This window comes from Chlorocebus sabaeus, chromosome 9, assembly GCF_047675955.1.
Source record: "Chlorocebus sabaeus isolate Y175 chromosome 9, mChlSab1.0.hap1, whole genome shotgun sequence".
NCBI classification, from domain to species: domain Eukaryota; kingdom Metazoa; phylum Chordata; class Mammalia; order Primates; family Cercopithecidae; genus Chlorocebus; species Chlorocebus sabaeus.
In genome coordinates, this window is record NC_132912.1 from 93,733,511 (window position 1) to 93,805,599 (window position 72,089).

General features: G+C 41.3%; 1 long non-coding RNA gene and 1 pseudogene across 1 annotated transcript; both read left to right on the plus strand.

Annotated features, from left to right (window-relative positions):
* Positions 1–1,685: 1,685 nt before the first annotated feature.
* Positions 1,686–45,500, plus strand: LOC140712513 (uncharacterized). Its single transcript, XR_012094116.1, has 6 exons — positions 1,686–1,795; positions 1,928–2,036; positions 2,320–2,436; positions 38,783–38,868; positions 44,071–44,095; positions 45,207–45,500. It is a non-coding gene; the product is annotated as an uncharacterized lncRNA (long non-coding RNA).
* A 2,479-nt stretch (positions 45,501–47,979) lies between these two features.
* Positions 47,980–72,089, plus strand: part of LOC103216243 (ATP-dependent RNA helicase DDX18 pseudogene) — a 59,454-nt pseudogene continuing 35,344 nt past the window's right edge.

Here is a 72,089-nt window from a genome sequence, read left to right on the forward strand (position 1 = left end):
AATTACTCACTGTGGTAAACTGAAAAACTCAGCCACAATATTTCACAGCTCATCTCATCATGAGGTAGAGTCAGTTCCCTCATCCCTCGAGTCCGGGCAGGACTCGTGACTTACTCTGACTAAAATGGAGCAGTGGGGATGCTGAGTGAGGTCTGGAGCCAGCCTCAGAAGTCTTGCAGCCTCTACCTTCCGCCTCTTGGAATGCTGCCCTGAAAGTGCCATGAACAAAGCCAATTCAGCCTTCTGGAGGATGAAAGACCTTGTGGAGGGGAACCAGGGCGCCCCAGCCAGCAGCAACTGCCAGGTCTGTGACTGAGACTACCGTGGACCTTCTAAACTAGCGGCCAGATTTGGCCCACTGCCTATTTTTGTATGGCCTGCAAACATAAGAAATTTTTTTACAATTTGAATGGTTAGAAAAATTAAAAGAAGAAGAATATTTTGTGATATGTGAAAATCACATAAAATTCAAATTTTAGAGTCCACAAATAAAGCTTTATGGGAACACAGTCACACTGCTGTTTACATATTGTCTGTGGTTGCTTTTGTGCTGTACCGGCAGACTTGAATATTTGTGACAGAGACCAAATGGCCATCAAAACATAAAATATTTATTATCTAACCCTTTACAGAAAAAGTTTTTCTACCGCTATCCTAAGCACAGCCAGTTCTCTGCTGATTACAACTGCATAAATGAGGTCCAAGGGCAGCAAGCAGAGGAACTGTCCAGCCAATCCACAGATCACAAGAAGAGTAAGACCTTATTTAACATGACTAAGTTTAAGGATAGTGTGTTATGCAGCAATAGATAACCACTTTTAGATAATAGTTACCTGATTTCTAGTCACGTAATTTTTCTTTTAAGACAGGATTTTGCTTTGTTATCCAGGCTGGAGAGAAGTGGCACAATCTCAGCTCACTGAAGCCTCCCCATCCTGGGCTCAAGTGATCCTCCCACCTCAGCCTCCCAAGTAGCTGGGACTACAGGTGCACCCCACCATGCTTGGCTAATTTTTAAATTTGTCGTAGAGACAAGGCCTCATTATATTGCCCAGACTGGTCTCAAACTCCTGGGCTAAAGCGATCCTCTCATCTTGGCCTCCCAAAGTGCTGGGATTATAGGGGTGGGCCACTGCACCAAGCCTAAAAAATAGCTTTCAATATGAAGACAAAACAAAACATGTCTGCTTTTGGGAAAGAAAAAAACTGTGAAGACACTGAGAATTTAGAAGTCAAACTTCTCAAACCTTTTTTCATATCCATAGCATTTTTTTTCAGGTATTTCTTTTTAACTAACACTTTAAAGAGAAAATGACTGGTAGAACTAAAACTCTCCACTAAATTTTGTTAAATCCCCTCAGTTTACATTGGATTTTGTACTAAATTCTGATTTTCAGAATTTCATGCTCTTTGACTAGTAGCTTAAGATTTTGACCAGGTCTACTGAAAAGAGCCTTCCAAAGCTCACTCTTTCCTTTGCATACTGGTAAAAGAATTGAGCTGCTCTGAGATGACCTGGGAAGAAATAGGTTGTCAGTTTGTTTTCTGAGTACCTCTATGGTTAACTGACTTCCTGTGCAGGAGACACAGCCATAGCCTAACCACAGAGACATGCAGTTTCCAGCTGTAACAATGACAGCTAGGACCCATGAGGTCTGGGAAAACCTGGGCCTGAATCTTCCCACTTCATCTGGAGCTCCTGCCTCAACAACAGCAGCGAAGTTCACAGGGGGTGCCAGGGAAATGACTGAATGAAGAGTTGAAAGACCCAAATTCTCATCTCGTGCCACCTTAGGTATCTTCTCGACAAATGAGGAGTATAAGTAACACCTAACGTGTCCTTCATTCGGCTGTTGAATGTTAACAATGTGTCCAGTATTGTTCTAGGGACAGAACAGTAAACAAAACTAAGCCCTTTCTCTTACAGAACTCCTCATGGAAGAGAGAAAATTCTCCAGTGAGAGAAACTAAACAATACACATATAAACAAGCAAATACTGCATGGCAGTAAGCACCATGAAGGAAAACAAAACAAGGTAAGAAGTAGCTACGTGTTACACAGGATGATGAGGTAACAGCTGAACACAGGCCTGAAGGAAGAGGAATCCATGTACATATCTGCAGAAAGTGCCTTCCAGCCAGAGGGAACTGCTCATGAAAAGTCCCTGAGGCAAAAGCATGCTTAGCGTATTTGAGGAATAGTGGAGAGGCAGTGTGGCTGCAGTGGAGAGACAGAAGAGAAGTACTGAAGGCCAGATCCTGTTGGAATTTTTATTTATGAGTTTATCTTTAGAAACCAAGTCTCGTTCTCTTCTCCAGACCAGAGTGCAATGGCACAACCTTTGCTCACTGCAGCCTTATCTCCTGGGCTCAAGCGATGCCCCCATCTCAACCTCCCAAGTAGCTGGGATTACAGATGCGCACCACCACACCCAGGTAACTTCTGTATTTTTTGCAGAAACAGAGTCTCACTATGTTGCCGAGGCTGGCTTCAAGCTCCTGGGTTCAAGGGATACTCCCTCCTTGTATCCCAAAGTGCTGGGATTATAGCCATGATCCAGCCTGACCCTTAGGACTTTTTTTTTTTTAGACGGAGTTTCACTGTTGTCGCTCAGGCTGGAGTACAATGACGTGATCTCCGCTCACTGCAACTTCCGCCTCCTGGGTTCAAGCGATTCTCCTGCCTCAGCCTCCCGAGAGGCTGGGATTACAGGCATTAGCCACCAGGCCTGGCTAATTTTTATATTTTCAGTTGAGACAGGGTTTCATCATGTTGGTCAGGCTGGTCTTGAACTCCTGACCTCAGGTGATCCACTTGCCTTAGCCTCCCAAAGTGCTGGGATTATAGGCTTAAGCTACTATGCCCAGCCATGTAGGACTTTTTGGATCGTTGATACTTTGGATTATTCTGAATGAGATGAGAGATCCCTGGAGAGCTTGAATAGAGGAGTGACAATTTTTTATTTAAATGACACTTTTATTTATGTTTAAAAAGGATCTTTTGGCTGCTATGTTGAGAAAAGATGGCAAAGCAGCAAGGGTGGAATCACAGAGACCATTAGAAGGCTAAAACAATAACACAGGTCAGGATTATTGTGGCTGGGTAAAGCGGAAGTGTAAAAGGTGAACACAGAATGGGTATGTTTTGGAGGTAACACCAACCAAGATTTTCTGATGGAAAAGTGGTGGGATATGAGAAAATGAGAAGAGTCAAGAATGAACCACGGTTTTTCACTGAGCAAATGGGGAGATGAAGCCGCCGTGCACCGAAGCGGGGAAGGCTTTGGGAGAGACGTGTTTTGGAAGAGAAGGAATCAGGTTTTGTTTTTGGACATATTGAGCTTGAGATGTCTATTAGACCTCCAGGAAGGCATGTTGAGGAAGTAGTATGAATATAGGAGTTTGAAATTTAGGGGAATAGTCCATGCTTGAGAGATGCTTGAGAATTATCAATATGGAGATGTTATATAGAGATATAAAATTTACTGCTTTATTGGGCTGGTTACCATTTTGGGCAACTGGTCCCTGGTCTTGCTGGAGAAACTCTGAGGAGCTAGGTAGAAAGTATGTCAGAACTGTCTGAGTGAGACATGGTACAGAGGACTAGCCATGAGCTCTTGTTCACCTTGATCAAGGGTTGTTCACTGGGGTATTAATTCTCTCAAACCTCCAGATTTCTTTTCTTTTCCTTTTCTTTTTCATTATACTTTAAGTTCTGGGATACATGTGCAGAACATGCAGGTTTGTTACATAGGTATACACATGCCATGGTGGTTTGCTGCACCCATCAACCTGTCATCTACATTAGGTGTTTGTCCTAATGCTATCCCTCCGCTAACTCCCCACCCCCTGACTGGCCCCGGTGTGTGATATTCTCCTTCCTGTGTCCATGTGTTTTCTTTGTTCAACTCCCACTTATGAGTGAGAACATGTGGTGTTTGGTTTTCTGTTCCTGTGTTAGTTTGCTGAGAATGATGGTTTCCAGCTTCATCCATGTCCCTCAAAGGACATGAACTCATCCTTTTTCATGGCTGCATAGTATTCCATGGTGTATATGTGCCACATTTTCTTTATCCAGTCTATCACTGATGGGCATCTGAGTTGTTTCCAAGTCTTTGCTATTGTGAATAGCACTGCAATAAACATACATGTGCATGTGTCTTTATAGTAGAATGATTTATAATCCTTTGGGTATATATCCAGTAATAGGATTGCTGGGCCAAATGGTATTTCTGGTTCTAGATCCTTGAGGAATCTCCACACTGTCTTCCACAATAGTTGAACTAATTTACACTTCCACCAACAGTGTAAAAGTGTTCCTATTTCTCCACATCATCTCCAGCAACTGTTGTTTCCTGACTTTTTAATGATTACCATTCTAACTGGTGTGAGATGGTATCTCATTGTGGTTTTGATTTGCCTTTCTCTAATGACCAGTGATGGTAAGCTTTTATTCATATGTTTGTTGGCTGCATAAATGCCTTCTTTTGAGAAATGTCTGTTCATATCCTTTGCCCACTTTTTGATAAGTTCTTTTGTTTTTTTCTTGTAGATTTAAGTTCCTTGCAGATTCTGAATATTAGTCTTTTGTCAGATGGATACACTGCAAAAATTTTCTCCATTCTGTAGGTTGCCGGTTCACTCTGATGATAGTTTCTTCTGCTGTGCAGAAGTTCTTTAGTTTAATTAGATCCCATTTGTAAATTTTGGCTTTTGTTGCCATTCCTTTTGGTATTTTAGTCATGAAGTCTTTTTCCTTGCCTATGTCCTGAATGGTATTGCCTAGGTTTTCTTCTAGGGGTTTTTATGGTTTTAGGTGTTATGTTTAAGTCTTTAATCCATCTTGAGTTAATTTTTGTATAAGGTATAAGAAAGGGGTCCAGTTTCAGTTTTCTGCATATGGCTAGCCAGCTTTCCCAACACCATTGATTAAACAGAGAATCCTTTCCCCATTGCTTGTTTTTGTCAGGTTTGTCAAAGACCAGATGGTTGTAGATGTGTGGTGTTATTTCTGAGGCCTGTGTTCTGTCCATTGGTCTATATATCTGTTTTAGTACCAGTACCATGCTGTTTTGGTTACTGTAGCCTTGTAGTACAGTTTAAAGTCAGGTAGCATGATGCCTCCATCTTTGTTCTTTTGCTTAGGATTGTCTTGGCTATATGGGCTCTTTTTTGGTTCCATATGAAATTTAAAGTAGTTTATTCCAATTCTGTGAAGAAAGTCAGTGGTAGCTTGATGGGGATAGCATTGAATCTATAAATTACTTTGGGAAGTATGGCCATTTTTACAATATTGATTCTTGCTATCCATGGACATGGAATGTTTTTCCATTTATTTGTGTCCTCTCTTACTTCCTTGAGCAGTGGTTTGTAGTTCTCCTTGAAGAGGTTCTTCACATCCCCTTTAAGTTGTATTCTCTTTGTAGCAATTGTGAATGGGAGTTTACTCATAATTTGGCTCTCTGTCTATTATTGGTGTATAGGAATGTTTGTGATTTTTGGACATTGATTTTATATCCTGAGACTCTGCTGAAGCTGCTTATCAGTTTAAGGAGATTTTGGGCTGAGATGATGGGGTTTTCTAAATATACAATCATGTCATCTGCAAACAGAGACAATTTGACTTTCTCTCTTCCTATTTGAATACCCTTTATTTCTTTCTCTTACCTAATTGCTCTGGCCAGAACTTCCAACACTACGTTGAATAGGAGTGGTGAGAGAGGGCATCCTTGTCTTGTGCATGTTTTCAAAGGGAATGCTTCCTGCTTTTGCCCATTAAGTATGATATTGCCTGTGGGTTTGTCATAAATTTAGCTCTTATTATTTTGAGGTATGTTCTTTCAAAACTTAGTTTATTGAGAGTTTTTAGCATGAAGGGGTGTTGAATTTTATCAAAGGCCTTTTCTGCATCTATTGAAATAATCATGTGGTTTTGTCATTGGTTCTGTTTATGTGATGGATTATGTTTATTGATTTGTGTATGTTGAACAAGCCTTGCATTCCAGTGATGAAGCCAACTTGGTCGTGGTGGATAAGCTTTTTGATTTGCTGCTGGATTTGGTTTGCCGGTATTTTATTGAGGAATTTTGCATCGATGGTCATCAGGGTATACTATAAACACCTCTATGCAAATAAACTAGAAAATCTAGAAGAAATGCATAAATTCCTGGACACATACACCCTCCCAAGACTAAACCAAGAAGAAGTGGAATCCCTGAATAGACCAATAACAAGTTCTGAAATTGAGTCAGTAATTAATAGCCTGCCAACCAAAAAAAGTCCAGGACCAGGGGGATTCACACCTGACTTCTACCAGTGGTACGAAGAGGAGCCGGTACCATTCCTTCTGAAACTCTTCCAAATGATAGAAAAAGGATTTCTCCCTAATTCATTTTATGAGGCCAGCATCATCATGATCTCCAAAGACTTGCTTTATGAATCTGGGTGTTCCTGTATTGGGTGCATGTATATTTAGAATAGTTAGCTTTTCTTGTTGAATTGATCCCTTTACCATTATGTAATGCCCTTTGTTGTCTTTTTTGATCTTTGTTGGTTTAAAGTCTGTTTTATCAGAGACTAGAATTGCAACCCCTTGTGGTTTTTTGGTTTTTTGTTTGTTTGTTTGTTTGTTTGTTTGTTTTGCATTTGCTTGGTAAATATTCCTTCATCTCTGTATTTTGAGTCTATGCGTGTCTTTGCACGTGAGATGGGTCTCCTGAATACAGCACACCGATGGGTCTTGACTCTTTATCCAATTTGCCAGTCTGTGTCTTTTAATGGGGGCATTTAGCCCATTTACATTTAAGGTTAATGTTATGTGTGAATTTGATCCTTTCATTATGATGTTAGCTGGTTATTTTGCCCATTAGTTGATGCAGTTTCTTCACAGTGTTGATGGTCTTTACAATTTGGTATGTTTTTGCAGTGGCTAGTAATGGTTTTTCCTTTCTGTATTTAGTGCTTCCTTCAGGAGCTCTTGTAAGGCAGGCCTGGTGGTGACAAAATCCCTCAGCATTTTCTTGTCTGTAAAGAATTTTACTTCTCCTTCACTTATGAAGTGTTGTTTGGCTGAATATGAAATTCTGGGTTGAAAATTCTTTTCAAGAATATTGAATATTGGCCCCCACTCTCTTCTGACTTGTAGAGTTTCTGCAGAGAGATCTGCTGTTAGTCTGATGGGCTTCCCCTTGTGGGTAACCCAACCTTTCTCTCTGGCTGCCCTTAACATTTTTTCCTTCATTTCAACATTGGTGAATCTGACAATTATGTGTCTTGGGGTTGCTCTCCTCGAGGAGTATCTTTGTGGTGTTCTTTATATTTCCTGAATATGGATGTTGGCTTATCTTGCTAGGTTGGGGTAGTTCTCCTGGATATATCCTGAAGTGTTTTCCAACTTGATTCCATTCTCCCTGTCACTTTCAGGTACAGCAATCAAGTGTAGGTTTGGTCTTTTCACATAGTCCCATATTTCTTGGTGGCTTTGTTTGTTCCTTTTCATTCTTTTTTCTCTATCTTGTCTTCATGCTTATTTCATTATGTTGATCTTCAATCTCTGATATCCTTTCTTCCACTTGATCAATTCAGCTATTGATACTTGTGTATGCTTCAGGAAGTTCTCATGCTGTGTTTTTCAGCTCCATCAGGTCATTTATGCTCTTCTCTAAACTGGTTATTCTAGTTAACAATTCCTCTAACCTTTTTCAAGGTTCTTAGCTTCCTTGCATTGGGTTAGATCATGCTCCTTTACCTCGGAGGAGTTTGTTATTACTCACTTTCTGAAGCCTACTTCTGTCAATTCGTCAAACTCATTCTCCATCCAGTTTTGTTCCCTTGCTGGCAAGGAGTTGTGATCCTTTTAAGGAGAAGAGGTGGTCTGGGTTTTGGAATTTTCAGCCTTTTTGTGCTTATTTTTTCTCATCTTTGTGGATTTATCTACCTTTGGTCTTTGATGTTTGTGACCTTGGAATGGGGTTTCTGTGTGGACATCCTTTTTATTGATGTTGATGCTATTCTTTTCTGTTTCTTAGTTTTCCTTCTAACAGTCAGGACTCTCAGCTGCAGGTCTCCTGGAGTTTGCTGGAGGTCCACTCCAGACCCTGTTTGCCTGGGTATCACCAACAGAGGTTGCAGAACAGCAGCCTGTTCCTTTCTCTGGAAGCTTCATCTTAGAGGGGCACCCACCAGATGCCAGCTGGCGCTCTCCTGCATAAGAAGTCTATCAACCCCTGCTGGGAGGTGTCTCCCAGTTAGGAGGCACAGGGGTCAGGGAGCCACTTGAGGAGACAGTCTGTCCCTTAGCAGAACTCAAGTGCTATGCTGGGAGATCTGCTGCTCTCTTCAGAGCCGGCAGGCAGGAATGTTTAATTCTGCTGAAGCTGAGCTTACAGCCACCCCTTCCCCCAGCTGCTCTGCCTCAGGGAGATGGGAGTTTGATCTCCAAGCCCCTGACTAGGGCTGCTCCCTTTCTTTCAGAGATTCCCTTCTCAGAAAGGAGGAGTCTAAAGAGGCGGTCTGGCCTCAGTGACTTTGCCAAGCTGTGTTGGGCTCTGCCCAGTTTGAACTTCCAGGCAGCTTTGTTTACACTGTGAGGGGAAAACTGCCTACTCAAGCCTCAAGCCTCAGTAATGGTGGATGTTCCTTCCCCAACCAAGCTCAAGCATCCCAGGTTGACTTCAGATGCTGTGCTGGCAGTGAGAATTTCAAACCAGTGGATCTTAGCTTACTGGTCTCCATGGGGGTGAGATCTGCTGAGCTAGACCACTTGGCTCCCTGGCTTCAGCCTCCTTTCTAGGGGAGTGAACAGTTCCATCTCTCTGGCCTTCCAGGTGCCACTGGGGTATGAAAGAAAACTCCTGCAGCTAGCTCAATGTCTGCCCAAATGGCTGCTTATTTTTGTGCTTGAAACCCAGGGCCCTGGTGGTGTAGGTGACCAAGGGAATCTCCTGGTATACAGATTGTGAAGACTGTGGGAGAAGTGTAGTATCTGGGCCAGAATGCACCATTCCTCACAGCTCAGTCCCTCATGGCTTCCCTTGGCTAGATGAGGGAGTTCCCCAACCGCTTACACTTCCTGGTTGAGGCAACACCCTACCCTGCTTCAAATTGGCCTCTGTGAGCTGCACCCACTATCTAACCAGTCCCAGTGAGATGAGCCAGGTGCCTCAGTTGGAAATGCAGAAATCATCTGCCTTCTGCATTGATCTTGCTGGGAGCTGCAGACTGGAGCTGTTCCTATTTGGCCATCTTGCCAACCACTGTCTTTTTTTTTTTTTTTTTTTTTTTTAGACAGGATCTCTCTTTGTCACCCAGGTTGGAGGTGCACTGGACAATCTCAGCTCACAGCAACCTCCACTTCCCGGGCTCAAGCTATCCTCCCATCTCAGCCTCGTGAGTAGATGGGAACACATGTGCGCACCACCCCGCCTGGCTATTTTTTTTTGCATATTTAGTAGAGATGAGGTTTCACCATATTGCCCAGGCTGGTCTTGAACTCCTGAGCTGAAGTGACCCACTCACCTTGGCCTTCCAAAGTTCTGAGATTACAGGGTGGGCCACTGTGCCCGGCTAAACTTCCATATTTTTTTGTGTGCACCAGAATGCCTGATCATGTTCCCTTAGGCATCCCATATGATGGTTGCTATGGTGGGCTTAATCACGGCCCCCAAAGGTATCCAGGTCCTAACCTCTGGAACCTATGAATATTACTTTATATATATATAAAAATGGACTTTTCAGATGTGATTAAATTAAACACTTTGAAATAAAGAGATCATCCTTGATTGTCTGGGTGATCCCAAAGTGCAATCCCACGTGTCCTTATAAAAGGGGGATTTGACTAACATTGAAAGAGAAGGCCATGTGATGAAATCAGATTCAGAGAGACAAGATGCTACGCCACTGGCTTTGAAGATGGAAGAAGGGGTCATGAGCCAAGGAATGTATGTCAAGAACCAGAAAAGGTGAGGAAGGAGGTTCTCCCCTTGAGCCTCCAGAGAGAGCATGACTGTACCAACACCTCAATTTAGCCCTGTAAGATTTAGTTTGGATTTCTGGCACCCAGAACTGTAAGGGAAAAGTTTTATGTTGTTTTAAGCTACCATGTTTTGTGATAATTTGTTATAGCAGCCATCAGAAACTAGTGCAGTGGCAGAGAACAGTGTTTCCAGGTTATACCTGCATGTTGTGGCAGCAATGACCAGCGTAAAAGGTGGACTAAGAGGACATGAAGCAAGGAACTAGTCTGGACCAACATCCATTGGTCCCTTCACATCACTTGGATCTGTTCTTGCCCTATGTTAAATCTAGTGCATCAGAGAGCCTTCAAGGTGTTGTGTGGTCTCAAAATCTATTAATTACTCAATTCAGGAGGGTTGATGGAACAAGCTGGAGCCTCTGTGGCTGCCACTGCTCCTAGGCTATAATTGGTGTTTATCATCTTCTTCCTCCACTATCCTTTCCATATTTTTCTCACATTTGGCTTCACTTCAGTAGGTATAGGATGCTTGTCTGGTGGGGTGACCTGACTTTCACTTCTGAGGGATTGGAGCCCATGGTTAGTTTTTCCTTGTTGGATCATGATTCCTATAATTGCCCATTTATGGTTATCACTGAGCATGGAAGCACCAAGAAATACTCTGATTCCAGATGCACTCCTTCCTGCTCTGACTATACAACATTAATCCTAGGTCCTCATAATAACCCGGGAAAGGAGTTATATTAATAATTAATAATTCCTGAATCTAATTTTTGGCCTATTGGCTTTAAAAATCAAACATGACTAGATGCTAATAGTAGTTTCAGATTCAATAGAACCTTTACTGAGTGCCCTTGTGGAAACATCCTTCTCCTACTGCTCATAAAAAAGAACCAGTCACAACTTAAGACTGCAGGAATAGGAAGCACAAGTTCACAAGTGAGTCCTTGAGAATTATGGTGAGAGGGGTCAATGCTACTCCCACCCTCTTGGATCCCAGAACCATGTATTCTAGCTATTGGGTATACAACATTATATGTCAGTTATTGGTTCATTGTATATACTGCATTCCGAAGAAATGCACCCCACTTCTGCAAGATATGTTTTTCTTGATATGATGCCATAACTGAGCCTTTAATTGACCATTCCACCATTCTATCATTCTGGCTTCTTATAGGTGATTTAGTATATAGTAGGACAAATGAGTTCCATAGTTATATGCCAGACATCACCTCCTCTTCACTGTAAAACAGGTCTGTTGGTCTAATACAATATAATATGTAAATTTCATGTCAAGAAATCAGACATTCTATAAGACCTGGAGTGGGGGTGCTGGAAGAGGCACCACAGGTAGCGAAGGCAAACCCATACCCAGAAAGAGAGATATCAAATCTGGTAAGGATGAATCATTGGGTATGAAGGGGTCCAGCATATCTTAGTCAATCATAATCCTGAATGCCACAATCCCAAATGTTGAAATTCCAAAAGATCTGGAAAAGCTAACTTTTAAAATTATTTAAAATATACTTATTTACATTTTTAAAAGGGGATTTATTTGAGAAACATATAAAAACATATCAGAACATTTCATGGGCCACTTTAAACAATAAAATGGACAATAATAACACACATATTTTTGCAAGCATAAACACTCAGGTATACTAATGACAGTCACACAGATATAACAGGTATGAGTAGGCAAACTGTATGGTAAAGAAATAGGTCAAAAAGGGAAATGTATAAACAAATGTCACTATGGTTGGTAATTTTGTGCACTCAGTTTTATAACTGTGGTCATCTAAAGTACTGTGATGAACAACCTAAGTCTTTTGGCAAGATCCATCAAAAATCGCCATGGGTCACCACCGCGTATGGGGTTACCCAAAGAGCTGAGGTTTCGAGAAATTTCATCTTTCACAAATGCAGATGTATGAAAAGAAGGTCCCTTAATTTACTGAGAAAGTTGCAATGTTTTTACATATACACACAATGCTCACATACAAAGTTGTGATAATGAACTTTTATGAGGTCAAGTCTGCAACAAATGCGTAAAACAAATTAGAACTCTCAAAAAATCTCTATACAATGTCTACCTCCCATATCAGAAATGATGCAAAGATGGAACAGAAACATATAGCATAAAAATTTGTAAAAAATAATGTTCGCAATTTAAAGTAGTGAAAAAAAGCTAAAAAAGAAAAGAAACAACATAAAAAGAAAATTTAACATATGAAAAAGTATGTTACAGAAATAGGTTATGGGCAATTGCATGGTGATCATTCATAATACCTAGCTAACTTTCATAATCATCAACTATATGTTGAAATCTTGCATCATGATGAATAGCTGCTATTTTTCTTTTCGGATATGGCTCTCCTTGGAGAACACATTCATATTAACTTTCTACGTGGCATTGCTCTGTTTGAGCTTTTTCTATGAGTCACCAACATGAACGTTCCCTATTAAATTTTCCAATATTCTGTGTCACGCTTCTGTGTTGTTTGGGGTACTTGGAAATTCATACTGCATGCATTCATATACAGGTCACAAATTTGGTGGAAACAATACTGGTGATTGAACAGCAACACCCCAAATAATGCTTTACCAGGTTTCTACGTATTTCCCAATCCAGTAAAGTTGACACCTAAAATGAAGCCCACAGATCTGCCCCTTGTTAACTTGGCACCCATACATATCTTCTTAAGCAGTACTTAATTTCCAAATAAAGACAACAAGGTAATAGTTCTAACATGATGCAACTATTCTGTGATTGCGATCTTCAGAATTTTAGGCATCAGGGATTTTAGACTTTAGGGATTTTGATTTTTCTGGGATTTCAACATTTGGGATTACGGTGTTCCAGACTGTGTCTTGCAGGATTATGATTCAAACATCCCCTTCTAGTAATATAGTAATCATGTGATCAATAATAAATGCTACCATGTGGCTGGCTGGTTTCCTTACAATAATAGTGCCATAGCAAGTGCTCGGTGTCGGTCTCTGCAGATGTCAGGAAGGGCATTCATGAATGCCAGTGGCCGTAAGAGCCATAATAAGAGGAATGCCATAATCTTGGCCTCATTAATAGCACCATCCCTACAACAATGGCCACTCATGGGCCCATTGCCCAAGTACTGAGGTGGCTGAGAGGAGATGCTGGCTTAGATCCATAGGACAACTCATCCTGCCTACCTGTTCAGTGCCTCCCCTTCAAAGATACAGGTATGTTGCTCCAATTTCCATGACTCTTTCCCAAACTTCCTTTTCTCTGGTCTTTCAATCTTTCTCTTCCCAGGATCCCCTAGCCAGCCAAGCCACTCTTCACTTCTCTAGGTTCTGTGTATGTCTGTACCTCAAGCTGTTTTTTGCTTTATTTAAACTGAATGACCAATTACACTGCTGAAAGTCTTGCTGACTGGGAGGATTTTCCTTTTGCACTGTCCTTTGGGACTACCTCTGAGTATTTCTGAAATGTGATAGCTGTACTTATTCCAGCTCTACACCAAGCTGGAGTTTTTTCTCTCCATTAGTTGATTGCAGGGGAATCTCCATGAAGTCATAGTGAGAACTGAGGTCGAGGAATTTGTGCAACAGAGGTAGGTAACATGAAAATCTGTATAATCTATTCATGTAAACTTATTTGTACCTTTTGGGTCTGCTTGGATCCAAGTCTAAATGTACCATTTCTATTGTACAATGGGTTGCCTGACCTCATGAAATGGTGAATCGGATAATACCCATCTCATGATCTGTAATTGTATGTCCCATGCTCAGGTACTTAACCTCTGCTAAGGCCCAGAACTACACCAGATGCTGCTTTGCAAATGGTAACTAGTTCTCTGCCATAGATGGCATGGCCTTGCTCCAGAACCCTTGGGTCTGTGATGTGACTCTTCTGTTGGACATTGGCAGAGACTCCACACAGAATTGGTATCTGCCATAGCTATCTTTAGCACTACTGAGTCTGATGAGTCATATGTCCTGAATGGCAGAACACTTTTCACTGCATCACAGCCTGAATCTGCTGCAGATTCTCTTGCTCTGGTCCCACTCAAACCTGGAAGCTTTCTGAGTCACTCAATAAATGTGTTGAGAATTAGTCCCAAGTATGGAATATGCTGCCTCCAGAATCCAAAGAAGCCTATTTAGTGCTGTGCCTGTTCTTAGTGGTAGGAGAAGCAAAGTACAACTTGTCCTTTACCTTGGATGGGATTTCTCCGCATGACTCAGACTGTTGGACCCAAAAACTAGACCAATGTGGAGAGTATCTGAATCTCCTTGGGATGTAGCTCCCTCCCTCTGGTATACATGTATTTTTACTACCTTATCCAAACTACTTGCCACTTTTCCACTTACTAAGTTCAATCAATATAGAGGACCTGAATGATGCTCTCTGGAATGTCAATATGATCACGGCCCTTTGGACTTCATTGTAACAGAGAACAGGAGATATTCCTGGGACCTAATCCTAGATAAAACAGTGGATATGTGCCACTCTCCAGCCTGAAAAAAAAATCAAGCTATTTTTTATTCTTTTTATTGGTATTTGTTGAAGAAAAAGATTTTACCAGATTAATTGCAAGTAGAAGCCCTATGATTATTTTATAGATGAAGCCCCTAGTAGAAGCCCCATGATTATTTTATAGATGAAGAAACTGAATCTCTGGAGGGTTATAAAACTCCAAGCATTGACCAGACTAGGGTACCACACTACAGGATCAGAGATATCTGGGCCATCATAAAGTGGCCCAAAGTTACCTGGAGAGAGAGAAAAAAAAATGTTGAAGGAAAACTGCTGACAGATTTTGCTTGCTGCACAGAGAATCCTAGATCCTGGTGCTGAGGGTGCTTTGGAAGTCATCTAGCACAACCTCTTACCCTGACAATGAAGTCCCTCTGGCACAGTGTTGGATTTAAGGTTATGCGTTTCATATAGTGAGGAGGGAAAAACACAGGGGTGCAGGTTTGGAGACATACTGTATCTGACAGCTATTGCTGTTAATAAACCACCCCAAAACTTAACAGCTTAAACAACACTTTTTATTATTTTCTTTGAACCTATAGGGTTGGCTGAGGGGTTATACTACGTTGAGCTGGGATCAGGAGGGTCTACTTGCTCATATGTCTGTAATCAGCAGCTGGCCAGCTGCAGGTTGGCTAGCTGGATGGCTTGCTGATCTCAGCTGGGCTCTCTCACTCATCTGCGAACAGCTGGGTTGGCCTGGTCGTTCTCTGTCTGTCTCATTCTCTAGGCTACCCAAGCATATTCTTGTGGTAAAGTCAGAGAAACAAGAAGGTATAAGGGCAAGAAGCATAATTGGTTTGTATTCCATATGTTAACAAATGGAGTAACAATGGCTCATTAGCCAAATAAGTCATATGAGTGCAAAGTCTGGCAGAGCAGAGTGCCTTGGCCACAATGGGAGCAATGAAGACTCAGGCAGGGCCTTGATGCAGGCAATCTAACACAAATAACTCAATTCCAATCCTAGCCATGGCACTTATCAGATAACTCACTTTTCTGAGCCTAAGTTCCCCTAACTAAAAAAAATGAACAATAATAATATCTATTTCAAAGCATATTATAATGATCAAATAATTTTTTTTTTTTTTTTTTTTTTGAGATGGAGTCTCGCTCTGTCACCCAGGCTGGAGTGCAGTGGCCGGATCTCAGCTCACTGCAAGCTCCGCCTCCCGGGTTCACGCCATTCTCCTGCCTCAGCCTCCGGAGTAGCTGGGACTACAGGCGCCTGCCACCTCGCCCGGCTAGTTTTTTGTATTTTTTAGTAGAGACGGGGTTTCACCGTGTTAGCCAGGATGGTCTCGATCTCCTGACCTCGTGATCCGCCCATCTCGGCCTCCCAAAGTGCTGGGATTACAGGCGTCAGCCACCGCGCCCAGCCTGATCAAATAATATTTATATAATGTATCTAGTATAGTGCTTGGAACATGAGGGATGTGAAAAAATGGATGGTTCTTCTGATTATAAAGAGAGGTGTCTGAGTTGATATGCCTTTTGCTCTCTACAACTCAGGATGCTCTGTGGAGGCCGCCAAGGTAGCCCAAAGCTAGAGTCTCTCCCTAAACACTTGGTCAAGGGAGGCTGACCTTCTGAGGACCCACACTGGCCACAGCTAAAGGGTCTTAGGACTTTGGGGACTGAAGCTTACCACATCCCTGGGATGTGATATTCTCCAATGTGCTGTCCCCATCCTGGCCCAGCCACCAGATGGAGATGATGGGGAAAGCTCTGTGCCTCCTTCTGAAAAAGGCAGTATGAGTATTGGTAAGAGTCAGGCAGGCTAGTGTTTAAAGTTCGACTTGGTCACTTACTGGCTGTGTAACTTTGGGCAACTTAGGTAACGTCTTTCATCTCAGTTGTGTTCTATTCCACAGGCCTTTTGTGGGCACTAATAAGGTGACATCTGTTTGGGATACAGCATTACAAGGATGATGTATATGTGGGGAAATGGAGGGTTGGAGACAGAGATAATGATCAGGAAGACATGGGCATGATTCTGTTTTTCCCTATGGATGAGAACATGGTCTGCCTGACAGCAAGTTTAGTTCAACAACCAGGAGAATCCAATATTTGTAAACATGTCCTTAAATATAAACACACAGATTTTAAAAAATTATTAAACTTCAAGTTCTAGGTACATGTGCACAATGTGCACGTTTGTTACATAGGTATACACATGTGCCATGTTGGTTTGCTGCATCCATCAGCTTGTCATTTATATTAGGTATTCATTCTAATGTTATTCCTCCCCCAGTCCCCCACGCTCAGCAGGTCCTGGTATGTGATGTTCCCCGCCCTGTGTCCAGGTGTTCTCATTGTTCAGTTCCCACCTATGAGTGACAACATGCGGTGTTTGGTTTTCTGTTCTTGTGATAGTTTGCTGATAATGATGGTTTCCAGCTTCACCCATGTCCCTGCAAAGGACATGAATTCATCCTTTTTTATGGCTGCATAATACTCCATGGAGTATATGTGCCACATTTTCTTAATCCAGTCTATCATTGATGGACATTTGGGTTGGTTCCAAGTCTTTGCTAATGTGAATAGAAGCACATAGATTTTAACTGCATTTTTTGCAGAATAGTAATGCAACCTCAGGCATAAAAATGTGATGGCAGAGCAAGCCAAGAGCTTCAGATCTGTACAGACTTTGCTTTGTATGCATGCTGTCACCAGAAGTTCACTACTTGTTAGAGACTCTGGAGGCCAGGATCAAGTCTACAGATATGAAAACTGTACCTCGTCCCACCCTGTTGTGCTATCTGCTTCTCAAAGTTCCTGTATTCTTGGTTAGATAAATCAGGCATATAAGATAAGCACATGGTGTATTTAAATCTATTTTTTCTTTGCTTATCCATCTACGACCCACCATAACTGCTGCAGCATACAAAACACTTAGCATAGTACACAACACTTAGAGTAGTACAAAACACTTAGTATAGTACAAAACCCAGGAAGAGCACTCAGTCAATGTTGGCTCCTTCAAACCCTCCATTTCAGGGAGATAAGAACATCATGGTTAGATTCTGTACTTTCTCATCACTTTTAGTTATTGGAACAGCCTTTTAGTTATTGGAACACTTTTAGTTATTGGAACCAGGATCTTAAAACTTAAATCTGGCTGGGCGCAGTGGTGCACGCCTGTAATCCTAGCACTTTGGGAGGCCAAGGCGGGTGGATCACGAGGTCAAGAGATCGAGCCCATCCTGGCAAACATGGTGAAACCCCGTCTCTACTAAAAATACAAAAATTAGCTGGGCGTGGTGGTCCATGCCTATAGTCTCAGCTACTCGGGAGGCTGAGGCAGGAGAATCACTTGAACCCAGGAGGCAGAGGTTGCAGTGAGCCAAGATCATGCCATTGTACTCCAGCCTGGCGACAGAGCAAGACTCTGTCTCAAAACAAACAAACAAACAAACAAACAAACAAACAAACAAACAACAACAATAAAAACCTTAGACCTATTCATTTTGAAACAGCCATGCCTTGTTCAATTCAAAGTTCTCTTCCTCCCAACCCTGCTGCCCAGCTCAGGCTGCTCTGGGGGCTCTGGTTGCCTGGGATGGAACAGTGGGATGGAGGGAGATATGCAGCTGAAGAATGGTCCACTGTTCACTTCTCTGCACTTAGTTTTCTGGTACTGGGATGTGGGACAGAGAAACGATAAGCCCCACAAGACAACCTCTCCAGATGTGGTCCCTCTGGCAAACTCGTCTCCTGAATCCATGTTCCTTGTCCAGGGATTGGACAAATTGGAAACACAAGGAACCTCACTGGCCAGTTATTCAGTCCCAAGCAGCCCCTTCGACACCCAAAAAGCGTTAGTAACCCCTTTCAAAAACCCATTTTCTCCACCAGCTAGGGGCCTCGTGCCTTGTTTTTCTCTGTGCCCTTGACTGTGGTGGCCCAGAAGCCCTGGAGCTCCTTCCTCTGCCCAACCTTATCTCTTCTCTGGAGACTTTGGCACATGAGGAATTGATTTTTTTCTGCCTTTAGAGAAATGAAAACCTGAGGGAGATGTTCTTTGCCCTCTTTTTCTCCCTATCCTGCCTCTGATCTCGCCCCAGGGCTCATCTACCACTGGATCAGCATATCAAGAGGCTGAGCAGACATTCAGCTAGGGATGGAAATGACCATCGGCCCACCGTAGTTTACAAGGCAGTTCTCTTGGGCATCACTTCAGTGCCTGTAGGGAAAAACTAGTTGGTGGCCTTCTTCTTGAGAGGGGGGCAGCCTCGCTTTAAATATGAAGGGTTTCCCCAAAAGCAACCTCTTTCCTCTATAAGTCAGCTTATATCTCTCCTCCCCAAGGAGCCCCAGGGTAGCCTCTACTGTACTCTGTGGTCAGTGGTGACAAGTGAGAAGGGCATCCTGCAGCCAGAAGTAGGACTTTCTTTGAATTCCAAGGACTTGGATAACTTACACCTCAATAGTTCATTATCTCTGTGTCGTAAATCAAAGTCAAGAGCAGGAAAAACTTCAGTCAATACTTCACAACATCCTATCACATAGAAATGAGTTGTTGGCAATGAAAAGACCCCCATTTGTCCCTAAAGACTTGCATCAAAGATGAGGTCCCTTGACCAAAGCAATTAGGGAAATTCCTACTGACAGAAGAGATGTAGAAACATCTGTTTCCCACTGATGTCAAGGCCGGGGTGGAGGCGCTGGCCTAAAATAACCTTTCCTGGGCCAAACAGCCTAATGGGACATTTAACCTCTCTGAGACTCAATTTCCTGATCTGTAAAATGACAATTGAATTAGTCTGTATGGCATTCCCAGTTCAGAGACTTTAAGAGTTAAGATAATGGAATGTGATGATACTGTATAAATAAAAGAAACAAGTATTTTTAAAAGCTATTTGGAAACCCCCTCCACAATTTGTGACTAGAGATATAATTCAGATTTATAACTGAAGATAATCTTTTCCTATCTCCCCAAATACTTGCAATTTACTTTTTAGCTTACTGTTGTATTCCATTGTGGATAAGCCAAATGTATTTTGTTCTGATTACATAAAAGCAAAACCAAGTAACTACTCCAATTAGGTAAGTAAAATGAACCTAGAGTGGTACAGCAAAGATGTAAATGAAAACTCACAAAATATAATAAACGACTCTAGTGACAAATGGATAAACAGCAATGATGTCTGTGTTCAGGACCATTAAAATGACCTTAAAACTAAAAGTGGAACCCAAGGGCAGACAGGACAGCAGGCCCCACAGGCACTGGCACCAGCAGCTGGGCCACCAGAGCATCCCTCTTGCCAGCGACCCAGGCACATGGCCTCTTATCTCTGCATATCTGCTTCCCTCTCATGATGAAGGGGTGTGGGCGGAGTGGACAAACTGATGAAAAAGTCTGCTACAAAGTGCAGCTATCTCAGTGAGGTTTTTCCCTAACAACACTGAGTCTTGGGTTTTAGCTACTGTGATTCTGGTTTTAATAGACTTTGCTGCTGTGGGATGCCTAAGAAGCTTAAATTTGGGGTGCCTTAGGATCACCAGTAAGAAAAACAAACAAACCAATAAAGATTTGGATAACAAGAGACAAGGTGATTGAAAACTGTCAACTCCCTGAAAGTTTTAAACTAGGCATGAAGCCTCCTGTGTCTCTCATTCGTCATGTTTCTGAAGACAGTTGATCTGTTGACTTAAACACATCATTTAAGAGAGTCAGCCGGAAATAACGACGGTGTGAGGACCTGCTACCCATGCTGAGTACTGAGAAAGAGCTAGCTCAATAAGAAAAAGTGGACCTTGGCCTATTACTCAGACATCTTTGGCTTAAAAAAATAATTTTCATATCTCACAATAATTTGGGCCAGGAGTTAGAAGGTTAGACCCTTGTTCAGGTTTGAGGCTAATTTTTCAGAAACCTTTTTCCTGGAGCTATTTGGTTAATATCCCAGAATCCCTTCCCTACTGCCTTCATTGGCTAAATGTTTTGATGTTTTGGAGAGTGCTAGAATCCTAGTTTCATCACTTACCATCTGTATGCCTTGTGTATGTGACTGAACCTCTCTAAGCTTCTCGTTATAAAGACTTAAATTGTTAGCTTTCTTTTTATGTCTATGCGATTTGGGGTTTTTGTTATATTTTTTAACTCTTTAAAAGCAGTATTTCTCACCTATGATACTTTGTCCTGTATCTTCTACCACCATTAGCATAAAGCCAATCTGGGAGACTGTGCTCAATAAATGTTGTTATTTTTTGATTTGGGCATAAATATTAATAATCATTTATTGAAAAGTCTCTCTGGGCAAGATATTGAGTCTTGTTACTACATGAGGGGAGACAGGAAGGACAAACAAGGAATGAGTTTTTCCTTAAGGAAGGTTCAATTCATTGTGGGGCCAGACAGGTATAGACATGCAGCAAACTACTTGGCAGGTCTTTCCTCTTCTCTCCCACAACATGTGACTCTAGGGAGTGATTTGGGAAGTAGAAACTGTTGGAACAGAGCTATTTTCTGGACAGACAAACCTGGCTTCCTGGATCCTGTTTCTACCGAGACACAGGAAGGGAGCTGCTGATGCTCATTCAATGCCCATGCCCCATTTTCCTAAAACAAACACATATTGGACATCAAAGCAGCTATGTAGTTCTTTTCTAGAACTTTCAGTTAGTTACCTTAAAGGTCCTAACTAGAGGCTGGGTGTAGTGGCTCATGCCTGAAATCCCAGCACTTCCAGAAGTTGAGGCAGGAGGATTGCTTGAGACCAGGAGTCTGAGATCAGCCTGAAGAGAATAGAAGACTCGGTCTCTACAAAAATAAAAACAAAACCATTAGCCCACTGTGGTAGCCTGTGCCTATAGTCCCAGGCTACTCAGGAGGCTGTGGGGGGCAGGGGGAAGATCACTTGTGCTCAAAAGTTCAAAACTGCGGTGAGCTGTGATTACACCACTGCACTCCATCCTGGTGACTGAGTGAGACCCTGTCTCTAAAAAATGAAAACCAAAAAAGATCCCAAGTAGAGCAAGCAGTGATAAGCAGGGCTGTGGAGAAGAAGAGAGTTATTCATGCTTTGTCGTCCTGGTCCCCCTCCTTCTCTAATCACCTTGCAGTCCTTTCAGCCTGCAGGGACCCGGGGCCTCATGGTGGATGCTCCCCTCTCCCTAGCTCTCTCTCTCTTCTGGCCAGTCCATGCTGATCTTGCAGAGTAGAAGGTGAGGTTGGGAGCAAGCTCTGGTTTCCATGGATGAGGGGAGAGGATGCGGCTGAAGGAGAACGGAATGAAAGTAGAGGGACAGAAAAGACAGACTTCCATTTCAGGTTACCATTAGTTTCCTCCTTAGTATTCTAAAATCTAACACTATTCGCCAGTAAGAGGACTTGCTTTCTTCCGATAATACCCCAGTAGCCTATGTGAGGAGATCCTATTCCCATCTGAACAGAACTTCGGTCCTCTGTCTTGTGAAATAATAACTCTGGACTTATGGAACTCAGGGAGTGTTTGTCCCCTCCATGCTCGGGGTTATTGTGAAGCTTTCTGGTGTTAACTGACAATAATGAATGCCTGTTATCCCTAATATCTCCCCTTCCCAGGTGGGGGAAAGGAGACAGAGAAGAGTAAAGTTTCAGCAACCTCGTAACAATGAAATACATGTGCCAATGTTAATTCTAGCAGTATCTTTCTATAGGAGTCCAAGAAGTGTTTGTCCCCCGAGACATTGTGGAAGACATTAGCAGATAGTTGAATCTGAATGTTGATTACACTGCTTTCTTCATGATTTCTAGAGAAACTGCTTGAGTGACACTTTCCTATATTCTGAGAGTACAGCACAAACCCAGTGTAATTGTTTTATTCATTTCTACCACTCCCTACTTTAGACTGTGAGACACTTGGTGACAAAGGCTGCCCTATCACCACTAGCAACTAAGGCATTCAACCTTCCAACTTGTCTCTGGCATACAACATTTTGTAAAAAGAAAAGAGGGAATCTTTTGCCTCCATTGTAAGTGTTTAATTGGTTCAACAGCATCCTCCCTACCACCCAAGCTCTCGGAGTTAAATATAAATTCAGCCCGTGATTGACGTGACAAAATATATACGAAGACAAATAAAAGACAGATTGCCTATCAGGTCTGAAGCAGGAAGGCCTGGGGATTCTAGCAACATTGGCTTGTCTGAAACAGCACAGAGTGAAGAGTATTATCATAACCAAGTGTGGTCAGGATAGCTGGACAACAGTAGCTGTATAAAAGGAAAGTCCAGAAAGCAAGCGCCTGCAATGTGTCTCTGGGGCTGACCCACGGTTGTGATTTATCTGTTCCTAGTTGCACTGACAGATGATTCAGCTCTTAAGAGCCCAAAGCCATAAAATACTTGAACCATACACACAATTTCATTTGTTCTGATTTTATTCTCCCTAAGCAGCTGATAAATTAAGATTTGATTTCCCATTTATTTTTCAATGGTTCACTTTGTTCTAAAAAGTTTATAAGGGGCTTATAAAAGTGTATATGCTTCAGTTTAAAAGTTAAAATGGAATGTAAATGGACACAGTGGGTTGTGGTTTTGCCTGCCTCATATCCATTTTACCTTTATTATTTTCTCTGGGGAAACGATCTACCTCTCAAGTGGAACTGGTACCATTTCATCACAAGTTCTGAGTGAAGGAGTGTAACCCACACCTGGCCTATCGGTAATTTCCATCCATCTGGTCTCAGTGGCTTGGCCAAGTGACTCACAGAAACTCAATCCTGGGGACTTTGTCAAAATGATAGGGAAAGAGAAACTCTTACACTGGCACTTTTTTTTTTTTTGAGACAGATCCTCCCTCTGTCCCCCAAGCTGGACTACAGTGGCTCGATCTCGGCTCATTGTATACTCTGCCTCCTGGGTTCAAGTGATTCTCATGCGTCAGCCTCCAAGTATCTGGGACTACAGAAATGCACCACTACACCTGGCTAATTTTTGTATTTTTAGTAGAGACGAGGTTTCATCATGTTGCCCAGACTGGTCTGGAACCTCTGACCTCATGTAATCTGTCTGCCTCGGCCTCCCAAACTGCTGAGATTACAGGTGCAAGCCACCATGCCCGGCCTCCACTGGCACTTCTAACTGTAGGATGATACAAGCCTAGTGTAGCCAGAGCCCCTAGACAGGGAGGCAGGAATATAAGAATGGAGTCAACACAGAAGAGAGAAGAGCTCTGAGATGGAGAGAGAGACAGATTATAAAGCTGAAATGTGAGACATTTTTGGTTTTGTTTGTTTGTTTTTTAGTTCCCAGATCCAACCATGGCTGCAGCTAGAATGATTCCTGGAATTTCTTAGTAGGTATCATATAGCCTCTTTCTCTTTTTTTTTCAATTATGTTGAGTTTCTGACCTGGCTGAAGGTCCTGATTAATTCAGTATATGAGAAAAGTAGGGTGAGAAAAATAAAAATAGTGAAGAAAAAAATGAAACTAGTAGTCAAGTGAGCACATATTCGCTAAAATGTTTGCCATGAATTCCAGGATACTTGCTGGTACAGGCTGATCCGTCTACTCAAACTTCACAGCCATCAGCACAGGGCCAAACCTGCTTAGTCATGTTGGCCAGAGTGTCCATAAGATTAAAACTAACCCAACTGCTCAGAAGAAATAAAACTATATTCCTGATTATGGTACTTGAAAAAAAATTCTACCTCGGGCTCCTTATAAGGAAGATGCTGTGTAAAATGGTGATTCATACCCTCAACCATATTCCTACAATAAACATGACAATGAATTAATGGATTTCATGGGACTGTTTCTTATAACATCCTGATGACAAAACACCAAAGCACAGTTTAATGAGAGCAGTTTTAAAGTCGGGAAATGATGCAGGCCACTTGTGTAGTCACTGCTAGAAAGGCTAGTCAGAACAAAGGTGACACCTCCAGGATAAATGAGTGTAGGCTTGTTACGGTTTGGATCTGTGTCCCTGCCCAAATCTCGTGTTGAATTGTAATCGCCAATGTTGGAGGAGGGGCCTGGTGGGAGATGACTGGATCATGGAGGCAGATTTCCCACTTGTGCTGCTTTCATGATAATTAGTGAGTGCTCATAAAATCTGGTTGTTTAAAAGCGTGTAGCACCTCCCTGCTGTCTATCTTGTTCCTGCTGTGGCCATGTAAGATGTGCCTGCTTCCCTTTCACTGTCCACCATGACTGAAAGTTTCCTGAGACCTCCTGAGGAGCTGCTCTGCTTCCTGTACAGCTTGCAGAACTCTGAGACAATTAAACCTCTTTTCTTTATAAATTACCCAATCTCTGATATCTCTTTATAGCAATGTGAGAATAGACTTATACAAGGCTCTACCCCTAGGTGACCAAATGGTTTAGGGCCATAAAGCCACTTAAAAATTCCTTTGCTTTGAGCAGCTGATCTAAGTCTTATATTCTATGGCAATGAATTGACAGAAATCTTTGTCTATTGAATCCATTTTTACTCTGATTCCAGAAAACCACATCTCAAGCAAAGAAAAGGTTGTTTGTCTTTCTCTTTCTTATGAGGGGAGTGGGCTGTGGGAGTGGGCTTCCCATCTAGTTTTCCTAGAAGAAATCCCTCTCTAAGTTAAAAGAGCCTTCCTGCCTACAATCTGGCTGAGATAGAAAATTTTTCATTTGTTTGTTTGTTTGCTTTGATATGACTGTCACCACTGAGTGACTAGCATGGAAATAGGCCCTGTGGGGTTGAAGGACAGTTCAGGCAGTCCCTGCTTGCTTACATAAAGTGTTGGAAAACACACCTGAGTTGGACATGTGATAATCACACAGAAATATATGTAATAAAAGTTTTCTGTTCCTACTGAGATGGAAAACTCTATAAAATCCCTAATAACACTTTACCCTCTGGATGCAATTTTGGAAGCTAGGTTTCTAGCATTTTGTATGTCCAACCAATTCTTCTCATTTATATGACCATTATTCGTTTTAAAAATGTATGAAGAGTTCATTTTAATAATCACAAATTTTAATTTGTTTCTTTTCTCTCTTGGGTTGTATTTCCATTCCATTTCTTCTGTATAATTTCATCCTAATATATTTTTAAATTTGAAAATTCTTTTGTTGATCGTTATCTTGAACAAATAAACTTTTGTAAATTGAAATTCATTATTTTTATTCTTGTGACTGTAAAGTTCTTAGTGTTAAAATTTTCATCTGGATTCAGTTAGCACACAATAGATATTAAAATCTGATTGATCAAAACAACAGAACTGTATTATAAGTTTTAGTGAGTACTTATTAAACATACGAAATAAAATTTTATTGAATAGTCCTCTCAATGAAACTTAACAGTACTATTTTTTCAGTTAGTTCATGTATTTATGGACAAATATCACTTATTGCTAGAATAAGAGGGTTCAACATCAATTCTATTTCTCAGTTTTGTTTTTATAAATATGAGCATTAAGAAACTTGGTTTACATAAATAATTAGATGGAAATTAGATGGAAAACATTTTGCTTTCTCAATGCAACTTAATCATTTGAGTGCCTTCGAAGTTATATTCAGAAAATCACATAGTGATTCATGTTAAAGTAATTTTTAATGATCTTTGAAAAAAATATGTGGCTCTCTTTTAATTTTCCTGAAGCAAAACACTAGACACCATAATGCTTGGGAAAAGATTTTTTTAAAATCCTGTCATTAAAGTCATTTACTTTTGAAAACTTTTATTTTTAATTGCCCCATTTTTCCAGCCCCAGACTTTTTCATACCCATAGTAAGTTCAGGTTGAGTGAGTGGCATGTACATAAGATAAGCATGACTGTGATAGGGGAATGGGAAATGGAGAACTAGCGTAATGTCTCCATTGCAGGTCAGTTTCATATGGAAATTAGGTATCTGGAAAAAGATTCCCTTAAAACTGATTATTTATACTCTTATATCCTTAGAAGGTCTCATGTACCTCTGGAAGTATGTGTATCTCAGTTTGAGGACCAATATTCTCGTAGAGACAAAAATATATAAAATTATATACAATGTGATACTTCCTGATGCTAAAAAAAAAATGCTATAAAAGGAAACATATGGTAAAAACCTGGAGGGAGAGTGCTATTGAGATAAGGCAAAGAGAGAGGCCCCTGTGAGAGGGGACACCTAACCTGAGCCTGAAGGATGAGCACAGTTGGCTTGCAGAGCTGGTCAGGCGCGTTCTAAGTGCTCCGGAGGAACAGCATGTGCAAAGGTCCTGTTGGCATGTAAGCTTGGCATGTTTGAGTGGCAGAAAGAAGATCTGTGGGGCTGGAGCATGATGACCAAGGGGAAGAGTGGAAGAAGGTGAGGTCCAGAAACGGGCAAGGCCATATTTACAAGGCCCTGAGGGATCTGCACATTATTTTCAGCATGATTCAAAGTCATCTGAGGTTTTAAGCAGGAGAATGACAAGAGCTGAGTTTTGCTTTAGAAATATCTTTCTGGGAACTATGAGGTAGGGGCAGTGGATGATAGGGAAGGAAAAATAAGCTAGCAAGTAGCAAGATAGCTATAGACTACTGCTGTCATCCACAAGGGAAGTGACTGCAGCTTAGAACAGGGGAGAACACTGAGGCTGATAAAAGGAACTCAATTTAGGAAAGTGTTTGGAGAAAAAGCCAACGAGAATTACTGATGGGTCGCATATGCAGTGTGAAGAAAGAAAAATAATCTACCTGTAGAATAAATTCTAGAGGTGGAATTGCTTAATCATGTCTATGACATATTTCAAAATCAAAAAAAAACATAAACTCTGAAGTACTGGGCAGATATTTTGGACGTGACAATATGTGATCAAGAACTCCAGTCTGAAAATCTACCTGGATAAGCAGTGATATGGACCCTACTCATGGGCCATTCTTCCGTATCACCATACATGCCCCAGGCAGTGAAAACTGCCAAATAAACCTTCTTAAAAATGAGGTCCATTTTCAAGGAACAACTCTTATTGACAGTTCTGGTCAGTCCAAAGTATGCAACTATCTAGTTTTAAGTGTTTTTTATTTAAATAATGCCACAACTATCTAGTCTTAAGTGCATTTTATTTAAATAATGCCAATAAGGAGTTGTGAAGTTAAAATTAATGTTTTGAAACTATCCATAATTTTTTAAATGAATTTTTTATTAACCTTGCAAGAGACATGATCTAAATTTTTATCCTCTTCTTGCTATAAAACATATTATAAAGTTGTTGTTACACAAAAAGTCAATCAAAGAACAAGCAGCCAATGTGTAGGGAAAAAGTATTACAGAGAGTTGTCAGGCAGGTAATTAATAAAGTTTAATGTTATCTTGCTTGACTTTGTGATTCTTGTGGTATTTTTCAGTAATTTAAAATTTGTAATTCATTGTAGTTTCCTTTTCTCAGACGAAACAAATACTTTCATACTAAATATGTATTTAAATTTTGTATTCTTTATGTGAAAGAGGGCTCCCTAAATTTTTTAAGCTTCAGGACCATAAAACCTGGAACTGCTCCTGGCAAGTGTCATCGCTCAATAACATAGGAAGGACATGACATGGAGCAAATGATTGTTGTTGTTTGGGGAGATGTAATGTAGGGGACAATTAATAGGGCTTTTTGGGCTAGGTTAAGTTAGAAATGTCCATTAACCATCTGAATGGATGTAGGCATGCTTTCAAGCAGGATGAATATATGCACTGTCATTGCTTCCTTTTTCTTTTTCTTTTTTAAAAAATTTTTATTTATTTATTTATTTTGAGACAGAGTCTTACACTGTCACCCAGGCTGGAGTGCAATGGAGTGTAGGATGATGGATCTGGAGCTCAAGAGTTCTGGGTTGGACATATAAGTTTGGGTATAATTAGTATCTTTAAGAGACTGTGAAGATTCCTAGGGAAAGAGTTTATACAGAAGGAAAAGAAAAGAAGAGGATTCCTGACAAAGCTCTGAGGTCCTCAACATAGAAATTTAGTATAAAAGCAGAATCAGCAAAGAGGGCCAAGCAGCAGCAGGCAATGCCATAGGAGGGAAACTAGGCAGGTGGTGGCCGAGAAACCTAGAGAAAGGATTCTATGGAAGAAGGGGAGTCAGTCAGGCCAAGCCCAGCTGGGAGGTTGTCTTAGTTCATTTAATGTTGTTATAACAGAATACCTGAATCTGGGTAATTTATAAAGAAAAAGGTTTAATTAGCTCATGATTCTGGTGGCTGGAAAGTCCAAGATTGGGCAGCTGTATCTGGTGAGGGGCTTATACTTCTATAACTCAAGGCAGAGTGCAGAGCAGAAGCAAGCATGTGCAAACAAAGAGGCCATGCAGGAGGAGCAATCTCACTTTATAACAACCTGCTATTGCAGGTACTAATCCATTCCTAAGAGAGTGAGAACCTACTCACAACATTAATCTATTCATGAGGGATTCGCTCCCATGAGACAAACACCTCCCACTAGGCCCCATCTCCCAATTCAACTGAACTGGCAATTAAACTTCAACATAAGTTTTAGTGAGGACAAACCACAACCAAACCATAGCAGAGGTCATGAAAGACAAAAGTGGGGTTGGTCAAGAGGCTCAGCCATTGGTGACTCTGACATGTGCCATTTTCTTAGAATGGTGGATGAACAACTCTGGAGAGAATTTAGGGGAGTCTGGGAGGTAAGGAAGCAATGGGCCTGGTACAGTGGCTCCCACCTGTAATCCCAGCACTTTGGGAGACTGAGGCAGGCAGATCACCTGAGGTCAGGAGTTCGAGACCATGCTGACCAACGTGGTGAAACTCCATCTCTTCTAAATATACAAAATTAGCCAGGCATGGTGGTGCATGCCTGTAATCCCAGCCACTTGGGAGGCCGAGGTAGGAGAATCGCTTGAACCTGGGGGGCAGAGGTTGCAGTGAGCTGAGGTCACACCATTGCACTCCAGCCTGGGTGACAGTGTAAGACAATGTCTCAAAATAAATAAATAAATAAATAAATAAATAAATTAATTAATTAATTAAAATTAAAAAAAAAGAAAAAGAAAAAGGAAGCAATGACAGTGCATATATTCATCCTGCTTGAAAATTTGGCTGCAAAGAGGAACAGAAAAGGGTGGTAGGAGCTGGAGAAGGTGTGGGTCCAAGGGGTGAATTTAGTTTTTTTTTAAATGAATAATATTAAGCATATTTGTTTGCAAATGGAAATGAGCAACTAGCAAGGAAAAATTGATATTGCAGGAAAGGATGGGGATAATTGCGGAATGATCTAGGGTTTGAATGGAAGTCTTTGCCTGATCTATTTTCTCTATACAACATGGGGAGAATTTGGAATCAGAGAATGACTATTCTGACTATCAGGGATGGGCACAAGAGAAGGAGTTATAAAGATTTGAGGTGAGAAAAGAAATGTGAGGTATTCTTGAAGGGAAACATGACTTTGCTATTTCTATACTTTATTACAAAACTCTTTAGGGGAGGCCCTGTGTGTTATACATTTATGGAAATCCCATAGAGTCAGCATAGCATCTTGCATACTGTAGGCCCTCAGTGTGCTCCTGTCGAGTAGGTGGATGGTTTGGATGAATGAGAAGTGCCTTGTAGGAATCCAAAGGAATAAATTAAAAGACTTCATCAAACGGAGGAAAATTTGAGTGATGAGAAGGATTCTAGATAGGAGGGTGGCATGAGTAAAGATGCAAGTGTAACTTCTCCTGGGGGGACTGTGCCTGGATCTGAGCAGAGATATGTGTGTTTGAGATGATGGGAGATGCATTCATATGTGTTGGTAGGATAAGCCCAAGTAGGTGATGCCTTGCAAGTAATGTTAAAGACTTTGGATTAGCATGTAATTAGCATGTAATGTGGTATCCAGGCTGGGACTTTTTGAAACTTAGTAAAACCTGGACAAACAGAACATTTAAAGCCACAAGTAGTTTTCAGTCATTCAAAACAAAGAAATTTAAACTAGAAAGATAAAGACTTCGGTTTTTTGGGATATCATCTCAAGAAGTCTACAGTACAAAAATGTAAAATAAATACTATTTTCTAAAATGCAGCTACTGTTAACCCCAAGAGGCTGGAGATTAGCCTAGAAAGTACCATTATTAAACTATTGTGTTATCATGCAAATGCCTGGTAGGGAATGGGGGACAGAGGAACATGTAACAGCTCAGTAGATGGAGGGCGGTATTTCTCTTGAAAGGAGTGAACATCACCACTGTCAATTGCCCTGGGAAGAAGTAGATCCTATGACAGGAAGTAAGGATTGAGAAGGTAGAGCACAGACTAGAGAGGAGGAGAAACTCATCTGTTTCTGTGGGCCTCTGGTGATGAGCCTGACCAGGCTTTGAGTACTTGCAGTGGTTGGCATGAGCGTGTACTTTGTAAGCAAGTCAACATTTAGGCAGAAGGCAGTGGGTTGGCCTGCAGATTCAGAGAAATCACATCTTACATTAGCTCTAAGTTCTCTTCTTGTGCTTCCCCAACCCTTGAGTCAATTTCAATTCACTTTTAGCCTGGCCTAAGCAAGGTGGTAGGGAGAGAAGAACATGCCTGGGACATGTTTGGGTCCTGGTGGTGAAGGGCAGAGCAGAGCCCTTTCCTGAGGCCTGAATGGTAAAAGCATCATACATGCCACCATGAGCCACAGAGCAGTGATCCTTTGGGATCACAGGCAGTAGTGGCAAAGGCATGAATCATTATTAAACATAAGAGTTTGTGATAGGCAATTTTCTGAAATAACTGAGGGAAACCACAGGAGCAGATGGTGGCCAAAGTTATAGTTTAGCAATTTAATGCAAAAAATCTTAGTGTTTAAGCAGGTGATGATAAGTCATTCCTCTATCCCTCCTCTCTGAATTTGGAACCTTTAGAGATTTAGATACAGGAGACTAAAGATGAAAACATCAGCTTTATTACTAGTAACACTGGCTTGGAAATTGTCATATAAACACGGTAAACAACCAGACAGCAGACACACTCTCTCTGTTGTGCCAATGTTCCTGGGGGAAACCACAAAGATAAGAATAGCAGCAGGTGTGTGGGTCCCCAGTGCCCACTGCCTTCTAAAGAAGAACAAAGTGATCAGTGGAATCAGACATCAACTTTCAGGAAAGGGACTCTGCCCCTTGGGCTGAGAAATTTTACAGCTGCATTAACAAAGAAATGTCAAGCCCTCCTCTGGAGTAAGTAGAGGTCAGAGTACAATATAAGGATAATGTACAGTTCTGGCATGGCAGCTCAGGGTTTGTGGGTGGGGGAACATGAGCCCCTCCCATTGCATAACCAGAAAGCTAGGTCTATGCCTGGCCATTGCTCCTGTGTACTGTGACAAATTCACAGTGTGAAAGAAAAATATCTTGGGCTCCCTAAATCACTGAACTAAAGGGAAAAGTCAAGCTGGAAACTGCTTAGGGCAAACCTGACTCCCATTCTATTCAAAGTTATCCCTCTGCTCACTGAGATAAATGCATATCTGATTGCCTCCTTTGGAGAGGTTAATCAGAAACTCAAAAGAATGCAACCATTTGTCTTTTATCTACCTATGACCTGGAAGCCCCCTCCCTGTTTCGAGTTGTCCCACCTTTCCAGACCAAACCAATGTTCATCCTACATATGTTGATTGATGTCTCATGTCTCTCTAAAATGCATAAAACCAAACTATGCTCTGACCATTTTGGGCACATGTCAGGACCTCCCGAGGCTGTGTCACAGGCGCGTGTGCTCAACCTTGCTTGGTAAAATAAACTTTCTAAATCAACTGAGACCTGTGTCAAATTTTCTGGGTTCACATTAGCATGACCTGTTCCCCCAGCGTTCATGATTGGGAAGCCACCGCCTTTCTCCTGGCCTGCTCAGAAGGCCGGGTCTGACCCTCGGGACTCACTGGGATTGGCCGCCTTCCACCCACAGCTATAATTCATTTCCAAGGAGCTTTGCATCCAGCTCCTTTTCTAGAAGGCTGATGAGTGAGAATCAGTCTTGGACACATTAGGGCTTACCTTTCTGAGCCACCCCAAATGAGCTTCCCACACCGTCTTCCCAAATTGTCCTTACCTTCTCAGATCTGCAGGCCTTCCAGCACAGAGGTAGGATCTGCCTGAATAAAGTTTACTGGTTGGAGGAGCAGAAAATGTATGTGTTCTGAAGCAAGATGCTGTGAAAGAGAAAACCCAGGAAAGGCTGAACTTCAGTCCTTCTTCCAGATCATCAGCTTAGTCATTCACCTACCCTTGGAAAGGGGAGCAAAGGATGGAGAAGCTGTCAGAAATATTCTAGTTTTTCCTCCTAGGGAGGGAAGCACAAGTTTCTTGTCTTCTTTGGAAATGTGCAGCAGCTTTGGATCAAAAATAAACTGGACATGGATGGATGGTGGTGATGGCTTCACAACAGTGTGAATGTATTAAATGCCACTGAACTGTACACAGAAAACCGGTTAAAATAGTAAATTTTATATTTTACTATAATCACCCAATCAATGTAAAAAAGGAACTGGATATAATCATGCTTTTGATTTTATTTTTGCTTTGTTTTGAATAGTTAATATATTCATACGGTTTTAAATGTAAAAAACACAAATGGCCCCTTCATCATCTTTTCCTAGCTAATGCAGTTTCTTCTTCAGAGGCAAACAATAAAAACAGCATTTTTGTATTCTTCCAGAGATATTTTATGCATTCTCTAGCAAATACTTGCTTTAAAAATTTTTTGACACAAATGGTATTATATGTTACACACTGTTCTGCAATTTGCATTTTAACTTAATGAAATTTCTTGGGGAATGCTCCATATCAGTGTTTCAGAATTCCAGCATTCACAGAGCTACACATTTTCCTAGAGCACAGATTTCTGTAGTTGGTTTAGCCAGTCCCCTTTATGGTGCAAATATAGATGTTTTTACTCTTTTGTTGTTCCAAACAGTGAATAACCTGTTATGTGTGTCATTTCTCACATTTATCTACTCATAAGATAAATTCATAGACATGGAATTGTCCAATCTTGGTTTTAATAGTTTTCATTATAGGCAAACTTGACTTTAATACTGTTGAGTAGACATTTGGAATGCAGTGCTAACTGACCAAGACCTCTAATCTGACTGGCTATCCAGAAAAGTGACGATATCTTTCCTACTCACAGATCATTGTTCCACAGTTTCATATGTGCACTAAGGTGGGAAAACCATCAAACAGACCCCAAGAAAATAATGTCCATTTTCAAAAAGCAACTCTTTCTGGCAGAGGTCTGATTAGTCCATAACATATAACTATCTGATTATAAGTGAGCTTTCTTAAAATAATTTTTAATATTTTTCCCACTGTAATTTTTCCATGTTTCTATGCATGCTATACATTTTTGTTTTGTAACAATTAAAGAGCCCTGACAGGTTAGCCAGAGAAAGTAATATTTATTATCTGCGTATTAAGGTGAGAAAACAAGGAACATAGGCCAAGGGAAACTGCCACTTGTCCAAAGTCACCTAGCAAGTTAGTGGGAGAGCCTGGACTAAAATGCAGGTCACAACCTAATCCCATGCTCTGTTCACTAATCTGTATTTGTCCTTTTTGCCAGTTCTCAAAAGTAAGTGAGCTGTTCCTGAAGCTATTAGGTCCAGGAGAGGTCTCAGTTTATGGGCAGCTGACGATGTCTCACTATGAAGAACTTGTCCTGACGGTGTGCAACTGTTGAAAATGAATAGCAGGGATCTTCCATAGGAGGTCCAGGAAGGCTGATATCTTCCAGGCTTGCCTATAGGCTTATGTGGCTCACATGCCAAGAGGGGAATAGGTAAGTCTGAGCTTGGAGGACGTTTGATGGTGCTAAGAAGAGAAGAACCAGGGGTGAGTGAACTTTGTGCAATGGGGAAAAATTTTTCACATTGTGTGTGCTAAAATGCTACAAACTATTAATACTGTCATGCTTTGCAAAACGATGTTTCAGCCAACAATAGATCACATATACTATGGTGGTCTCATAAGATTATTCTCGAGCTGAAAAATTCCTATTGTCTATTGTCTATTGACGTAGCCATCATAACATAGTACACAACGCATTATCCATGTGTTTGTGGTGATGCTGGTGTAAACAAACCTACTGCACTGCCAGTCATATGAAAGTGTAGCATGTACAATTATGTACAGTACATAATACTGGATGATGGTAATAAATGACTATGTTACTGGTTTATGTATTTACTATGCTATCATTTTTATTGCAATTTTAGACTGTGCTCCTTCTACATATAAAAGAACAAAATTAACTGTAAAGCAGCCTTGGGCAGGTCCTTCAGGAGGTATTCCAGAGGAGGGCACTGTTATCATAGGAGATGACAGCTCCATCCTGTTATCGCCCCAAAGACCTTCCAGTGGGACAAGATGTGGAGGTGGAAGACCGTGATATTGATGATCCTGACTCTGCGTAGTCCCAGGCTAATGTGTGTGTCTTAGTTTTTAAAAAAGTTTATAAAGTAAAAAACACCTTAAAATTTTTTATTAGAATAAGACTTACAGAATAAAGATATAAAGAAAGAAAATACTTTTGTACAGCCATAGAGCGTTTGTGTTTTAAGCTTAGTGTTATTACAAAAGGATCAACACTTTCAAAACATTTAAAAGTTTATAAAGTAAAAAAGTTGTAGTTGGCCGAGTGCGGTGGCTCACACCTGTAATCCCAGCGCTTTGGGAGGCCGAGGTGGGTGGATCATGAGGTCAGGAGTTCGAGACCAGTCTGGCCAACATGATGAAACCCCATCTCTACTAAAAATACAAAAATTAGCAGGGTGTGGTGGCAGATGTCTGTAATCCCCGCTACTCACGAAGCTGAGGCAAGAGAATTATTTGAACCCAGGAGGTGGAGGTTGCAGTGAGCTGAGATGGCGCCACTGCACTCCAGCCTGGGTGACAGAGCAAGACTCTCTCTCAAAAAAAAAAAAAAAAAAAAGTTATAGTTTAATTTTTAAGGTTAATTTATTATTGAAGAAAAAGTTTTAATGAGTTTAGTGTAGCCTAGGTGTACAGTGTTTATATAGAGTCTACAATAGTGTACAGTAATGTCCTAGGCTTTCACATTCACTCATCACTCACTGACTCACACAGAGCAACTTCTAGTCCTGGGAACTTCATTCACGGTGAGTGTCCTATGCAGGTGTATTACTTTGTATCTTTTGTACTATATTTTTACTGTATTTTTTCTATGTTTAGAAATGTTTGGATACACAAACACTAGTGTGTTACAAATGCCTACAGTATTCATTCCGTACAGCAACATGCTGTTGTAGGCTAGAAGCAATAAGCTACACCATGTGGCCTAGGTGTGCAGTAGGCTACACTATCTAGCTTTGTGTAAGTACCTTCTTTGAAGCTTGCACAATGACAAAATTGCCTAATGACACATTTCTCAGAACATAGCCCCATCATTAAGCTACGTGACTTAAACCCCTCCTATGCAATGAAAACCCAAGTGGCATAGAAGAAAACAGAAAACTCAAGCATTGCATACAGAGAAGCCATTCTTGGAACAGCAGACAATAGGCATTGTATTAGATCAGAGCAGCTCTGGGTATACCTATAGTCAACAGGAAATGTTCTCAAAGTCTGAACTTTGAGCTATAGCAGACAGAGAAACTAAGAATTCCTTGAGGCTAGTATTTCCAACCTTGATGTCTATTCTGAGTGTTTTAACAAACTGTCTCCAGATCTGGCTGGAGTAACACAGTGAAGGTTTGTGTCTGACCCATCACAATCGGGTATGGCTGTATGAGGGAGGTGTGAGGAAGGCTCTGCTCCACGCATTCATGGAAGTGGCCTTGATCACCAGCCTAGCACTTCACTGGCAGGGCTCAGTCAATGACATCTAGTGGCTGGGAAGCTGGGAAATGAGCTTTCCTTTGTGCTCAGAAGTAGGACTTGGGTGAACACATAGCAGTGTCTCTGCTCCATCCACATAAACTGGCTCAGAACTTGAATGGAAAGAGACACAGAAGAGGGCACCAAGTATATGAGAACTGGGACAGGGAAAGAAACAAAGATCTGAACAGGATCAGATAGAGATATTTGCCTATAGACAAGTCTTTGGTTAAAAGACCATGGAAATTGGTTCCAGAACTCTACCCTATATTATTTATGGCTTGTGGGACATAGAAATGTGTTCTGGTTACTTGTGTAATAAACTGCGCATACTTCTTTTTTCAGAGTTGGAGTTAATCACTCTCTGTTGGCGTTTTTTGCTGTCTTTACAAAGTCATGGGTTAAAGAACCCTACCGGGTACTTCTAACATGAGGTGTCTGGGCTAGGAGAGTCTTATCGGCAATTGAGGTCAAGATGCTTTGTCCAGAGGCACAGAGCAGAAAGGTTCTTGGTCCACAGACACCTTAAAACAAGGCCACCCTGGCCGGGTTTATTCCTTTGTGGTGGCCTACACATTTCTCATATCCTGGAAAAACTAGTGAGCAAGCAAGTGTCGACCTCAGAGTCCCTGACGGGGCTATTTTGAAACCACACACCCTGAAAACTCTCAGGGAAGTTAAAAAACAAACAATCATAACCAAGGCAGTTAAGCTGTTTTGAAAAGAGATGGAGCTTCATTACTTCAAACCCAAATTTCTGCAAGCCTGGCAACCACCTTACATCAAAATAAACGTACATCTGATAACTGAAATGTTTAAAAACACAGGTGAGCTCTATTCTCTGAAATATAAACCTTCTCTAACCTGAGAAATGTAAATACCTATGAAGGTGGGTCCATGAAGGGGCGGTTGATGAGGATGGGCCTATGTAAGAGCGTGTGTTGAGGTTGTTACTTGTATTTGTGTTACCCTGTGGATGTGTGTGTTTGTGTGTGTGTGAGAGAGATTAAGAGCAGGAAGAGGAAGGCAACTCACGTGGATCCATGTTTTTCATAACATTGTGTGAAACTCAAGTTAATTGACTGTAAAGAAACAGGAACCCACAAGTAACTGACATTAGTACTGCTGAAAGGCTCCCAGAAGACCTAACTCTTGCTGGCTCCGTAATCACAAGCACCTGCAAAGCTCTGCCTTCGTGGGGAGAGGGCAGAACACACCTGCTAGCCGACATCTGCCTGGAGGAAGGAAAGACAGAGCTTCAATCCTGAACACAGAGCGCAGGTCTCTCTTCTGTGCTTGGCTGTAATGCTCAGTTGCATTGTGCGTAGGTCTGCCTGCCAGCCTGCACTGAATTTTGCAGCACTGTTCCAGGGTTTACTAACTGCACTCTGTTCCCAAAGACCTGTTGCCCCTACCTGTGTGCTCCCAGAGGAATCTGGTTTCTATAACAACAGACCCCATCACCAGCATGGTGCACAAGGCCACCTGCCAATCTATGCTGATTAAGCCCAGCCCTCAGCCTGTCCCCTCTAGACATGTCACACCAATTCCCATTCACGCACCAGCACTGATCATCAGTATTTCCCAAGAGTGGAAAGGGGAAAACGGAGACTCAGTAAATATGTAAATAAAAGCAGAGGTTTTGTAAGCCATTCTAATCTTGATATAGTTTGCATTTCCTTCGCTGTTGCTTTATAAAAGCCCTTTTAAGCTTGCAGCAAGAAGAATAGGAAGTCAGCTGTCAATTGGCTTACTATGATGTTTTCTCAGTCATATTTTGAAAGAGAAGTTGAATTCAAGGTTTTCTAAAAATCTGCAAACAGCAGCATGCTGCATTTATGGAGATGACACCTTTTATGGGTTTTTCTCTTTCCTGGGTAAGATTTTTCTGAGAGACCACATTGGGAGAAGAGAATAGGTGAGGAGTTGCTCTGTGAGCTTGCTGCAATCTGGAAGGAATAAAGTTGCAGAAATAGGAAATCGGAAGCAGAAATAGGAAATAAGAAAGTCTTAAGGACTACGATTTTTGTATCGCAACTAGATTCACATTTGCAGCCATCCTTTTAACAAGACGAGCCACTCGACTAATGCGTGCTCTGAAGGAGCGAACAGAACTGACTAAACTAATGCAGAAGCAGGGGCTCAGTGGCTGCAGATTACATGAAAAATTGCCACTTGCAGTTGCAGGGCCCCATTGTGAGCATCAGTCCTCTGGGAGAATGCTGGGCTACTTCTTTCTTTGCCAATTGTAGTTGCTAAGAGCAGGTGACCTCACACACTGTTTTAGCAACTCTTACTGCTGGGAATTATTCTCTTGGGAAGTTCAGAAGCTGGCAAAATAAATATTTGTATTCACTCTGCTTATATTCTAACAACACTGACTAAAATCCTCTGCTTTGAAAAGGAAATATTCTTCCCAGGCAAATGCAACTGATGGAATAGATTCTCTGTGTGTGGCTTTGAAGGTGTTAAAATAATGATAATAATTGCTTTCATTTTGATAAGCTTTACAGGCTCCAGAGTTCTCTCACGAGTTCCATTTCATTTGATATTTGCAGTTACCATGTGAGGTAAGCAGAGCTGACCTTGACTGGCATCCCTATCAGAAGCTCAGTGGGATTAAATGACTTGCCAATGTCACAAGGTGAGAAGTTGACACAAATTGCAAGGCAAATATTCTGGCAAATAAGTTAGCAGGCTTTCTATTCTACCATTCTGCTCAACTTAAAAAATAATCCTGAGGATTTTTAAAACTGTAATGGCCACTCATGCACAAGCCCCTGGAATATTCACAGGCTGATGAAAGCAATCTATTTCGGTGATTCAGGGAATATTGAGCTGCTGGTTTGGAGCAAAAGCAGCTGATGCAAATAAGCGTGATATATTCATATATTCATCTGTTTGAAAGAAATCTGATGGCAGGAATTTTCTCCCAACAAAGCAGATTCTAGGATGTGCCAGCATCTGTACAAATGCATGTCATTCTTTGCAACCTCCATACTTATGGGGGACCACAGACTCCTTGAGTATGAAGACTAGGCAGAATCTTAGAGGTAATTTTATTCAACTTCATGCTACACGGGAGGAAAGCAGTTTCAGAGAGCAGCTTTTGCCCAGGTCACACATTTAATAGCTGTCAGAAGTAGGACAAGACCCCAGACCTCCAGATATCACACTCAGTTCAGAGTGACTCTTCTGAGTCCCTGGGAGGTTCCAAGTTACTACAGTACCACTAAATTATATGCACTGCAGTATTTTAGCAGATGAGTGCAGTAAGGCCTTTTAGCAGGATTTAGAGCAACAAAGGCTGAAATCAAAAGCTTTTGATTAGCTTAAAGTTGGTCTGAGAGTGGATCTCTCCAGAGTGCAGGTTCACTGAAAATCAGCGTCCTACAGCCTCAGCATTGGAGTGCGAAGCTGGAGTCGGCTGGTGCTTGGTGTGGTGTGATGGCTGGGGTAGGATTTGGCTCTGTGATCCTGTGCTTTCTACATGGCTTAGTTTATCAGCCAGGGCACAGTGTGAGTCCCAGAAAACCTGGCCAAAACAATCCTAACCCATGTAGCAAGGGGCTACGGTATTTATTCAGGGGCTTTCTCAGAAGGCTTTCCAAATAGTCCACTGGAAGGTCTATTTTCAAACCTCAGTCCAAGACCAAACCACTTAGAGTTATGTCAGCAGCTGTGCCCTAGGTGTCCCTGAGCTGTTGTCAGCAGGTTTCTAAAAGAACCACACTGGCTTGGGACTCGCACTGTGCCTCTGAAGGAAAATCCTGAGAGTAGGGTCAATAAGAAACTTTCCCTTACCTCTCTGCATCAGGAAATTGATCAGACAAAATAGGGTTGAGGGATGCTTCTACGGTGTAGCAGATACTGTGTGGTGTGCTGTACTGACCCATCTCAGGACAAAAGCAGATGATGGGAATGTGGCCTGCTGATGGCCCATAGCTGAGTTTCACCAGGGATTGTCCTTGGTCAACGGTTGCTGCCTTATGCAAGATTGCAATGCCTTCCCTGGGAATAGCCTGCATCTGACCACAAGTCAATATAGAGCTACAAAAGTTTGGCCCCTTTGTTCAAGTTGGGCCCTCTTTGAAGGACTACCCCAACTCCACAGCTCCCCGGGGGTTGGGTTGAGGCCTCTGTGCTACTGCATTAGAGTGCAACTCTCCATCAGTGCAAGCCTGCATCCCCCACCCTTTTACAGATGTTATTTCCCCACAGCACTCCCCAGGAAACACCTGCATGCAAATCTTTGTCCCAGAATCTTTTTTCCCAGGGACCTTGGCATACCACAGACACACAGACATGCACACACTCAGACACATTCTCTTTTGCCTTCTTTGGTTCCAGCATCTTGTCACCCGATGGAGAATACTCCATCAACAACTCCATATCAAATGTCTGCAAGGCTCTTTTCTATCCAATCAGCCAAAGAAATCTGTATTCCTTTCCTATGGCTGCTGTAACAAATGACAACGAACTTGGTGGCTTCAGACAACACACATTTATGCTCTCATGGTTCTGGAGGCCAGATGTCCAACGTCATCAGTTTTACTAGGCCAACCTCAAGGTGTCAGCAGGACTGGGCTCCTCTAGAAGCTCTAGGGGAGAATGCAGTTTCTTTCCTTTTCCGGCTTTTAGAGCTGAATTCTTTGCATTCCTTGACTTGTGGTCCCTTCCTCCATCTTCAAAGCCAGCAGTGTAACATCTTGCTTCAGTGGTTATGCTACCTTCTCCTTTTGTGTCAAATCTCTCTTGGCCTCCACTTTGTAAGGACATTTATGATTGCATTTAAGACCCACCTGGATAATGCAGGCTAACCTCCACATCTCAAGAACCTTACCTAATCACACCTGCAAAGTCTCCTGCCATATAAGGAAATAATCACAGGTTCTAGGGATTAGGACCTGGAGATCCTTGTGGGCTGTTATTTAGCCTACCACAGAATCATAGAGCAGGTTCTGAGACACATATATTATGATTTCAATTTGTAGTTTATCTTCACCCCAAAGTGAGGTAGCCTCAGAATCTTCCTTTTGCCATCCATTTGCTATTGTCCCAGGCAAACTGGTCTCAGCTGGGATGGCTACTTCTTGATTTAGGTCTTTATTAGGATACACCAGTAATTGTTACATTTTTACCTGCCGCTACTAGAACCCCTCTCTCTGTCTCCCTCCCTACCCCCGCCAGTGGCTGCCTTTCTACTCCTCTACTCACCAAATTGTGTCTGCACTCACTAAGCAACCCTGTTGTTTATGTGAGAGTAACACTGTGGCCACACTGTGGCACTGGGGGTGGGGGAAGGGGTTGGGGTAGAAGGGGGGGGGGATAGAATAGTGTTTTAAGCCTAATCAGCAGATTCCTGTGTCACTTCCTTAAAGCATTCTCTGTCAGTAGCAATTTGGGATGATACAGCATGACCCTTCAGAATGGAATTGGAATGGCTGATCTTCACATACTCATTGACCAGAAATAAGACCAAGAAATCTTCTGCAATCTCATTTTTTCCCACCCCAATGATCTATTTTTTTAAAAATTGTATTGATTGGTTGAGAAGTCTTTTTTTTTTTTTTTTTAAGAGAGAGAGGGAGAGAGAGAGAGGAAGAGAGAGAGAGAGAAACAGACAGAGAGAGAGGGTCTCACTCTGTCACCCAGGCTGGAGTATAGTGACGCAGTCATAGTTCACTACAGCCTCGACCTCCTGAGCTCAAGTGATCCTCCCAGCTCAGCCTCCCAAGAAGCTGAGATCACAGGCCAATGCCACCATGCCTAGCTAATTTTTTGTATTATTTTGTAGAGATAGGGTCTCACTTTTTTGCCCAGATTGGTCTCGAACTCCTGGGCTCAAGTGATTCTCCCGCCTCGGCCTCCCAAAGTGCTGGGATTATAGACATGAGCATCATGCTCAGCCTCCTACCCCCAATTCTTTTAGCTTGTTGTTTCTACCTCCTCTCTGGACCATATGGCTTGATCTACATATTTGTCTCCCCCACTAGAATGTGAGCTCCTTTCTTCATCTTTCTGCTCCAACGTAGCAACTACCCAGGGGCCACCTAACAGAATGTGGCCGCTGCAGAGGAACCCTGCTACCTGCAGTCAGTGACATGGCCTAGGTCCCAGAGACCTCATGGTGCCTCACACACAAGGACAGGCACCAACACCCAGTGACATTTTGACAGTCAAATGGAACCTGTGACTGCCATCTGTAGATATGCCAGCCAAGAATGTGACCCTGGGGAAAGCCCTTCACACAGGTCTTTCCTTGGTATATTTATATTTAGTTCCTGTGAAAAACTGCAGTTGTTTTACTCAGTGACAGGCAGCAAAAGATAACCAAAAAGAATGAGAAACGATTGTTCCCTTTCTCCCTGTTAGAAGACCATACTCTTTGAATTTGGGACCACAGCTCTCTGACAACTAGCTCTCCCACGCCTGGTTCATGAGATGTCATAAATGTTGATTGTATTAAAGACAAATCAGAGGGAAAGGACTTGAATTCTGGTTCTAAGCTTTTAAAAAATATTTCCACACTTTAATTTTTAAATTAAGAAAGATTTTGTACATATGGAAAGGTGCAGAATATAAAACAGACAACCATATGCCTACCATCCAGATTAAACAAGTGTTAACATTTTCTCATATTTACTTCAGATCCCTTGAAACAAAAGAAAGACAAAAAGATATGGCTAAAGCCTTGGCCCCCTTCACTCCCATCCCTCGCCTCTTCCCCTCTACAGAGTGACTTCTGCCTGAAGTTGGTGTGTGTCATTTACATGCATGATCTTGTGCTTTCACTACATATTTGTATATCCAACACAATACTATTGTTTTGTGTACATTCTTAATTTACATAAATGGCATCATATTGTAAATTCTCTTGCAACTTGGCTTTTCTTACTCAACAGTACATTTTAGAGACTTATTTATGTTGTATGGATACAGTGTAGACCTAGTTCATTCATTTTAACTTAATTGTGAAGTACCATAGTTTACTTATCCGTTTCCCTATTGGGCAAAATTAGTTATTGCTTTATTGTTGTTGTTGTTTACTGCAATGAACATGCCTGTGGCTGCATCTTTGTGCACGTGTTTGTTAGTGTAAATGCCCTGAAGTGAAATTGCCAATTAGTAGGAAATATACTTCTTCACCTTCCTCAGCAGAGACAAATTGTTCTCCCAGGTGGTTGTACATATTTGAACTCATGCTAGATTAGAAATTCCTGTGTTCCTACATCCTTACCATCATTTGTGAGGCTTTTAATTTTTCTCGTCCAATAAGTACAAATGGCATTTTATTGTTTTAATTTACATCTCTCTAATTATTCATGAGCTTAAGCATTTTTACACGTTTACTAACCAGTTGTGTATGTGCATGTGTGTGCGTGTGTGACACAGAGAGAAACCAGTTTTAATCCTTTGTTCTTTTCTTATAAATTTATAGTTGTATTTATTCTGAAGTTCTTATCTGAGTTGAAAAACGTTCTCACAAATGGTATCTTGCCTTTTAATTTTGTTTATGTCATGTTCTATTATAAATAGCTTTTTAATTTTCATGTAGTTAAATTTATATGTCTTTTCAAGGTTTGTGGGCATTTGTCCCTTAGTTAATAAATCTGTTTCTAACTCTACATTCAAGATATTCTCCCACATTGTTTTCTAAAAATTCTACATTTTTTTCCCTTCACATTTAAATTTTTGTCCATCTGGAATTTACTTTTGCTTATGTGATGAGTAGGGATCTAATTTTATCTTTTTCCAAGCAGAAAGTTAATTGTCAAGGATAATCCAGACTTTCCCGCTGTTTGAAATGTCATTTCTGGTGGGTTTTTTTTTTTTTTTTTTTTAGATGGGGTTTTGCTCTTGTCACCCAGGTTGGAGTGCAGTGGCATAATCTTGGCTCACTGCAACCTTTGCCTCCCGGGTTCAAGCGATTCTCCTGCCTCAGCCTCCTGAGTATCCGGGATCATAGGCGCAAGCCACGCCCCCCGGGGTGATTTTTTGTATTTTTAGTAGAGACGGGGTTTCGCCATGTTGGGCAGGCTGGTCTCGAACTCCTGATCTCAGGTGATCCGCCCACCTCGGCCTTCCAAAGTGCTGGGGTTACAGGCGGGAGCCACCATGCCTGACTGACATGTCATTTCTGTTAAATACAAATTCCCATATATAAGTGGATCAATTCCTAGACTCTACCATTCTGTTGGTTCATTTGTCTATCCCCACACCCATACCAGAATTTTAACATTATTGTAGTTAAATAGCAACTCATAACAGCTGGTGTGGTGTTTACCCACTATTTTTTTTTTTTTTTAGCTCAAATTTGTTTTGGTTTTCATCAGTCTTTCCTCTTCCAGTGTTTTAGGATCAACTAGTGGATTCCTCAGAAAAATGCTATTGGAATTGATAACGGAAAAGTATCTAAATAGGTTAATTTGGAAAAATTTTGCCATTTGTACTATACTTCTCTATGGTAAATGTGATATATCTATTTAGACCTTTTTATATTTATATCATTTAATATGGATTTATAATTTTTTCTGTAAAGATTTATATATTTTTATTACCCATATTATGAGGTATTTATAGTGCTTGCTACAATTGTAAATAGTAGCTTCTGAAAAATGATATTTTCTAACAATTTATTGTAGGTGTTCAGGGACCATCTTTAAAAATCAGTTTTTAATTAGGTAACTTGTTGACTTTCCTTACTTCTTTCAATAGTTGGCTATTACTTATTTTGAATTTTTTAAACTAAATAATTATAGCATCCAAAATTAATAATACGTGGCTCACGCCTGTAATCCCAACAGTTTGGGAGGCTGAGGCGGGCAGATCACCTGAGGTCAGGAGTTCGAGACCAGCCTGGCCAACGTGGTGAAACCAAGTCTCCACTAAAAATACAAAAATCAACCAGGCATAGTGGCAGGCACCTGTAGTCCCAACTACTTGGGAGGATGTGGCAGGAGAATTGCTTGAACCCAGGAGGCAGAGGTTACGGTGGCCAAGATCACCCCACTGCACTCTAGCCTGGGCAACAGAGCAAAACTCCATCTCAACACACACACACACACACACACTCACACACACTCACACACACACAAAAATAAAAAACAAAAAACAAACCCAAAAACAAAACAAAATTAATGATACTTTTATTTCTTCCTTTTGAATCTTTATTTTATTTCTTTTCTTGTTATCGCTTTACTGAATAGGACTTACAAAGCAATGCTAAATAAGGGCTTTTGATAGTAGGCATCCTTCCCTTACTCCTGAACTTAACTGGAATTATTTTAGAGATTCACAAAGCATAACTTTCACTGTAGATTTCTGGTAGATCACTTTATTGGGTTATTATTTTTATTTCTAACATGCTAAAATATTTTGATTATTAACGGGTATTGAATTTTATCAAATGCATTTTCTGCACCTCTTGAAGTGATCATATTTTCTTCTTTATTATGTGTGTACAGTAAGTTACCTTAATAAGTTTTCTATGGTTAAACTTTTACTTCTTAAGTAATCCAGCTTTGTCATAATGTAGTATTTTTTTAACACTACTAGATACAGTTTGCTAATATTTGATTTCAAAATGTTACATGTTTATAAGTGACATTAGCCCACACTTTTCCTCTTCTGTACTGTCTTTTCCAGTTTTTGTTTTCAATGTTATATTAATATCATATAATGGGTTGAAACATTTTCAGTCTTTTCTTTTTTCTGTATCAGATTGTACAAAATAGAAATCAAATTTTTCTTGAAACTTGGGGAGAACTTAGCTGCAAAACTATCTGAGGTAACGGCTATTTTTTTGTGACTAGAGTTTTTTGTTGTTTTTTTTTTTTTTTTTGAGACAGAGTCTCACTCTGTTGTCCGGGCTGGAGTGCAGTGGCACCATCTCAGCTCACTGCAAGCTCCGCCTCCCGGGTTCACGCCATTCTCCTGCCTCAGCCTCCCGTGTAGCTGGGACTACAGGCGCCCGCCGCCACGCCCGGCTAATTTTTTGTATTTTTTCAGTAGAGACGGGGTTTCACCGTGTTTGCCAGGATGGTCTCGATCTCCTGACCTCGTGATCCGCCCGCCTCGGCCTCCCAAAGTGCTGGGATTACAGGCTGAGCCACCGCGCCTGGCCGTGACTAGATTTTTAATTATTGATTAAATATTTAAGGCCATAGGTTTATTCAACTTTTTTACTTTTTAGTTACATTTTCTGGAAATGTTTTTATTTTATTTAAAAGTTAAATATTAGTGGCATAAGGTCATATACAGCAGTCTCATGTTTTTGTAAATGTGTGTTATATCTATTGTTACATATTTTTCTTTCCCAATACGGTTCATTTGTACCATCTTTCTTTTTCTTCTAATCTTAGACCCTTGTTGGCCATCTCAGTTGCTTTTTTTCTGTTTCACTATGTTTTGCCCATATCTGTGTCTTCTTTCCTTTGTATTTTCTTACATTAACAGTTATTTTTTTTTCTGACTTCCTGGATTGATTACATGTGTTCGTTAGTTATCAACCTTTCTTCTTTTCAGGTGTGTGTGTGTATATCTAAAATTTTCTCTCTAAAGTATTGCTTTAGCTGTATCTCCAAAATTTCTATGTTCAGTTTTCCCCTTGCCATTCAGGTCTATTTTTAAATCTCCATTATGATTTCTACTTTGACTCATTAATTATATAGAAATGTTTCAAAATTTCCAAACATCTGGTTCCTTTTTTTGGTTCCATTTTTGTAATTTATTTTCGGTTCAATAGCATGTGAAAAGGGAATGTGGTCTGTAGGACTGATTCATTTTTTATTTTTAGATACTATTTTGTGGCCAAGTATGTGGTCATCCAAAAATAAGTTCAATGTGTATTTTCTAATTGTTAAGTACAGAAATGTTATGCTCGAGTTATTAAAACTATTATTTCAAATTTTGGTATGTTTACTAATTATTTTGTTTGCTTGAGCTATTTATTATTGAGCATTGTATTAAAATATCTTATGTGGCTGTGGATTGCTTGATTTTTTTGTGATTCTGGTCATTTGTGGTTCATATATTTTGAGACTACATTCTGAAAAGTCTACAATTTTGGAAGCTTTAGATCTTCATGTGGAACGGTGCCTTGCCTACCTGTATGATTATACCTCCGTTGTCTTTAACTGTTCTTCCTCTTGGAACTAAGTCAGGTCCAGGGGGACCTTGATGCAATTGCTTATGCCTCATTTCTCCTGCTCTTAGATTGAAGGTTTTTGTTTTGTTTTGTTTTGTTTTGTTTTGTTTCTGAGACAGAGTCTCACTCTGTGGCCCAGGCTGGAGTGCAGTGGCACAATCATGGCTTACTGCAGCCTCACACTCCTTGGCTCAAGTGATCCTTCTGCCTCAGCCTCCCAAAGTGCTGGGATTACAGGCATGAACCACCACACCTGACTGGATGAAGTTTCACAACCCACTTTTGAGAAGCTGGTTTTGCTAACTTTGCTCCAGGTTACCCATTATGCTGCCACCCATGCACTGCCTTGCTCCAAGTCCACTGCTGTAAGGGAGCGTTTCCACTTATTTGGTGATTCAACTTTCAGCCATCTCCAAGCTTTGTTAAAATTAGAGATTGAATTTTATTTTTCATTCTTCTTGTTGCTTTTAGACATTTTCCATGAAACACTGTTTTTTTGCTGGCATCTTCACACTGGAATTTTGACATGAAGCCTAGAGTTAATATCTTTGCCCTCCTGCTGGGCATTACCATAGTACCTATTCATTCTGGTCACTCTCTCTTGAATCACATGTCTCTTTGTCTAATATGTTAGTTACACCTCATTTTTATAACCCCAAACTAGTTACCATTATATTGTTTTGGGATCAGTGCCTGTTTAGATTTGCCTTTATATTTAATATTTACCAGTGTCTGCTCCTCTTTGCTTCTCACTTCCTGCACCTTCTCCCAGAGAAACAGAGCTTTTGGAATTCTTTCAGCGGGGGACTGTGAGTAGTAATTTATTTAAATCTGTGCTTGCTTGCCTGATGATGTCCTTATTTTGCTCTCAGTCTTGAATTTTGGTTTAGCTGAGAATAGAATTCTAGGGTGTCAGTTATTTTTCCTCAGCACTTTGAAGTTGTCTCGTTACTTGTTTCTATTGTTGCTGTGAAGAAATCGGCTGGCAGTTTAATTTACAGTTTTACAAACTTTGTTTGATTTGACATTCACAGAAGTAAAACCAACTTTGTGCTTGTCCTCTAGAATAAGTAAATATTTTACACATAAATTTATCTGTGTATTAATATACTAATATGTACATAATAGCTGTAAAATAAAATCATAAATGACTACATATATGAAAAAGTTTAAAAATCAAAATAAAAAGCATTTGCTTTTGCTAAATTGTTATTAGCTATAATTAATAATATTTTAAAGAGTTAAATGTAGATATTAATGCTTCATTGATTTTAAAATATCTTGTTTTAACATTTAATTTGACACTGCTTTAACATAAAGCAGTAGGAAGATCTGGTTTTATGTCTGGCTTATTTTGATGCTTGATTTCAGTGGCAATAATTGCTAATAACAAAAAGTTTAATTACCTCACAAAGGCATGTGAATACAAATAAGAAAAGTGGTAACTGCACTTACTAAATCATGATGCTTATTTTTTAAAATCCCATTTACCAACTGTACCAAAGTTTTTGCTTAAAGTCAGCTATTATATTTCTGTTTCCCTTTGTGTCAATCAATTCTTGTGACAAACAATTTGGAATTTGTTGCATTTTTACATATTTAAAAAATGTGTTCAACCCACTAAAATTCTGAAACATTTAGAAGCATTAGAGACAGATTAGAAAATTCTGTTTCTAAATTTCGTTGTGTTCTTCTTTTTTGTAAATATGAAAAAATGCTCAACATCACTAATGATCAGGAAAATACAAATCAAAACCACAATGTGATATCACCTTTTTCCTGCAAGAATGGCCATTATCAAAAAATAATAATAATAAAAAAGATGTTAGTGTGGATGTATTGAAAAGGGGACACTTCTACACTGCTGGTGGGAATGGAAACTAGTACAACCAGTATGGAAAACAGTGTGGAGGTTCCTTAAAGAATTAAACATAGATCTACCATTTGATCCAGCAATCCCACTACTGGGTATCTACCAAGAGGAAAAGAAGTCATTATCTGTAAAAGGTATTTGCACACACATATCCACAGCAGAACAATTCGCAATTGCAAAAATATGGAACCAGCCCAAATGCCCATCAGTGAACAAATGGTTAGAGAAGTTATGGTGAATATTACTCAGCCATAAAAAGGAACTAATTAATGGCATTCTCAGCAACCTGGATGGAACTGGAGACTATTTTTCTAAATGAAGTAACTCAGGAATGGAAAACCAAACATTGTATGCTCTCACTCATAAGTGGGAGCTAAGCTATGAGGATGCAAAAGCATATGAATGATACAATGGATTTCGGGGACTTGGGGGAAAGGGTAGGAGGGGATTGAGGGATAAAAGAATACAAATTGGGTTCCGTGTATACTGCTTAGATGATGGGTGCACCACAATCTCACAAATCACCACTAAATGACTTACTCATGTAACCAAACACCACCTGTTCCTTAAAAACCTATGGAAATAAAACATTTTAAGAAATATATGCAAACATGAGGTCTGTGACACCCTTACATTGTTTTGGTGACCAAAAAAATCACATAATTACAGAAAATGTTTGACATCCCTAACAGCGGGAACTACTTTTGTTACATCTCTGTGTCACTTTAGGCAAAATGCTTCCATTCTGTGTACCAGTTTTCTTCATCTGAAAAACAAGAGTGCTGGCAGATGAGCTCTGAATGTCCCACCAGCCCTAAGGTGCTCAGATGCATTCCTAACCTGCCCTAGCAGAGCCCAGCAGAAAACGCAGGCTTTTGGGTAGATCCTGTTACATGAATAATTGCACATGCACATAGTGGAATACTGTGCAGCCATGAAGAAATGAGGACACTCAGTATGTGCTGGTCTGGATGGAGTTCCAATGCATTGTTTAAAGAAAACAGCAAAGCAAAGAAGAGTATGTAAAATGGGATCCCTTTTGTATATGTTTTTTTAAAAAAAGAACAGATGGATAAATGGATATGGAATTGCTGGTATAAACAGTTTTGAGGTACAGAGATTTAGTGATTAACTGTTAAGAATGGTTGACAGTTATGGGAAGAGAAGTTAAGGCATGGAAGCTCACTCTTAGTCACTCTCTTTTTTCTTTGCACTTTTAAAAATATTTGAGGCTGGGAATGGTGGCTCACGCCTGTAATCCTAGCACTTTGGGAGGCTGAGGCAGGTGGATCACTTGGGGTCAGAAGTTTGAGACCAGCCTGGCCAACATGGCAATACCCCATCTCCACTAAAAATATAAAAATTAGCCAGGCATGGTAGCAGGTGCCTGTAATCCCAGCTACTTGGGCGGCCGAGGCAGAAGAATCATTTGAATCCAGGAGGTGGAGGTTGCAGTGGGCCGAGATCATGCCACTGCACTCCGGCCTGGGTGACAGAGCAAGACCCTGTCTCAAAAAAAATGTTTTTTAAATGGTGTAACTCAGCCTATATAATACTATATACACATATATGTATATGTATGTTGTATATGTATGCATGTGTATATATATTTGAGATATATATACTATATATATGTATATGTCAGCACGAGTTTTCACAACAGGGACACTGAACATCGATTTTTTTCTGCTTTATTTTCTTCTTCTTTTCTATTTAAAAAACTTGTAAAGAAGAAAAAAGTAAAAGACTAAAGTCCTCATAATATACCTGTATTCATTGGCTAGGACTGCTGTAACAAAGTGCTACAAACAGGGGGTCTTAGCAAAACTGTATAGTCTCACAGTTCTGGAGGCTAAAAGTCTGAACCCAAAGTGTCATCAGGGCTGGTTTCTTCTGAGTGCTGTGAAGCGGAATTTGTTCCAGGCCTCCTTCCTTGGCATGTAGATGACCATCTTCTTCCCGTGTCTCTTCCCATCATCTTCCCTCTGTGTGCGTCTGTCTCTATCCAAATTTCTTCTTTTTAGAAGGACACCAATCACATTGAATTAGGGCCTGCCTGATGCCCTCATTTTAACTTGATTACATCCATACAGACTCCATCTCCAGATAAGGTTGCATTCTAGGGCACTGGGAGTTAGAACACTAACATATCTTTTATGGAAGGAATACAATCTAACCCACAACTATACCTAATATGACAAAAATTCATAGAAATAGAGAAAAGAAATACCTTATTTTTCTGGAGAAGGTAGCATTGGACTTCAGTCTTGAAGGATAAATTGGCCTTTATCCTGGACTAGAGAGAAGTAGTTATTTCAATAGCCCTTTCCCCTCTTTCCCTGGAGCAACATGAGGAAATGTGTGATTGGAAATGAAGATTACACATGACCTGTCTGCTTGACAATCAATGTTTCATTCAGTTCAGTGAACACAACATGAGACAGAACTGAGGAGGCCAGATTAAGGGAGTAGATCTAAGTGGAATACAAGAAAGAACATCAAAATACCCAGAGCTGTACTGGCATGGAAATTGTCCATCCCATAAGTAAGTGATGCCTGGAGGAAACTGAGGCCGTTTCACTGGAAAGGCAATTAGATTAGACCAATTCTTGTCTTCTTGTGAAGTCCAGCCTGGTCCAAGTTTACAGGGAGAAGCCTTGGGTAGGGGACAGGTGTAAGAGCGTTATGAACCAGCAACACTCCCACTCCGGGAAAAACAAAACCCTAAGTACAGGAAGAGTCGTTCTTTTCTAAATCTGAACCAATGACAGTGGAGTGGACAAAGGATTAGGGGGAGAAGATTCTTACTCTAATGAAGAGGCTTTGATTTTTCAGAACAGAGCTTTGTAGCTATGTTTTCAGGGAGCCACAAAATCCAGGCCCAACACATAGGGTCAAGAGTATGAGAATTTTGGCCCAAGATGGATAAACCTGGGCCTCAACAGCTGCCACCCACTCTGGAAATCGGTATGTTCAGAGAATGTGAGCACTTGAGACTATTTCTAGTTCCAGCTGCTCCATGGTATTAATAAAGGTCTAATTGCTAAAACCACATGGAGTGGACATGGCGTTCATTTTCCTGACACATGCAAAATGTGGTTTGGAGGCTGAGTTGTCAGGACCAAATCACCCCCAGATATTGCCTATTGCAAGCACATTTTATCACCAGGCAGGGCTTGCTAAGCTTGGTGGATGGCCTCATTTGGGCTATTTGTATCCTAATACTGGGGCCAATGTGACAGGTTAGCATTCCTATCAGAGAAATGTGGCACAAAACTTCCTTCTAGCCCCATTTCCCAGGTAATGTGGTGTGGAGAAAGTCCATCAAGTTGTTACTCCTAAAGACAAAGGAGCGGTTTGTCCAGCATTTAGAACAGCTTTATAAAGTGTCTCCCCATTCTCGCCAGATAATTGAATATAGAGGATGCCAAAGACTCTCTGTGTAGACAGTTAGGCTTCCTTTGCAAATGGGGGTGGACAGGGCTACAGCTACTTGTCTGTGCAGGGAGAGAAATGAGCAGACTCAATGCTGGTAGGGGACAGTTACATCTTGTCCCACCCCACCCACAAAGAGTGGTTGCTGTCTCTCCTCCAAGTCTAAATGTATTTTACTACCTTATTGCCTTATGGTACAACAATGCATATTCACAAAAGCTAGTCCTAAGTTGCCCCATGCTAAAAATACTAAATTCTATAAGTTTATATTTTAATACATATCTCCATTTTTTAAATGGAACGCCTCACGAATTTGCATGTCATTTTTTAATGGGGAATCTCCCTCTCTAAATTTACTCACTTCTATTTTTCTGGCTTACAAGGGGGAGTTCCTGGCTAGGGCTTAGTTCCCTATTGGGTTTTCCATGCAGGGTTTATATCTAAAGCATTAAATGACCCTTACGAGGGATTCCATAGAAATATGCATTGCTGACTTATGGGCCTGCATCCAGAGACACATAAATCCCCGAGTTTTAAGAAATCCTGGACATTGATTGACAAGCTGTATAACATAGTAATTAAGAACCGGAACTGTGTAGTAAGACTACCTGGGTTAAAATGCTAATTCCCGCATTTATGCCTCATGTGACCTTGGGGAAGTGTCTTAAGCTATCTGTGCCTTGACTTTCTTAGATGTAAATCAGGAAATAGTGCTTCTGCCTAGAGTAGTTGTGAAAATTAAGTTACCATGTATAAAATGCTTTGCAGTAAATGCCAGTCATTATTATCGCCTCCACAGAAAGAAAGTGGTTAGATCAAGTAAAAGTGAGGTCCTAGTAGCATCCTCTTGAACATGAGGATTGAGCTCAACATCCTCTCCTACTGGAGACCCAGTAAACAAATGCTGAATTTGCACAGGTGTTTCTCAACAGAGTTACACTGTTTCCAGTGTAACTGGTGTGTAGTGGTCATGAAATGGTTAAACAGAAAAATCAAATATGGTTTCAATCACTGGAGGAGTGGGTGTTCCATGATGCTGATTAGGAAGTCCAACCTGAAAGAGGCGCTTTGAAGGCTCCTGGCCCATCGTAGCCAGAGACAGCTCAAAGACAGACAGATATCCATGATTTATAGTGAGCTCAGCAGAGATGGATGAAAAGAGACCATCCTTTGATCAAGCGGCCAGCAGGAATTTTGCGGGACATTTTGTTTTATTTTGTTTTGTTTTGTTTTGGAGCTCAGCAGTGCCTGAATCTGTGCAGTAGTCAGTAGGGACAGCTACAGCAGTTAGGGATGAAGAAGGTACTTTAAGCCGGAGTGTAGTGGAACTGCTAGCAAGACGACTGGTGTGGTTCACAGGCCAAGCCCAGAAATTGATGTCAAGCCAGAATGATGAAAGAGGATTCATACGTGGCCACATTCAGATGTAATCTGTTCAGAGCTATCTGCTCAGAAGACACTGTCATGCACCCTGTGGAGTGCTGAGATGAGCCTCCTGATCCTCCATCAGGGGTGTGAGCAGGACTTACTCCCCAGCTGCTGGTGTTAGCCCCCAGGTGTGAATCCCCTCTGAAATTGCTTTAGTTGAGTTGCTTCACTCAGGGTCACATCCTTTCCAATGACTGACTGACCAACTTAGGGATACCAAGGTCCAGCCCTTTTGTCCCAACTCAGAATAGCCCTGAAGTTATCTCATCTTCAGAACTCCCCACAATAGCAGCTAAGGCCCTGAGATGACCCTGAGGCTTGACCTCTCCCTCTGCCCAATCCTGCTTCCTTCCCCTCCCTTCCACAGTATAGCTCCAACAGCACTCTCTGGTAGATGAGCTGCGTGCTAATCTGCAGGTCAGAATCTCCTTCCCTGGGGTACTGTGACTCTCAACTCATCAGCCATGGGCTGCCTGCATTTCTTACTGGGTAGGTTGAGGCCATGTGACAGGGCTCTGGCCAACGGGAAGGGAACTTGTATGTGGGATCATCCTGGGCTCTCCTCCCGTTATGGTGCCCTTGAGGGTAATATATATAAAGTGGTCCCATACAGCACGGAGGAGAAAATAAGCCCTCACTGTGTTAAATCTCTGAGATTTGGGTTTTGTTTTTGGTTTTATTTTCTTAACAAAGCCTAACTTGTTCTGTCTTTTCTAATGCATCAGTCATGCTCATTTAAATACTTTTCTAATTCCAGAGTACGAAGCAACCAAAAGTTAGTATCTGAACATACTTTGAAATATTAGTTATTTTTCATATATATCTTCTTAGGTTTAACTGTTGGGGAAAAATAACAGTTCATCCTACATCACAGATTTGGTTATTTTCAGTAATAATATCTCTAATGAATTCTTTTCTTGGGTTTGTAAGTTTTAGTTATTATCAGGATAACATTTCTAATGAATTTTTCTTGTGTATTTATAAAGTCTCATCTTAAATGAACCATTTGAATATTTTAACAAGTGAATCTGAACACAGTAGATCCAACTGAGAATTTCAGTCAGCATTCTGATGCCCTGAATAGAAAAGAGTCAATAAATATAAATGTAAATAGATATGTACACACACACACACACACACACACACACACTGATTGACTCTTAACTAACACTAGTAAGTGTCTATTATATATACCATGTTCCTGAAGTTCTGCTACATGGTAAGGACTGCCTAGGCTTAGGGAGCTAATTGGTCCATAAAAGAGGCAGACCATTTCCAAGCCTGCCACTGGGATGCAGTGTCATCAGACATGCCAGGATGCACAGGTGACTGAAGGGAAGTGGTACTCAGCTTTGCCTGGGGAGGGCCAGAGAAGGCTCCACAGAAATGACTCTTCAGCTGCAAATTAGAGGGAACAATTGGAGTTCACCAGGTTCTTGAAGGAGGGCAAGGCATTCCAGGCAGAGTGTGCATAATAGCATAATGCATTCAGGGCATGACAGGGCTGGCAAGGTGATGTTTGCCAGGTGCTATGGTTTGAATGTCCCCTTCAAAACTCATGTTGAAATTGAATTGCCATTGTGATGATATCACAATAGTACCTTTAAAAGGTGATGAGGTCATGAAAGCTCTGCCCTCATGAATAGACTAATGCTATTATCAAGTGAGTGGGTTAGTTAACGAGAGAGTGTGTTCCTGATAAAAGGATGAGTTTGGCCCAATTTCCTGTGTCATCTTGTGTGTACACTTCCTAGCCATGGGGTGCTTTCCACCATGTTTTGATGCAACAAGAAAACCTCACCAGATGTGGCTATTCAATCTTGGATTCCTAGCCTCCAGAAGTCTGAGTCAAACAAATCTCTTTTCTTTATAAATTACCCCAGTCTGTAGCATTCTGTTGTAGCAGCAGAAAAGGGAGTCAGACAGGAGGGGTGGTGGTAGGAGATGAGCTTGGAGAGAAGGCACAAGCTGGGTTCTGGGAGGTAGGTCTGTATGCAGTGCCATGAGACTTGGACATTTCCACTTTATTTCACTTACTTATTGCCATTTTTATTCTGGCCTTTTAAATTGTTGCTCTTCTCTTATCCAATGCAGACATAGTTTATTTCTGAGACACAGAGTTTGCAAAATCAGAAACTTTAGGCATCATCAAAATAAATTTCCCACATTGCATACCGGTAAAAATAAGATTCCAGTGACTCTGAGCTGCCAGCTGCCACATGGCAGGCACTTAGTCCTTGGTCCCCCAGGCAATTCTAAAGATCCCTATAAGATGCTTTCTTATATGTATTATTAAGATGGCCAGCTCATCCCAGCTTGTCCAGGACTTTCCTGGTTTTACCACTGAATGTTCTGTGGCCCAAGAACCTCTCAGTCCAAAGCAAACCAGGTTGCTCATCCTAAGTGTATTTGGAAACATGTCTGACCTGCTCAGGTGTTTTTTGCTCAGGGCCCATCCTCAAGCTGCCAAGCCACTGCCTCAGCCAAACACGCCAGGGAGCTCTGATAACCCCTAGCAGCTCTCCCTGGCCAATCTCTGTTAGGCAACAGATGCCACCCTTCTAGCTTTGGGGAAGGAGACATAGCCCTCTTACACTGAGTTCCAGACATGCTTACCCACCCCTACATTAACTTTCCAGAGCTCAACTTCATTAGTCTGTTCTCACATTTCTAATAAAGACATACCCAAGACCGGGTAATGTATAAAGAAAAAGAGATTTATTGGACTCACAGTTTCACATGGCTGGGGAGGCCTCACAATCATGGTAGAAGGTGATGGAGGAGCAAAGGCACATCTTGTATGATGTCAGGCAAAAGTGTGTGTGCAGGGGAATTGCCCTTTATAAAACCATCAGATCTCATAAGACTTATTCACTATCATGAGAACAGCACAGGAAAATCTGCCCCCATGATTCAATTACTTCCCACCAGGTTCCTCCTACAACATGTGGGGATTATGAGAGCTACAATTCAAGATGAGATTTTGGTGGGGAGACAGCCAAACCATATCATTCCACCCCTGGCTCCTCCAAAATCTCATGTCCTCACATTTCAAAACCAACCATGCCTTCCCAACAGTCTTCCAAAGTCTTAACTCATGTCACCATTAACTCAAAAGTCTACAGTCCAAAGTCTCATCTGGGACAAGGCAAATCCCTTCTGCCTATGAGCCTGTAAAAGCAAAAGCAAGTTAGTTACTTCCTAGATCCAATGGGGTACAGGCATTGGGTAAATACCCCCATTCCAAATGGGAGAAATTGACAAAAAAGAAGGGGCTACAGGCCCCATGCAAGTCCAAAATCCAGCGGGGTAGCCAAATCTTAAAGCTCTGAAATTATCTCCTTTGACTTCATGTCTCACATCCAGGTCATGCTGATGAAAGAGGTGGGCCCCCATGACCTCGGGAAGCTCTGCTCCTGTGGCTTTGCAGGGTACAACCCCCCTCCGGGCTACTTTTATGAGCTAGCATTGAGTGTCTATAGCTTTTCCAGACTCACAGTGTAAGCTGTCAGTGGATCTGCCATTCTGGGGTTTGTAGGACAGTGGCCCTCTTCTCATAGCTCCACTAGGCAGTGCCCCAGTGGGGACTCTGTGTGGGGGCTCCAACGCCACACCTTCTGCACTGCCCTAGCAGAGGTTCTCCATGAGGGCCCTGCCCCTGTAGCACACCTCTGCCTGAACATCCAGGTGTTTCCGTACATCCTCTGAAATCTAGGCAGAGGTTCCCAAACCTCAACTCTTGTCATTTGCACACCCACAGGACCAGCTCCACGTGAAAGCTGCCAAGGCTTGGGGCTTGCACCCTTTGAAGCCATGGCCCGAGCTGTACCTTGGCCCCTTTCAGCCATGGCTGGAGCAGCTGGGATACAGAGCACCAAGACCCTAGACTGCACACAGCAAGGGGACCCTGGGCCCAGCCCACAAAACCATTTTTTCTCCTCCAGGCCTGTGATGGGAGGGGCTGCCATGAAGTTCTCTGACATACCCTGGATACATTTTCCTCCTTGTCTTGGTGATTAGCATTTGGCTCCTTGTTAGTTATGCAAATTTCTGTAGCCAGCTTGAATTTCTCCCTAGAAAATGGGTTTTTCTTTTCTACTGCATCATCAGGCTGCAAAATTTCCGAACTTTTATGCTCTGTTATCTCTTGAATGCTTTGCTGCTTAGAAATTTCTTCCACCAGATACCCCAAGTTATCTCTCTGAAGTTCAAAGTTCCACAGATCTCTAGGGCAGGGACAAAATGCCACCAGTCTCTTTGCATAGCAAGAATGACCTTTACTCCAGTTCCCAATAAATTCCTCATCTCCATCTGAGACCACCTCAGCCTGGACTTTATTGTCCCTATCACTGTCAGCATTTTGGTCAAAGCCATTCAACAAGTCCCTAGGAAGTTCCAAACTTTCCCATATCTTCCTGTCTTCTGAGCCCTCCAAGTCTCTAGGAAGTTCCAAACATTCCCACATTTTTCTATCTTCTTCTGAGCCCCAACTGTTCCAACCTCTGCCCATTACCCAGTTCCAAAGTTGCTTCCACATTTCTGGGTATCTTTACAGCAGCTCCCCACTTTCTGCAACACCAATTTATTGTATTAGTCTGTTCTCACACTGCTAATAAAATACCCAAGACTGGGTAATTTATAAAGAAAAGGAAGTTTAATGGACTCACAGTCCCACATGGCTGGGGAGGCCTCACAATCATGGCAGAAGGTGAATGAGGAGCAAAGGCACATCTGACATGGCGCAGGCAAGACAGCATGTGCAGGGGAACTCCCCTTTATAAAACCATCAGATCTTATGAGACTTATTCACTATCATGAGAACAGCACGAGAAAACTCACCCCCATGATTCAATTACCTCCCACCTAGTTCCTCTCACAACACGTGGGGACTATGGGAGCTACAATTCAAGATAGAGATTTGCGTGGGGACACAGCCAAACCATATCACCACCAGACAATTAACAAAACTTCTTCGAAGGCTTATGGATAATGGAAGGAAAGCTCAGCCTCAAAGGTAATTTCAAGTTTTGGCAAAGCAGCTACCTGAAACACACCTACCAGAGCCATTCTCAGTAGTAGGTCCAGCTCCACATAAGAGTCCAGCACACGTCTGCCACCAGAAAGTTTGGGCCCAGCTGTCAGATGGCTTTGAGAGAGGAAAGACTTCTCTGTCCCTCTAGTTTCAGGCTGGCTTCTCAGAGAGGCAGAAACTACTACTGCTGCCTGGCATTCATTCCCCCGCTTTCTTAGTAAGAACACCCTGATTTACTTAGGATGGTAAAATGCCCAGATAAAAGGCTCCATTTCTCAATTCCTCAGCCAGCTGTGGAAGTGTTTGCAGCAATGTCAGAAAAGCTATTTAAAGGGAGAATCAGTAAAGAGGTCTCACTCCAATACCCATACACTTACACACACTATTTATTTTTCCTTTTTCATTTTTCTTCCTTCTATGCTTCAATGTGGATATGATGGCTGGAGCTCCAGCAGCCATCCTGTGACCCTGAGAACAAGCCATTCCTTGAGGCTAATGAAGCAGAAAGAAGGCGTACTGAGTCCTTGGGAAACAAGGATCTACCTGAATAGCTCTGAATGCCTACTTCTAGATGTCCTTTTAGAAAGAGAAGCAAACCTTTATGTATTTCAGCCACTGTTATTTAAGGTTTAACCTAATCATGATATAATTGGTTTTTCTTCGCATGATTCACAGTGGTATTTTCTTCCATAAGAAGCAATCCCAACCCCTACCACTAGGGGGTGGCCTTGCCCTGTAGGCCTCAACATGACAATTAGATCACTGCATTATCAAGAGTCCAACATTAGTGCATTCTGTGTAATTCAGTCTCAAATAACAACGTGCATGTGACAGCAGTGGTCCAGTCTGGGCTAAGCTGTGCCAAACTCCATCTAGTTCCTCTAGCATGAGATTTGGATCTCATGATTTTCTTCTCTTTTCTATATCCAATTCTTCAGCTCCTGCAAGCAAGCCCCAGGACCAAAAAAGTATGCAGAGAATCAGTTCTGATTCTAGCAAACACACAGTTTGTATTTCCAAGCAGAACAATGAGCTTCTAGTCTGAACAACATCCCGTTTGATGGTAACTTGACACTTTCCTCTTTTTGTTTTTCCAGCAAGAAGCAGTGGGTAGGTACTTGCTTTACATTTGTGAAAAGATACCTGGCTGGTGGTTCTGACAAAGAGAGATTCCACCCTGACAGGATTATTGATATCTCTACTTCCTACAAGGTGGAAAATCACCTGCAGCATTTAAGTGACTGTTTTTCCAGTTTATACTGATCAAAGTTTCAAAAATCTCTAGGCAGAGTTTTAGTCATTAATAATCTGAAGTGAAGGGAGTAATTTATCTAATTATTGCTCAGGCTAAAAGCAAGCTGCTGTCTCAAAATGAAAGTACAGTGCTAGTCCTATAAACACCCCCTCACAACTAACCAACAAAGGAGTTTGTGGTGTGAGAAGTGGAACTTTTGGTAGTTTCAGATTGCATTGCTTCGGTATCATCTGTGCTCTCCTTGTCTACCTCCATTTACAGCGCGATGCTGTATAGTTAAGACTTGGGCAGAGGGAGGAAAGGGGTTCATGGGGAGCTAGTAATCTTGCATTTTTCCTCAAATTTCTTACAAGACTGCCATATTAGATAAGAACAAAAAAAAGGTGCCTACAGAATAGTCTAACCAAAGAACTTGAGAAATAATCACTTCTTTTTCCTCCATTTCTGTAAAGACCATGCAGAAAGTTTTCATATGTAATAAAACCAGTGATCAGCAGGTAATCTCAACCTAAGAGAAAGAACCCAAATGAACCACTCACAAGAAGAGAAACAGGCATCCCTTGGGAGTAGGGTTTAACAAATGAAAATACAGGACACTCTGTAATTTGCATTTTCTGCAATATTTGGGACCCGCTTATACGAAAAAATTATTTGATATTTATTCAAAATTTAAATGTAATGGTATGTCCTAGATTTTATCTGGCAACCCTACTTGGGGGTAAAGAATCTGTTCCTTCCTTGTGGGGGATGGGAAGAACAGTACAAAATGAGCAGATTCTGAAATATATCAAGGGGATTGTCACTGGAAAAGTCACTGATTAAAAACAAAACACCCACAAACCACTAGGACCTGTGCACAGGTTCCTCCAAGAAGCTAAGTCTTCTTGTTTTTTGTCTTTCATATCTTTACAGAGTCTAGATGCCCTCCAGCTCTGGGTATATTGAGAGCTCAGTGAGGAGTGCTGACCAACTGGATGGTCAATGACCACTGAGGAGGAGGTGGCTATGCAAGTCCCAGATCTCTGGGATCATGTATTCCGTGCTTTCAGACATGCATCTGCAATGGCCTGGGATGCCAGGAGTCCTCTCCTTAGAAAGTCAAGGCAACATCAAGGCAATCAGTTGTTACCCCAACGTCCAACCTCCCCTATTGTCTTTCAGAGGGTATTTTGTCCAAACTATGGGGTAAGAAAAGGGTTTGGTTTTACACTTTTAGCCGGAGTTTACCCTCCAGGAATGCTCCTTCTACCACATCTGCCAGGGATCTATTTTCCAAAGGTACTGTTTGGTTGCTCAGAATCCACTTGGTGCAGACGTGCAAAGATGTGCAACTTCTCCTCTGCATCGAGTAAGGATACAGGTGGTCAGTGCTCCATTTTTCTGCCTTTTCACTGTCCACACTAGGCTTTGTAGATATAAACATGTGAAAGCACAGAACAGTAAGTCAAAGTCAGAGGGAATTACAGGTAAGGACCCCCATCTTCATTCCAATTCTCTTCTGACATTGACCATGCCATTCCATAAGGCTACAGGTCTCACTTACTTTTGACTTTCTTGAGTTTCACAGGGTGAGTACCTGAAAACTTAGACTTCTCTCCTCAGTGATGTCCTCTCCCTGGTTCTATCCCACTCCTGACTCAGTTTACTTTAAGCCCCCTCCCCAAGCACCTTAAGTATTGTCTAAATTTTTGTCCACCTCCCCACCGTTTTTTCTTTTCTTTTCTTTTCTTTTTTCTTTCTTTCTTTCTTTCTTTTTTTTTTTTTGAGACAGGCTCTCACTCTGTTGCCCAGGCTGCAGTAGAGTGACACAGTTATAGCTCACTGCAGCCTCGCTCTCCCAGGCTCAAGCAATGCTCCTGCCGCAGCCTCCCAGATAGCTGGGACTACAGGTACTTGCCACCATGCTGAGCTAATTTTTTATTTTTTCAGAAGAGTCAAGGTCTCGTTATGCTGCCCAGACTAAACTCGAACTCCTCATTCTCCTACCTTGGCCTCCCAAAGTGCTGGGATTACAGGCAAGAGCCACTGCACCTGGACTCCCCATTCTTATCTACACGGGGAAGTCTCATTCTTTGGATTCATCCTTCTTCCCCATGCAAGGCCTCAAGTTTGCTTTCAGTCTGAAACAGCACTGTTGGATGATCAGAAATGCCCATTGCCACCCAATCTTTTTGTTTTGTTTTTTTTGTTTTTTAATTCCATCACCATGGATAGATATGACTCCTTCAGGCTACAGTTCTATTTAATTTCAAGCTGCAGGCATAGCAACTCTTTTAATCAGGGACCCGCTAAATTAGGCACGTGAACACTCTCAGTGTGGACTGAATCCACATTGAGAGACACCTGTTTTCTCCCTGGCAAGACAACTAAGCCCCACCCAGTTCCACCTGGGGCAACTCATTAACAAATGCTATCCCTAGAAAGACCAGGAAGAACTCATTTAACTCAAACTGGTTTAATTTAGGTTCAGAGTGTCTGCTGCTGTGGGAAAGGGAAAGGGAGTGAGGACTGATTGGCAGTTCTTCCCACTACACAGCTCAACAGCAAATGTTCATGGAGTCCTTAATTCTCTTAAGAGTGGCCTCAGAGATGCCGGCTCTCTCTAACTTATGATGTTGATTTTACAGCTGGATTATTATAAGATTAGTGTAAGTTTGGTCACTTACACTTCGTCTTACTATTCCTTCCTCAACTTATTTTTTATGAGAGCTCATAGGATCCCATTCTCCCACCTTCTGTTTCTCTTTTTTCCTTCTATGGCTGCTCTAACCCCTGTGTTCCCCACATACCACCAGCTCCTCCCATGGATCTGGTTTTCTCGGACTTCCTGATTTTGGCACAGACTTTCCCTTCAGTCTAGAACAGTCTTCTCCCACCCTCCTGCATCTGACCTACTTGAGTAAATGTTACTTCCCTATTTAGACCATGCAGACCCTGATGGCGGGGCTTCTCACACTTCAGTATGCATGAGAATCACCTGGAGAGCTTTTTCAACTATAAATTCCCTCTTCCCATCTCTATCCTCTTCACTAAATTGTGATTTAGTAGGTCTGGGATGGGGCCCAAGAATCTGCATTTAAACAGCCTCCCAGGTAATCTCAATAGTGCTGGTCTGCCTGCCACACTTTGGGTACCACTGTCCCAGACTGAATTAAATTTCCCAGCTCTATGATCCTGGAGCTCCCTGTATTAATCTATCAAAACATATTATTGTTAATATTCTTGTAGTGTCTTTCCTCCCTGATAGGCTGAAAATGCAGTGAAAGCAGGCCGTGTCCATTTTATTTGCTGCTGAATGCCCATCAATTAACGCAAGGCCTATCACACATGATGTGCTTAATAAATGCAGGATTTATAAAAAGGGGATAGAAGAAAGGGGAATCTTTCCATGCTGAGAATCTTCAACATGTGAGCATGTTGCTTTGAAGTCAGTTCTCAGAAAGGAATCCAGAATGTATTGATGGTGGCCTTTGGAAGAAGGGTCTAGACAAACTCAGTGGCAATTTGCAATGTCATTATTTGCGTTATTTCTGTTACCTTTGTGGGGTGGAGCTGGGGGGATCTATGAGGCAATTTTTCAGTTATATTTAATAAAATAGCTTTGCAAATATCTACTCAATCAGGATGATGAATATATGCGAGTAATTAGCTAGGAGAATTCACCTCCTTTCCATCCCAGGCACTCCTTGCAGGGAATTCACGGCTGTGGAATAATACATGGGCAGAGCATAGACTCTGGAGTAAGACCCAGAAGTAAGGCCAGCTATACCATTTCCCAGCTCTGGGGCTCTGGCCAAGGTAACTTAACTGTCCTAAGCCTCAGTTTCCACATTTGTGGATGAGGATAAAATGGTACCCATGGACAGGCAGTAGGGTGTAATAGTTTAGAACACAGGCTGCCTATGTTTGAATCCTGGCTCCTCCACTTACCAACTGCGCGACTTTGGGAAAGTTATTTAACCGCCATATGCCTCAATTTCTTCTTCGGTAATCATTTCTTGAAAAATGATTGTATTAACTTGAACTACTTTGAGCTGCTATTTTGTAGGTCAAAAACAGTCGAATGTCAGTGATTTCAAATGACTCAAACTAAAACCTACCTTACAGGCTTATAAAGAGAAGCAAGTGCATGAGTCAAGTTTAAGTCAACAGGCTTAAAATGATGACTGTTACATATTAAGCACCACACAAGAGTCAGCTCTTATTGCACAGCTGAGTTTGTTGGGGAATAAAGTGAATATGATAATGTGGTAAACACTTGGCACAGGAGGTCTGTAAACATTCAATAAAATGCTACTTGTTCTTTTTTGTACTTATATAATCCCTTCTTAAGAATATCTCATTTTAAAATTACTAGTGTTTTCAAATGGTTGTTTTTGCACTGCCCTCAAGTCCTCCAGCCCCTGAGCACATACAGACTTATTACCATGAAGTTCAGAAGGAGAGTGGGTGAAACTGTGAAGAGAAGGGACAGCTCAGAACAATGGACCTCGGAGAGATGGAAGCCCAGGACAAGAGTACTCTACCGTTAGCCTCTTGCCTCCCCAAATATTAGGTTGAAACATATGAAACTCATTTATATAGGCCAACATGGAAAAATATTCACAATTTAATATGATTAAACATACTAGATTCCCCTAGCCAACCTGGATTTATTTCATATTCTTAACAGTCTATCAGTTAATACCATATCTCTTTTTCTCTTTACATGTTAACATTTTTGGCATTGGGATGTATCTTTCAATCATGTGTGTCTTTAATATGGTTGGATTTCTTGCCCTTTCTCCTTCTGAGCAACTAGGTTCTGGTAATCTCACTTTTTGTCTAGTGTCCTCAGGTGGTAGCTGCTTTACCTCAGCCCTGGGGGAAATAACTTCTTCCAACAAGTATTAATAACCAGTTGTCTCAACTTCCTGTTTTGCTCTTTCAGTCTTCCAACAGCTGTGGAAAAAATTCCCTGTATTAAATACCGTTTGTTTGAAATACCTAGCGGGTTTCTATCTCTTGACTATGCTGACTACAGCATGTATTAATTTTAGATGAGTCGCTTTCAACGGCAAATGAGAGAGTTAAGCATTCACATAGTCGCATAAATTGTATAATCAGATTTCTTTCCCTTTATCATGAATTTTTACTCATCAGACATTTACTGAATGTCTAGTTTATGCCACAGCCTATGTACATATCATTGGTAAAAAGGTGAAAAAGACAATTTTTGTCCCAGAGGAGCTTAGAGTGGGGATAGAGCTGGGACTACAGCAGAGACAGAGATCACAGCATGGTAAGTGCCATGGGAGCACATAGGGAGCATTTAGCCTAGTCCAGTCCAAGGCAAATGAACTCAGGGAAGCCTCCTTCAATCTGTCTGTCCTGCATGTACAGCCATGGAGGAGAAGGAAAAGGGAGGAAAGACCTTCTAGGCAGAGCAAGGAGCAAATGCTAAGGCTCAGACTTAGAGAGTAAGGTTTGTTTCAGGGCATTGAAATGCTTCAGTATAGTTGGAGAAAAGTTGGAGGATGACAACAACTGAAGCTGGAATGGCAGGTAAAGGAAAAGATCATGAAGGATGGTGTACACCATGTCGAGGAACTATGTAAGGCTATGTTTTTATATCGAGGTCAGTGGAAAACCATTGAAATTAGTGACTTGATCAAGTTTACAGTTAGGAAGATACTGCTCACTGACAAAAGGAGGACAAGATACTTTCTAGAAGCTACCAAATGACTGACTGCCTAGTCACAGGGGTTAAGGCAGTAGTTCCCAACCTTTCTATCACCAGAGACCAGTTTCATGGAAGACAATTTTTCCACGGACTGGGGTGGGGGATGGTTTTGGGATGATTCAAGCACATTACATTTATTGTGCATTTTATTTCTATTATTATTACATTATAATATATAATGAAATAATTGTACAACTCACCATCATGTAGAATCAGTGGGAGCCCTGCGCTTGTTTTCCTGCAACTAGACGGTCCCATCTGGGGGTGATGGGAGACAGCGACAGATCAGCAGGCATTAGATTCTCATAAGGAAGTGTGCAACCTAGATCCCTCTCATGCACAGTTTACAACAGGGTTTGCGCTCCTATGAGAATCTAATGCTACCTCTGATCTGACAGGAGGTGAAGTTCAGGCAGTGTGAGCAATGAGGAGTGGTTGTAAATACAGATGAAGCTCACCTGCCACTCACCTCCTGCTGTGTGGCCCAGTTCCTAACATGTCCTGGACCAGTACTGGTCCGTGGCCTGGGGGTTGGGGACCCCTGAGTTAAGGTGTTAATGGCTTCTTCTTTCAGTCACTGAACATTTAGTGAACACTCACTATATATCAGACACGGTGACTGATCCTTATAAGATAAATAAGATAAATAAGCTTCATGTCCTCCAAGAGCTTTCAGTCTAATGAGGGAGAAAAACATCTTAAATAATTATGAGAAGTATTACAGAAATACAGATGAGTGAGGCACCAAGTAGGAGAAGATGGAAGATTCCACAGAGGACATGACATTGCCTTGGGTTTTGAAGGAAAAATAAGGACATGCAGATAAAAGAGCAGAAATACAGCATTCCAATTAAAGGGAGCACCACTTGCAGCAGCATGTGGACATCGTGTTCTTGGTAGTCTCAGAGAATAGAGAAGAGTCAGATGTAGCTGGGCCAAAGGTTTACAAATTGGTTGAAAATAAGGTCCTAGGGCCTGATTCTAAAATACTTCGAGAGTCTTGTTGGCATGAGGCATCTCCTCTAGGTAACAGGGAATCACCAAAAGTTGTTAAGAGAGATAGGGGTTGATGAGATAAGATTCACATTCATGCTTTAAAAAATTATGTCAGAAATAGAACTGAAGAATAGAGACTGGCAACATGGAGATTCATTGTGAGGCTGAGGTCATAGTTTGGGTGGAAGCTGACCAGAACTTGAACTAAGAGAGAGGCAATTGGGATGAAGAGGAGCAAACCAATCCTGGGTCAATATACTCCATCCTGGAAAACACTTTCATGTTAAAGCATCCATCAGTGCCCAAAAGGAGCTTCAAAACTATGCTTTCATTCATCTTTCTCAAAACTTTGTTAGAGTCTGTTTAACTGTGTTTTAAAATTCATGCCCTAGTGGAGCAGACTTTTCTTATCCCAAATTATTTTGGAAGGTATAGGCTGCATTGCTAAGGAAAATGCTGAAAGGGAAGTGTGAGGACATGGTACAAAGTGCAAGTAAACACTCTGGGATGCAGGGGAAGAGCTTTTCAAAGAAGAAAGGGCAGAAGCCTGGGGTAGAGAAGTGGAAAACACCTGAGTCTGAAAGAGATGTGACACTGGGGAGGATTTTCCTTTATTCTTCTAATTGAAGGAGAGAGACAGAGGAAAATTCTGGAAGCAAAGGCTTAAAGGTTCCCAAAGGTAAACACCTCCAGGAGCCAGCAGCAGGTGACAAGTAAATAAAGCAGGCTTGCTTTAAGAACATGGAAGTGATCCCAGCAATTTGGGAGGCCAAGGCGGGAGGATCATTTGAGCCCAGGAGTTTGAGACTAGCCTGAGCAATATGGTGAAACCCTGTCTCTACAAAAAAATACAAAAACTAGCCAGGTGTGATGGCACATGTCTGTGGTCCCAGCTATTTGGGAGGCTGAAGTGGGAGGATCAACAGAGCCTGGGAGGTCAAGGTGGCAGTGAGCTGCGTTCACACCACTGCACTCCAGCCTGGGTGACAGAATGAGAGCCTGTCTCAAAAAACAAAGAAAACCCATAAAGCAGACTGAGCACCATGGCTCAGGCCTGTAATCCCAGTATTATGGAAAGCCGAGGCGGGCAGATCACCTGAGGTCAGGAGTTTGAGACCAACCTGGCCAACATGGTGAAAACCTGTCTCTACTAAAAATACAAAAATTAGTCAGGCGTGGTGTTGGGCGCCTGTAATCCCAGCTACTCAGGAGGTTGAGGCAGAAGAATCGCTTGAACCCAGGAGGTGGAGTTTGCAGTGAGCCGAGATCACACTATTGCACTCCAGCCTGGGTGACAGAACAAGACTCCGTCTCAAAAAAACAAAAACAAAAGCAAACACAAACACAAAACAAAACAGAACAAAACAAAACATGGAGGCCAGGTGGCAGTGGCTCATGCCTGTAATCCTAATGCTTTGGGCGGCTGAGGTGGGAGGATCACCTGACCTCAGAAGTTTGAGATCAGCCTGGACAATATAGTGAGACCTCGTTTCTATTTTTATTTTTAAAAAACTTAAAAAATACATGGAAATGCATGGTTTATGAACGGGGCAGATACCCCCAGGCTCCAGCCAACTGTTGTCATGTGGAAATGCAACGTTCCTGATCTTGTGATTTTTCAAGAGAAGCCAGAAATCTAGATATTCCTGTAAAATCATCCACTGTTCTTTAATGTGGGCAACAAATTCAATTTTTTTCTAAACAACAGGCTGGCCAAATAAAACATATGTGGCTGCATTTGGCCCTTGGGTGGCCAATTTGTAACCTCTGGTCTAGAAGGAATGCTAGGTTATTTGAATAAATCCCACCAGCCATGGTGGATATGCAGCCTACTTGTGCTAGAATGTAAACAAGTCATGGGAGGATACCATTTCCCAGAAAAGCAATTCCCATTAAATCCACTGGCTAAGTTTGGAAAGATAATACAGAATGTACTGATATGTAAGTTTAGTTTTGCTTTGTTGGGAAAATTTTTATGAAGCCAAGCTAAAAGGAAGGAAACTGATCTTCTCTGAAGTCATTTCTATTGTATTTCTTTAAGAAGTCAGGAGAGAGTCACTTTGGAAAAGATCATAGTCTAATGTCTCTTTCAGGAACTAGCACTGGAAATTCAAGTCAATTATTTCAACCTGTATCACAGACTGTATATAAAGAGTTCCCATGAATCAACAATAAAACAACATCCAAAGGAACACGAACAAAGAATATGCACAACTCTCAGAAAAGGAAGTATTATAGGTTTTTAGCTATAAAAACGCTTGACTTCACTTAGCATGTGAGAAATTCAATTTACAAACAATGTTTTTTCCCCTATAATATAGGAAAAGTTAACAAGAACTTCGTATATATAATACACTGTGTAGGCAAAGGTGTTGGGAAATTGGCACTGTCATACATTGGTGGTGAAATTTTAAATTGTCATGACTGCTAAGGAGGGCAAATTGGCAGGATCCATTAAAATAAAAAATACATGTATGCTTTGATCTAGACATTTCTAAATCTAAGAATTAATTACCTACCCTTATTCACACTTGTGAAAGGACATATATATACACATACGTATGTAAGAATATTCATTATAGCATCATGTATAATAGCAGATGATTTGAAATAATCTAAATGTGCATTAATATGGAAATAAAATAAATGATAATAGACCCAAACAATGGCATCCACTGAAGCAATAAAAAAAAAGCAGCTCCATACCTACTGAAAAGAATTCCTCTCATATATATATATTAAGAGCAAGGTTAAGAAGTGTAAATTGTATAACACCATTTGGTATTGCATAAACATATACTTAGATATGCATAGTGTATTTCTAGAAGGCTTAAAAGCATCTTTTAGAAAGGGTTGCCTCTGTGGAGGGCTGAATGGTGGGAGACAGACATGGGAAGGAAAGGTTTAGCTCTATACTCTTCCATATATGTGTACACAATAATATGCAGGTAATACATTATGTATTGTATAATGCAGTAATATGTATAATATAATGTGTATAATTTATTTTTATATTTATATTTACATTAACTCAGTAAGTTGTTTTTATTTTTATTTATTTATTTTTTGAGACGAAGTCTTGCTCTGTCGCCCAGGCTGGAGTGCAATGGCGTGATCTTGGCCCACTGCAACCTCTGCCTCCAGGGTTCAAGTGATTCTCCTGCCTCAGCCTCCCAAGTAGCTGCAATTACAGGCACCCGCCACCACGCCCAGCTAATTTTTGCATTTTTAGTAGAGATGAGGTTTCATCAGGTTGGTCATGCTGATCTCGAACCTCTGACCTCAGGTGATCCACCCCTCTCAGCCTCCTAATCCATTAAAATTTTTAAGAAAAAAAGTTATTATTAACGTTTTAAAAAATCACTAACTTATCGTCAAGCCTCTCTAAAATCTCCTTTCACTTTTGAATTCCAAGGTCAAAGTTTGGGTTCAAATTTTTACTCTTACTTTTGAATTCTGAGGTCAACCTTTTGAGCTACTAGTAAGTCTACCAAAATTTTAGCTGTTGAACTAATTGCAGTTATTTTTCTTTTGCTATCTCAGATTCAGATTCAAACCGCCATTGCTTTTTCTATCCAACATGCTGGTAAAAGCACATCCAAAACCACAAATGTGAAAAACAATGAGACCTAGAAGTACATTTCATCTGTAGAAAAGTTCTGAGTCAGTCCCTTTTCAGGGAGTCCAGACGGTTCCTGAGCTTTTCTCTGAATGATCTCTCTGAGTCAAATAAAATGATAAGGCAGGCATTTAAATGACGAGAAGCCAACCCTGAGTCTGGTGTACTGGGAGTGGAAAATTCTGTGAAGTTTTTATGTTCCCACTGTGTACAAGCACAGATTATCTTTCTCAAGCAGACACGGAAGCATATAGAAGACCTAGAAATTCCATTACTTTCAGTGTCTAGTGCCAATAAATTTAATAAGAAATGGAAGCAAGGTTATTTATTTGTTTTACAGCATTATAAAGACTGCACAGAAAGAGACTCTTAGAAGAGTTTAGATCAGTAATTGACTAAAACATTCGTGATTATTCACCAAATCCCCAAATATTCCCTGAGCACCTTCTGAGTACTAAGTCACTGGGCTAGCCACCATGATAGGATTAAAATGACGGGTAAGGAGTTTCTAATTTAATTCCATGCTTTCCAAAGACTCTTCCGAGGAGCACCAAAATCTTAGGAATATTAATATAAGACAAAAACAATTTCCTTGGTAATTAAGAATCAGAAAATAATTAAGCCAAGTTTTAATTGGCACAGGACTTTTCAGATCTTTTACTATGCTCATGTGCAATGTGAACCTTCTAGAGAGGCGTATGCTATGCAGTCTTTCCTAAAGCATACCCCAAATAATTCTCAAATTATTCAAACACAATTAACTTTTTTGTTTTGGGCAGCTGCAGAAACTCATGTCTATGTAATATACATTAGGAAAACAATAGACTTAAATGCCAAGACAAACATAAATACATATGTGAAAAGTCAAATAGCAAAACAAAACTATCATAAAGCAAACTGGGGTTAACTGCCCAAGTACTTGACCTGGATGTAATAAACAGCTTGAGTTTAGAAGATAGTGGTGGGCTAGAGTTATAGAAGCTGGGTGGAACAGAAGGAGCTGGGTCTAAGCCTGATAAAAAAGGAAAGTATCCGTCAAGGAGGAGAAGCCACTGAAAAGTGACGGAGCTATTTGGAGGATGAAGGATACCAGCTAGCCAGAGCAGAGGGTTCATCATATAGGAAAGACACGGAGTTAAGTATAGATAGGACCAGATTGAAACAGGCCATGACTGTCAGTTTAGGAAGTCTGAACCTTACCTTGCAGGCAAGAGGGAGCCTTTAAAAGCCTCTAAGCAAGACAATGAAATGTTCATAGTGGTCTTCTAAGAAAATCACTCTGGTGCTCATTTGAAGAAAGGCATGGGAGTATGAGGGTGAGTGGAGTGGGAAGAGAAGATGGGAGCCCAGTGCTGA